Source organism: Thamnophis elegans, chromosome 2 (genome assembly GCF_009769535.1).
Source record: "Thamnophis elegans isolate rThaEle1 chromosome 2, rThaEle1.pri, whole genome shotgun sequence".
Classification (NCBI taxonomy): Eukaryota; Metazoa; Chordata; class Lepidosauria; order Squamata; family Colubridae; genus Thamnophis; species Thamnophis elegans.
This window is the reverse complement of record NC_045542.1, coordinates 35,658,833-35,730,921: the sequence shown is the minus strand read 5'-3', so window position 1 is coordinate 35,730,921 and position 72,089 is coordinate 35,658,833. Positions and strand designations below refer to the sequence as shown.

At 42.9% G+C, this 72,089-nt stretch overlaps 1 protein-coding gene across 1 annotated transcript; it reads right to left on the bottom strand.

Annotated features, from left to right (window-relative positions):
• Nucleotides 1-22,692: 22,692 nt before the first annotated feature.
• Nucleotides 22,693-60,729, bottom strand: C1QL4 (complement C1q like 4). The gene is made up of 2 exons (XM_032208639.1): nt 60,166-60,729; nt 22,693-22,872 (listed from the first exon to the last, which is right to left on the bottom strand). Exons 1-2 carry the CDS (start codon nt 60,727-60,729, stop codon nt 22,693-22,695), a joined length of 744 nt encoding a protein of 247 aa, XP_032064530.1.
• Between the last annotated feature and the right edge of the window lie 11,360 nt (nt 60,730-72,089).

Genomic DNA, 72,089 nt, shown 5'->3' with positions numbered 1-72,089 from the left:
CAATGTCATGTACTTGTGAGGCCGGTGGAGTGAACGGGACGTGCCCTGGAGTTTGGGATGACAATTGTAGCCGCTCCAAATCTGCTGTTGATTGCTCAGAGAGCTCAGCTGCTCTGGCGATCTCCACTGCTTGGAGTAGTGTAATATCGTGATGACGGAACATGCGGCTTCTTAAATGTACATCCCGCACTCCGCACACGAATTGCTCTACTAAATTTTCTTCGAGGTTTGAAAAATCGCACTGGGATGCCACAGTGCGTAGGGCTTCTAAAAACTGACTAATCGACTCTCCCGGCTTTTGTACTCTTCTCCGGAACGCGAAACTGCGGGCAATTTTGGAAGGCATCGGGGCATAGTGCCCCTTCAATTTCGCCATTAAGTTGTCCCAGCCTAACTTATATGCCGGCCTGGGAGCAGCCATAGCTCTGGCTGAGGCGAACATAGAGGGTTCGCAGCATGATAAAAAGAAGCTGCACTTCTCCTCATCTGTTTGAGCCTGGTTTTTGGTAGCAATTAGATAAGTTTCAAACCGCTCCATGAATCCTTCCCAGGATTCGCCGGTGGAGCCAAAAGGAGCGAAGGGCGGCAAAGAATTCATATTGAATAAGAGTTCGGCAGGCTGAAGATTGAGGAGCTGAGGGGAGGAGGTCGTGACAGGAAATTTTTTTTCCTCAGCGTTCGGTGCCGGCGCGAGTAGCGACTTGTGGCAGCTAGCTGATAGAACCTCGCTCTCTCTCTAACCTAGGCTTGCGTGGAATCGCCAAATCCCATCCTCGTCGCCAGTTTTAAGTTTTGACGGAGGGACGACGCGCAGCCAGGTTTCAACAACAACAACACGGTTTATTCTGGTCAACAGCGATTCGAAGAACATAAACTCGCGCCAAGGTATTTATACTAATTTTTAACCAATCACTGGCCGGGGACGAGACAGCAACCGCTGACGTCAGTCCCTCGGCCAATCAACAGTAACGCTCGGCCGGCAACACCCTCTGGGGCTTTCAGCCAATCAGAAAGCCAGAGGGTGTTACTGGCAGCATGAATATTAACCAATATTTAACATCTATGAGGTTCCTGTTTGTTGTAGGGGCCATTTTGTGTGAAGCCCAGCTGCTTTTACATTGTGTGTGCATCAGTTGTGCAGCTTTTGTGTTATTTTTGTATAAAGTGTGATAGTTGGTTTTTGAGCTCCCTGTGACTCTGTCAGGTTCCTGCTTGTTGCAGGGGCCATTTTGTGTAAAGCCCAGTTGCTTTTACATCGTGTGTGAGTCAGTTGTGCAGCCATGCCCACCCGGTCACATGACCACCAAGCCACGCCCACATAACTGGTAGGGAAAATTTTTGAATTTCACCACTGCAATGGAGGATCTCTTGTGACAATGGCAACTATCCTAGAATTGCCCACAAGGGAGAAGGCCTTAGAAATCTGCTTCTTTATCTTGTCCTGAAAATCTGATGGATAGTCATAACAAAAGAAATTGTGACACAGTGCTGAAGAAGAAGGCCCTGAAGAAGCCACTGGAAAGCAGCAAAGGTTACTCCTCAGAGTAAACTTGGCATTTATGATGCGGTTGGAGCTACGTCCTCTCTGGTTTCCCGACTGCTGCTGTAGCTGCGCATGAAATAAAGGTCAGAAACTGTTAGGTTAGAATACCCTAGATATAATCCAAGGTAAAGCTTCTAGCTGGTAACATCAATAATAATTTCATCCCTGCCAGAGAAGAAATAAAAATAGTTGACAATTTCAATTTGTTTGGATCAATAATCCGTAATGAAACTACAAGCAGCCCAGAAACCAAACGACTAACCGCTACTCAAGAATCGAGATAAAATCAGAGTGCAAAGATGTTTCTCTGGGTATAAAGATCTAAGTCATTGAGCCGTGATGTTTTCAGAGAGTTGGACAATGAAGAAACAAGGTTCGTGCAAGAAAATAGGTGCTTTTGAATTATGGCCTCTGGCAAAGGATACTCCAGATACCGTGGTTTGTCCAATGAATAAATCAATCTATACTGGAAGAAATCAAGCCATAGTATTTCTTAGAAGCTCAGGTGACAAGACGAGGGCTTTCATATTTTGACACACCATAGGAAGAGAAAGAGAGAGATCTTTGAGGATCATACAACAACCTGTTGCAAGAACAATCAGCTCTGGTTCCAAGCCAAGAGAAAAACGCTGGAAATAAAATGGAGACAGGAAGTCTCTCTTTATTTGGTAGCCGGAAACTAGTGACCACAGCAGATTTCTGGGGTGGCTGACAAAATGGGGTTCAGTGTAGATGGGCTTTTATACGTTCTTTGGGGCTTTGTGATTGAGATTCCTGTTTCTGTGTAAGAATATGTCCTTTAATATTGTAATGGCTGTTGCCAGATTATGATGGGGTCATGTAGGAGTCATGGCCAGAGGTGGGTTCCTACCAGTTCAGACTGGTTCGGCCGAATAGGTAGTAACTCGGCCGGCCACGCCCCCAACAGTTTTATCTTGTTTTTTGCTTCTATGCATGCACCGAAGCATTTTTTACCTATTGCGCATGTGTGCGCCCCCCCCCCCCCAAAAAAAAAGCATATCCCTGAGAGAACCGGCAGTAGAAGAAGCCGGAACCCATCCCTGGTCATGGCTGGCTCTACAGGCAAGAGAGGAAATAAAAATCCCACGTATTTTGTTTGAGTTAATCTTGTCAGCTTTGGTTCCTTGCCTATTGTGTTGCTTATTTGGAGTTTCTGGTTATTCTTTGCTTATGAACAGATTGGCCCAGTTTCTGAATGGATTCAAAATCTTCATTCCTAAAGACCAGCCTCTTCAAGACTGGGGCTGCTTTCTGCCTTTGTTAAGATTTCCACCCTCTTCTCCTTTGGGAGAAATATTCTATCCTGCCTCTTTTAATATCTTGTAAAATATTTTTATTCTGGGGAGGGGGAGGCTTCCCAAAAGCTAACCACAGGGTTGACATTAATTGATGTAGTTTTCTGTCTGATCACTAGATGGCAGTTAACGGTTAATATTTTCTGTATCTTGGTGATATCTAGAGGTTTTTTCTCCCAAGTTAGCAGCTCAAAACTGATAGCTCTATTTTCAGGGCATTCTACTGGTGCATCTGGTATGGAGGCAGAATACAGATAACCCCCGACCTACGACCATAATTGGGCCCAGTTCTAAGTGGGAAATTTATTAAGTGAGTTGTAGCCCATTTTACAATTTTTCTTGCCACATTTGTTAAGTGAATCCTTGCAGTTGTTAAATTACTAACACGGTTGCTAAGTGAATCTGGCTTCCCCATTGATTTTTCTTGTCAGAAAGTTGCAAAAAATGGTCACATCGACCCTGGGACACTAACTGTCATAAATATGAACCAGTTGTTAAGCATTTGAATGTAAATCACGTGACCATGGGAATGCTGCAAGGGTCATAGTGTGAGAAATGATTATAAGTCACTTTTTTTAGTGCCATGGTAACTTCAAACGGTCACTAAATGAACTGTTGCAAATTGAGGAGTACCTGTAATTGGCACTGCTCTGGATTGGTCAGTCTTCAATATGAGTGATATACAGTTATTTGTATATTGTATAATGTACAACCTACAGCTGTAACTAATACCTGTAACTGTAATACTTTGTGTATTGTGCATTTGGTGTTCAACTATTAGGGAAGGGAAGTTAAACGGAGGAAATGATGCATTTGGATTTATTTTTTGAGGTGGCATTGTTTTTTTGTAGATTTTTTCTTTTTTTGTTCAAATATTGACAGATTAGAAATCCCATTATACTCAGCAAGATATCATACTCGTTGAAACAACCAGCTATAGAGATTGGATTTACACATTACAGATATTTGGCTATGGTTTAGCAGAAGTGATGGCTAGCCTTTTTGTCATCGTGTGCCTATACCCATAATGCAATGCACACGCAATACACAAACCCCACTCCCTGCCCCCCCTTGCATGTGCGCGCGACAACCCCTCCTCCCCGTGCCCTGTTTTGGGCCTAGCAGGCCTCCCTGAAACGTCCATGACCAAAAATGTGGAGCAGGGAGCGCTACACCCCCCACGTTTCCCCCAGCCCTTGTGCATATACACACGACACCCTGCCCCTATGCATGCGCACACGTTTCCCTCAGGCACCCCATCCCCCATGCATGTGCAGCAGAGACCAGAAAATCAGCTGGCCAGCGGGAGGCACACGGGCATGTGTAGTGGAACTGGCTGGGGCAGTGACGTGCAGTGAGGATTATAGTTGGTGAGGCAAGAGCGCGGCAGCGGCAAGAAGCAATGTCCCCGCCGCTGTGTCCGACAGGTCAGGCATCTCGCGTTTATGGTGGACATAAATGTGAGACGCCTGTCGGACACAGTGGCGAGAAGGTCCCTGCCGCTGCCGTGATCCGCAGCCTTGCCCCCCCCTCGCTTCCTCCGACTCCACCGCTGTGTCCAACAGACCAGGCATCTCACGTTTATGTCTGCCATATACGTGAGATGCCTGCCGGACACAGCGGTGAGAACGTCCCTGACGCTGCCGCGCTACGCCGCCTCACCCCCCGCCTCCTCCGACCCCACCACTGTGTCCGACACGCCAGGCGTCTTGTGTTTATGGCGGACATAAATGTGAGATGCCTGTCGGACACAGTGGCGAGAACGTCCCTGCCGCTGCTGTGATCTGCAGCCTCGCCCCCCCTCGCTTCCTCTGACCCCACCGCTGTGTCCGACAGACCAGGCATCTCATGTTTATGTCTGCCATAAACGTGAGATGCCTGTCGGACATAGCGGTGAAAACGTCCCTGCCGCTGCCACGCTACGCCACCTCACCGCCCCGCCTCCTCCGACCCCACCACTGTGTCCGACAGGCCAGGCGTCTTGCGTTTATGGCGGACATAAATGTGAGATGCCTGTCAGACACAGCGGCCAGAACGTCCCTGCCACTGCCGTGCTCCGCCGCCTCGCCCCCACCTCCTCTGACCCACCGCTGTGTCCGACAGGCCAGGTGTCTTGCGTTTGTGGCAGACATAAACGTGAGATGCCTGGTCTGTCGGACACAGCGGCAGGGACAGAGGAGGCAGGGGGAAGAGGCAGCAGCCGGCAAAGAAAGGAGAGAGGAGGAGGAGGAAAGGGAGAGGGGAGCAGGACGGGGCTCCCAGTGGGGGGGAGAGGGCTGCCCCTCTCTTCTCAAACAAACTCTCTCTCAAATTGAGAGAGAGTTTGTTTGAGTGAAGTGAAGAAAGAAACACACGCAAACGCGCGCACACACACACACACATATTACTCACAATAAAAAATTACAAATTAAATTACAATAATTTTGAATCCCCCCTCCCTCCGTCCGATCCACATACTTTTTCCAGCTGTGGATTTCAACTCTCCTTTTGTCCACCCGCCATGATGAAAATGTAAAAAATGTAAAAATAAAAAGGCAACTTAGGCAAGATTTGCTGCTGCCAGATCAGGAGGCAGAAAACCACGTGCCTCCTTTGCATAAGGAATTTTTCGTTTTTTAACCCTTGCTTAACTCTGAGCAAGGGTTAAAAGGCGAAAAATTCCTTATGCAAAGGAGGCACGTATTCTCTCACCCCCCCTCCCTGCAGTTAGCACTAAGCAGACTCAGAGTCATCCACTGTGACTCTGGAGTCTGGCAACAACTACCTTAGCCTTTTTCCTTTTAATTTTTATTTTCTTTTCCTCATGACACTAGTGAGGCCCCGCCTCCCCTGCCTCCCCTGACTGCACGTCTCTGGGCTGGGGTGACAGCTTGCGTGCCCGCAGACAGGGCTCCTTGTGCCACAGGTGGCACGCGTGCCAAAGGTTTGCCATCATGGGGTTAGCCTGTTAGATGAGCTGAGCCATTGAACATTATAAACCACAGTGTATCTTAACATTATGTTCAAAACTGGCCTGGCCCGTTGAATAAACTAGATGAAGTTAAAATGTAGCTGATAGTCTGTGAGAATGACAAGCAGTGGAATTTTCTCGGTCTAGAACAGTGTTTTTCAAAATTGGCAACTTTGAGAGGTTTTGCTGGCTGGGGAAGTCTGTGAGTTGAGGCCCACACCTCTTAAAGTTCTCGAGTTGAAAAATACTGATCTAGAACTAATTGAAATGAAACTTTGTGGATCAGCTTTTAGCCCTGAATTTAAGAATCCCTCTTAGCAAAAGTCTAGGAACCAATGCGGCTTGTGCTTTTTTGCTATTTTAATCTCCATAGAGTGATACAGGTAGTCCTCAACGTCCAAAATTTCCAATGTTCAGCAAGATAGTTGTTAAGTGAATTTTGCCCCATTTTATGACCTTTCCTGCCACATTTGTGAAGAGAATCATTGCAGTTGTTAAGCTAGTACATGGCTGTTAAGTGAATCAGGCTTCTGTATTGACTGTGCTTGTCAGACGATCGCAAAAGAGGATCGTGTGACCCCGGGGACACTGCAACCGTCATGAATAGGAGTCGGTTGCCAAGTCTCAGAATTTTGACCATGTGACCATGGGGATGCTGCAACCATCGTAAGCATGAAAACAGACATAACTATTTTTTTCAGTGCCATTGTAACTCCATCGTGAAATCACAGGGATCGGACTACTTGAGCTAGATAGTAAGCAACACCTCAAAAGAGTGTTGGGCCCTTTCAAACGTTGCCAGCTGGGTAGGGCAGGAAAGCTGGCAGGCTGGGGTCTGTCCCTGATCCAGCACTCGGCAACATGAACGCATTGATTAGCTTTCTATCTACTCCCAAATGCTTATGGTATAGGTCTGTGGTGGTGAACCCATGGCACAGGGGTTAGAGGTAGCACGCAGAGCCCTCTCTGTGGGCACATGCACCATCACCAGCTGCTCTTCTGGTTTCCGGCAGCTGGTCTTTGTGGGTACTGGAGTGCCAGAAAATGCCCCCCAAAACAGACCTTTTTTGGGGCTATTTTCAGTTGCTGACTCAATTTGCTAAAAAAAAATTGTAAACCGCTTAGAGAGGGCTGAAAGCCCTATGAAGCGGTATATAAGTCTAATAAATAAATAAATAAATAAATAAATAAATAAATAAATAAATAAATAAATAAATAAATAAATAAATAAATCCATTTTCGGGCCGTTTTAAGGCCGTTTCTTGGGCCAAATATGGCCTGAAAACAGCCCAAAAAGCAGCCGAAAAACACAACCAGCTGGTCTTTGGGTTTGCATGTGCGTTCCAGTTTGAGCACATGGTGCCAAAAAGGTTCGCCATCACTGGTCTAGGTAGTCAATGCACAGCTACAATTCAGGCTAGAATATTCGTTGCAAGTAGTTGTGGTTGTGAGTCGAGTCGCTACATGACCAGATTTTATTTTTATTATAGTTGTTAAGCGAGTCATCCTGGTCATTAAGCAAATTGCATGGTCATAAATCTCAATCCAGTTCCCCCCCCCCCCGCCAATGGATGGGATAATTGCTGTTTTTATGCTGAAAAGTGGGGGGGGGGGAAACAATAATTATTAATTAACAATAATTGTGCTCACGTGATACAGGATGCTGCCACCAGTTGTAAATACAAGCCAGTTGTCAAGTGCTGGAAATGCAATCATGTGACCATGGACATAGTGCAGCCGTTATAACTTTGAGATTCAATCATAAGTAACTTTTTATTTTTGAGTTTGCTTTAACTCCGATCAGTTGTTAAGCGAGGACCACCTATACATCTTTGAGGCTGCTAGCCTTTCTCAGTAAATATAGTTTACTTCAAACTTTTTTTGTAAAGAAAAGTTTTCTGCTACTTTTTGACATTCCCATGGTGTTTCTAAATTGCAAAGACAAGAGGAAAAGACACTTTTTTCACTTAATTAGGGGTGATTCTTATCGCATGTTCCAGGGCGGAACTTGAGATAGGGTATTAAAAATATCTAATTCTGAGTTTTGGCTGAAATTAAGCTCCGGGTGCTTGATTCATTGCACTATAACTTTTAACACTTCTAGTCAGTGGTGGGATTCGAAACCTTTTCCTGCCAGTTCTATGAGAATGTGCTTTGCGCGTGCAGCACTCAAACATCGCCCTCAGTGTCAGAACTGGTGAGCTGAGCTCAGTTGAGGCGTGGCAATCTGCTCTGCCACCCGAATCAGTTGAGCTAAAAAAACAAGGGAATATAGGACAGGGAATGGTGGGGATGGGAGGGCGGGGCCAGCCAGAGATGGTATTTATTGGTTCTCCGAACTACTCAAAATTTCCGCTACTTGTATGCCAAAACTGCTCTGAACTGGCTGAATACCACCTCTACTTCCAGTGCTCCCTGGCCAAGATCCTTGGATATTTTAAGATATGGAATCTGTTCAAGAATGCTTCAGTGGCAAAATGACTTACCCCAAGTGAGTTTATCTCAAACTCAATGATTATAACTAAGACCTGGCATTTTTCTTTAGCTCTTTCACTAAATCTACTTGGGGACATTGAATTTTCTTCTTTAGGCCCTCACCAACTCCAAAAACGAATGAGCAATTAAATATATAATATTTATGCTGATTCCTCCAAATATATAAAATTGAACAAACACTGTACCTCCATCGGATGTCCATGGAATGATTTGGATTACAATGCCTAGCAATCATTCTGATTGGCTGTTCTGAGAGTTGAACTATAATCCCAACGGATGTGGAAGTTGGGAAAAGTAGAACTTTTTGTAGACCAGTCCCACAACAGTCATAATTTCCTACACAATTGCCTAATAAATTTACCTGCATGGCCAGTGTAGTGGAGTGTTATAATTAAAATAAAGCTAAAACAGTCCTAAATGTTAATTTCAGTCTGCAATTAAAATTAATGTTAATTTAAGTAATTACAGGAAAGAATTAGCAATTGGTTGTGTGAGACGTCCTTGACTGAAACAACCACTCTGGAGAATTACTCAGACAGTAATCCCTAACTCTGTTTACTTAGAAGTAAGAACTTTTTTTTACTTCAATGGAACTTATTCATATGTAAAAATTAATAGGATTGCAGCTGTAGATATAATTCACCATTGGCCAACCTGGTGCTCTTAAGATAAGTTGAATTTCAAGTTTTTTATTTGCTTTTAAATAGTATGATGAAGGAGTTGGCTGCAAGCGGGACTTTAAACCTGAGAATTAATTCAAGTAATACAGATTACTTTATTTGATCTATTTATTAATGTATTTTTTAAAAATAGAATTGCCACCTTAACCAGAAGTGCTACACTTAAATGAGCTTATTTTGAATTCGCAAGGGTGCTGCTTTTAATATAACATCTATGTCTCTTGAAGACATTTCTTCATTTTCTTTTCTTTAAACAGTTGTAATAATCTTATTTAAAAGTTTAAAACAAAAATGAAGCTATCCTGTATCTTGTTTGAGATTGAAAGAAAGATGGAGTACAGCCTCTGGAACTACTCCAACTTTAAAAGTTTGTTTTAATTAATAGAATGTAAATTAGACCCTGAAAATTTGGCAAGAAGGCAAGGGTCGGTTGTACAGTGACAAAGCAAATGTGATGTTTGAAGATAATAATCTGTGTTGAATGGAGAAATACTTTGCAGACATACTTTAGGCTCCTTTATATTCTGATAGGAGACCAACGTGTGTGAAACAAGTGTTGAATATAGATTGGGAATTTGGTAATACAATTACTTTAACTTTCACAGAACAAGCAGGATCAGTGTTAATTAATGTAATTAACGCTAGCCTACAACTGAGCTGCATTTATTTCGATCCTTTTTCTCAGAGTGTTTTCTCACTCTGTGTGTAGACATGAAATACCTCAAAACTGCTTCACTTGCTCTCTTCTAACTTTGATTCAGTGCCGCTGAATTGAATTAAACTTGATTGTGCAAATTGTTCTTTATAGACCCCATGCCTCAATCCAAGCAAAGAAAACCCTCTAGATCAGGGCTTTCAAACTCACGGTCCGTGGGCCGGATACATCGCATGTTGGCCATGCCTGGTTTGTTGTCGAAGTCATGTTTGACCCATTGCTACATGGGGCTGCCCTTGAAGAGCATCCGACGACTTCAGCTAGTTCAGAACGCGGCCGCGCGAGTGATTATGGGCGCACCACGGTTCGCCCATATAACACCAATCCTCCGTGAGCTGCGCTGGCTACCTGTTGATCGTCGGGTGCACTTCAAGGTCCTACTTACCACCTATAAAGCGCTCCATGGTAGTGGATCTGACTATTTGAGAGACCGCCTCCTGCCAATTAGCTCCCTGCGTCCCATCAGATCGCACAGAGTAGGCCTCCTCCGAATTCCATCCGCCAGTCAGTGCCGACTGGCGACTACGCGGAGGAGAGCCTTCTCAGTTGCAGCTCCGACATTATGGAACACCCTCCCCGTGGAGATCCGTACCCTCACCACAGTCCAGGCCTTCCGCACAGCCCTGAAGACCTGGCTATCCCGTCAGGCCTGGGGATAGGATTACTCTCACCCCGCCCGAATGTTGAATGAATGTTGTGTTTTTATGGATAATTTTCTTTTATTCACGATTTTTTTTCCTTTAAGTCTTGTCTTGCACCCCCTTCCCCTCACTATTGTAAGCCGCCCTGAGTCCCTCCAGGGAAAAGGGCGGCATATAAATTCTTAATAAAATCTATAAAAAAAAATCTAAAATCTATTGCGACCCCCTGGACAACATTCCTCCAGGCCTTCCTGTCTTCTACCATCCTCTGGAGTCCATTTTAAGCTCACACCTACTGCTTCAGTGACTCCATCAAGTCACCTCATTCTCCATCGGCCCCTTCTTCTTTTGCCCTTCTTGTTCCCAGCTTTAGGCTCTTCTCCAGTGAGTCCTCCCTTCTCATTAGGTGGCCAAAATATTTGAGTTTCATCTTCAGGATCTGGCCTTCTAAAGAGCAGTCAGGGTTGATCTCCTCTACGACTGATCGGTTTGATCGCCTTGCAATCTAAGGGCCTCACAGGAGTCTTCTCCAGCACCATAGTTCAAAGGCCTCAATTCTTTCGCTAAACATCTGGTTTAGCAAAGGAGAAAAAAGTTGCAATATGTATTGTAATATGCAATACATGATGCCACTGTGACAATGCAAGTTTGACACCCCTGCTCTAGGTAGTGCAGCCCTCAATGGGCAAAAGTTGTTCAATATACCTTAAATGGGTCTCTCCCTCTCCCTCAGGGTTGATCTCCTCTAGGACTGACCGGTTTGATCGCCTTGCAATCTAAGGGACTCGCAGGAGTCTTCTCCAGCACCACAGTTCATAGTTCTCTGTTGTGTGCTTTAACAAATAGGAGTTTCAAAAATAGTGTGTTGCAGAAGACTCCTGTTTACCTCAAGAAGTTTTAAGACTATAGTAAAGGTAAAGGTTCCCCCACACATATGTGCTAGTCGTTTCTGGCTCTAGGAGGCGGTGCTCATCTTTGTTTCAAAGCTGAAGAGCCAGTACTGTCCAAAGACATCTCTGTGGTCATGTGGCTGGTATGACTCAATATCGAAGGTGCACTGAGCGCTGTTACCTTCCCACCAAAAGTGGTCCCTATTTTTCTACATGCATTTCAAACTGCTAGGTTGGCAGAAGCTGGGACAAGTAACAGGAGCTCACTCCATTACACAGCGCTAGGGATTGAACCGCTGAACTGCTGACCTTTTGATCGACAAGCTCAGCATCTTAGCCACTGAGCCACTGCGTTCCTGGTGTTCTAAGACTACTCACTCTTAAATAAAAGAAGAAGGAGTAGATTTAACATGAAATCTTATCCTTTGATCTGCAAGAGGGGAAGGTAAGTTGTTTTGTGGTGGAAGCAGCTCCAACCAGATGTACTATAATGGAGCTTTCTTAGCTGAATCCTATTGTCCCATATGCTGAATAGGATCTTATTGGTTCATCATAGCGTATGTAGCCTCAAACCATGCTTCTTGCTTAAAGTTACTATTTAGTATACATATCTACCATCTAACTAATGATGAATTTGTGATGTTTCTTCATTGTTGAGCCTGAGGTGTTCATAGTTTACTTTAAATCTCTCTGGCACCAATCATTTTCTCCTTCCTAGAGATGGGATTTAGGTAGATTTCCAAGTGAGCTTTTAATCCTAAATGATACAACCAAAATCATTGGCTGATTTTTCTGGAGAACTCTTTCTCACCAAAACCCGTTTAATGGCAGCTTTTCTGCTGGCCCTGAGAAAGTAGGGCAGAAAATATAGTATTTTCCTGTCAAGTAGTTTTTTCTTAAATTGAACATTACTAGCAAACCTACATTGAGATAACACATCTTATACTGTATGATTTGAAAAGTAAGGCTGCATACGTCTTGATCTTATTTTATTAGCTTGACATAAATTGTTGTAGGCATAGTGTATAGTGTTAATGTTCTGGAAAGCCTTTTCAGCCAGCCCAACCTGGTGCTCTCCATCTGTGTGAGCTATAGTTATCTTCATTCTTCATAGTATGAGAATTGTGAATGCAGTAGTTCAAAATAGAGTAAGGGCAGCTGCTTAGGCAAGGCAAATGAGTGAGGGCAGTCATGAATTACTTGTAGTAAAGTTGCTATTTTTTTGTCCAAATGGTTGGGATTTAATCCCAGAGTTCTGTTTGGGGAGAGAATAGCATTTGTATATCCGGTTTCATGCGTATGTGTAGGTAAAAAAAGGAATCCAAGCTTGCAATGGAATCCCCATCTCTCTAAATGTGAGTTGTGTATACAACACATAAAAAAGTAGAACATTGTACAGCCTCACAGTCACCATCTTGACTTTTTTGACTTAGCTGCAGAGGTCCCCCCCCCCCCCCCAGGTCTGAAGCAGATAAAATTGGGCTAAAGAGCCCAAAGTATAAATCACGTCCTCTGATAGCATCTTTTCTGAAGGTAGAAAAGTAGTTAGAAGGTAGAAGGTACAAAAATTAAGCATAGTTGAGTGTTGTGACCCAGCAGGATCCGGTTGAGCTGCTGATGGACTCGGATAGCGAGGAACCATATGAGTCTGCCATGGAAGATGTGGAGGACCCTGGGCAGGGTTCAGACTCAGAGCAGGGACCAGAGAGGCTGGTTGGCCACCAGGAGGCGCCTGAGGCATGGAGCAGTGGGGAGGAGCAAAGGCAGTTTGTCCCTGATGCTAGATTGAGATGGGCTGAGAAACGGAAGCAGCAGCTCCGTAGGCAGACTCACAGAAGATGATTAAGCACGGGTGGTTGTTGTTTGTCTCCTCCCAAGAGAGATTATAGGTGAGGCGTTGGGAGGGGACATTTGTAAGAAACAACCATTCGAATTAGTAGTTGATAAAATCTATCCGTGTATTGTAGCCGTGTCTGTTCGTTTGGACTCTCTGGGTTGCTTTGTTTGGATTATCTAGGTTGCTGCAGTATTGAACGTGAGTTGCCTGGGCCCTCAGCTAAAGGATTCGTTATCTCAGTAATTGAGCAGTGGCAAACAGCCAAGCCTGTGTTTTTAGTGTATTCACAGGCCAGGGGGGTCAGAACAGTTGACCATGGCAGCTGTACCAGGGTGGGTTCCAGCTTCTACTGCCGGTTCGCTGTGCATGCACAGAAGCAAAAAATAAAATGGCACTGCCTATGGTACCGCCGATAGAACTGATTGGGGGGCGTGGCCAGCCAAGTTACTACCTACTCGGCTGAACTGATCCAAATGAGTAGGAGCCCACTTCTGGGCTGTACTCATTTGTCTTTCAATGTTTGCAAATAAGTTTTTGCATGCTAGGAATATATTTGATGATATTTTCTGATATTTCCAAATAGGGGCATTTACGTTATGAAGATTGCCTGTTCACAAGCACACTGTGCAGCAATCTTCTGTATCGAGATGTGCAACAGCTGGAAGTTTTGAGGGCCACAGCTGGTATCACTTCAAACTTTGGGGGCTGCAGCAATTCACACATGCATTTATGTGTGTCCCCCGCTTCCTTCTTTCACTATGATTATCTTTTGGTCTTCTACCCTAGAGGAAACAGTTTGATTTCTTCTAGTAGGAAGAGATTTTCATCACGTGACCCTGGGTATGCCGCAAGAGTTGTAAGTGTGAAAAACAGTCATAAGTCACTATTTTAAGCACCGTCTTAAGTTTGAATAGATACTAAACGAATGATTGTAAGTCAATAACCACCTGTAGTTTAACATAGCTCTCAACTGGAATTATTATTGCAAAGGTTACATTATCAATTTCATCTGAAATGCTACTTCCTGAAAATAAACCTGCCTGATGGAGCCTTCTCTACCAGTAGTAGTCAAGAATTCAAACAGGTCTGAGGAGCCAAAACCTTTCTCTCCAGCTACCCTGGGACACCGATGAAAAGTCAAACATCATATGTGTTCTGACCTAGGCTTCATCAAATCACAGGTTCCTTGTCACGATAAAATCCCTTTTTATTAAGCTAATGTGAATTCCTCTCATTCACATCCATCAAAGTCCCCGCAAACAGTCTTTCAAGGGTGAATTTACAGCCACAGACCTTATCAGGCTTGGAGCACTGCCAGGCCAATATCTTCCAAATGCAATGCTGTACAATAAAATACTTGGCAAGGAGTTTCTGAGAGTCACGGACAAATCTTGACACTAATTAATCGAACTTATTGTCTCCTGCAAACTCCACTCCCCTTTCGCTCCTCTTTATTCCCTATGGGAGGGGCCATTCACCATCCACTTGTGCCTTTACTCCCAAGTCAACCCTTGTTCTGTAGCTGTTCCCTTCTCCTGGCAGCTCTGCGCATGCGGACATCAGAAACAGGCTCCAGCTGTTCTTCTCTCCCACTGATCTCCGACTCCGAAAGCAGGCTGATAACTGTCGAAGCACTCATCAGAACCTTCCTAGGCTCCAAGACTGGCCCATGTTCCCCCCCAACCTCCTCACTGTCTGAGTCTGCCACCAGCTCCACTGGCGGGCCACTATGCCTAAGGGTGACATTTCCCTAAGAGTCACTCCTTCAATGGAATGTGAGTGAATAAAAAAGCGTGGATGATTTGGACAACGGGCTCAAAAAAAAGACAAGGATTTGGCAAGCATCCTTTTGCCTTTCCTAATTTGGCAATTCTAAACAGGTGCTCACAATTACGCATTGGCCGAAGTGATTGGCAATCCGCAAGATCTTCTGCATTTTTTTTCTTCCAGTTTTTTTCTCTTTCTACAATGTCACGCTTTGTTTCACTTGCAGGAGATGAAGAGTACCTCCTTTCTGGAAACTTTCATGGCCAAAAGCTGACCCACCAAAATGCCTCTCCATACACAGTATATAGTTCCATCTACTTATTTTTCTTCCAACCTAGCAGTTCAAAAGCACATAAAAAATGCAAGTAGAAAAATAGGGACCACTTTGATGGGAAGGTAACAACCCTCTGTGCACCTTCGGTGTTGAGTCATGCTGGCCATATGACCATGGAGATATCTTCAGACAGCGCTAGCTCTTTGGCTTTGAAACAGGGATGAGCACCACTCCCTAGAGTGGGAAACGATTAGCACGCATGTGCTGGGGAACCTTTGCCTTTAATCTACTTATTTGCACCGCAGCCTCTGGTACACACCACAGCACTTTGCCTTAGAAGAGCCTGTTTTGGTATTTGCTCTCCCTTTCTTTATTGCGCTCATGTGTGGCTGCCTCAGAGGTATGCCCCCTTTTGCTTTCTCATCCTCCTATAACTTGTCCTATTTGCACTTCCAAGATTAGCTCCAGCAGGCACAAATGTTCTTTAAAGCCTCGCTCTCACCTCTGTGCATTCCCCCTTTACAAGCTGTCATCAGAGTAGTGAACTCCCAAGCTTCCATTTGACTTAATGAAGATTCTCGCCATGCCGTGGGAATAGAGGGGTGGGTGGGTGGGTCAGATTCGGAGAGAGCGCTTGACCCATTTCCTCCCAAGCGTTGATTTAATCATCTCAACAGTCCTCAGTCCCCCTTGGCTCTTTCTGAGAGCTGCTCTCTCAGCCTGAGATGTCAGGAAGTTTAAACTCCTGGTTTCCTACCTCAGCCAGGCTGGGGAGCTCATTAAGTACTGGAAAAGTATCTCTCATCCCCCCCCCTCTCCCAGCACCCTCACAGGGGTAGGGCACAGCACCAAATTCTACTGTGGTTGCCTCAGACATGAACTATAGCCATAGCTATTCATTGTGCGTCTGCCTTTTTTATGTGGGAGATTCAGAACATCCTCTCCCTGCAGATGTTGACATGGGTGACATGACTTACTGAACTTATATATAGCAATAGCGTTTAGACATTAGATTTATATACTGCTTCACAGTGCTTTTACAGCCCTCTCTAAGCAGTTTCTGGAGTCAGCCGATTGCCCCCAACAATTTGGATCCTCATTTTACCCACCTCAGAAGGATGGAAGGCTGAGTCAACCTTGAGCTTGGTGGGATTCGATCTGCCAAAGTCCTGGCAGCCAGCAGTCAGCAGAAGTAGCCTGCAGTACTGCGTTCTAAACACTGTGCCACTATTAGGTGACCAGCCCCCCCTCCCCCCTCCCTCCTTCCCTCCCTCCCCCCTCTCTCTCCCCCTACCCAGCTTGCCTCACAAGGTTGTTGTTGGGAAAATGAGGAGAAGGAAGGAATGTTAGGTATGTTCACCAATTTGGCTTGTTCACAAAAATACAGATCGTCCTCGACTTACGACTGTTAAAAGTTACAACATCACTGAAAAAAGTGATTTATGACCATTTTTCACACTTATGACTGTTGCAGCATCTCCAGGGTGATATGATCAAAAGTCATATTTATGACCTTTGTGGTGTCCTGGGATTGTGGGATCCCCCTTTTTGTGATTTGACAAGCAAAGTCAACGGGGAAGCCAGATTCATTTAACAACCAGGCTCCTAGCAGTGACTTGCTTAACAACCATGGCAAGAAAGGTTGTAAAATGGGCAAAGCTCCCTTAACAAATGTCTCACTTAGCAACATAAATGTTGGGCTCAACTGTGGCTCGTAAGTTGAGGACTACCTGTAATAAAGGTTGGATATAAATAAATGAAAAATGTGGGAGGGGGATGTATAGAGGGCCTCTGGGAAACTCAGCATCTATGGGGCGGGGGGGGGGTACATTTTCTTCCACCTGCAGCAGTTCTTCAGCAGACGTCTCCTGCATCCTTAAGGTGTTGCCTGTGTGAGCTTATGCACAAGGGTTAATATTTCTACAAGTGTATGCGAGACTCCTGCACGGCTGCACCCTCCTGAGGCTGCCCACAGGAGTCGATGTGCATTAGCGCAGGGGCTTGTTGGACAAGGCGCACGTTGGGAGTGCGACGTCTGAGGTGATGAGGCTCTTGTGATGAATTCAGGGTGACGTGTTTCCATCCTTGTGACTTTCTAGTCTGAGCGAATTGGATGGGGAGGCGTGACAGCCGTCCCGCAAAGCCATGGCTGTGAAGCCCTTTTACCAACACTGACAGCTCCGGAGCTGAGGAGAGGAGAGTAACTGTGAATGGCAGGAAAATGAAGGAAATGTTCAGAGAAGATGCTGCCTGCCTCTCCGCCTGCCCTGTAGAGACAATTGCGGTATTGGATCCTAGCTGAGTTGGTTAAATGGAGGTGGTGGGGGAAGGGCTAATATGAGCCAAAATAAAATTCAGATACGCTCTGCCTACAAACTATACACATCACAGCCCACTTCTGTATGGGTAGTCCATATTTTCGCAAGTGCCTCGGACAGTGATCACTGATGAAAAAATATGTTTAGGACCAATCCTTGCCTTTACAACCTTTGCAGGCCTGCAAAGCAGAGGAAAACTGAATTAAGATTATAAGCACAGATGCGGTTTCACTTAGCAACCACTTCGCTTAACAACCACATTGCCGATCCCAACTGTGGTTGCTAAATGAGGACTATATGTATATGCTCCTTGGGTATGGCTATTTATTGCAAACCATCCAGTCATTACGTGAGATGGGTGGATAGATGGATGGATGGATAGATTAGATGAGAGAGAGAGAGAGATGATATAGAGATAGATAGATAGATAGATAGATAGATAGATAGATAGATAGATAGATAGATAGATAGATACATAGATATAGATGATATATAGATAGATAGGTCATAGATAGATAGATAGATAGATAGATAGATAGATAGATAGATAGATAGATATAGATAGATAGATAGATAGATAGATAGATATAGATAGATAGATAGATAGATAGATAGATAGAGACAGACAGACAGACAGACAGACAGACAGATAAGCAAGCTTAGCTAGTCTCTCCCATGATGAACGTTGTCCTTGTAGAGCCGATACTGAGATCTGGTTGATTATAGCAATCCCCTGACTGCTCCTATCAAGCCTGAGTTCCATTTTTTCTTCCTTCTTGTCACTCCAAACTATTCAACCAGGGTCTGCTTCTGCCAGGTTGGTGTTAGGATGGAATCATGCACAACACCCAGATTATAGGTCCCTGTAGGCTTGTACTCGCCATTTAAAAACCAGTCTGTTTGGAGGCTAGTTCTATTGCAGCTTCTTTTTTCTTTAAAAATAGTATCCTCCACTTATAGTAGTAATCTTGCCATTTTGTTTCCTGAGTGTGTGTGTGTGTGTATTGAATGTGTATTCTGTTGAGGAATATGAAAGGAAGTATAGGAACATATACAAACACACATTTATACATAAATAAATATGCAATACTCCCTCCCTCCCTGTGTGTGTGTGTGTGTGTGTGTATGTGTATTTCTTGATATGGCTTTCTTAAAAAGAAAGCACATTTTTCAAAAAGAGACAGCTGAGATTATCAAGAAGTAAAATTCTTTTTCTGAGCTTAGTTTGGCCTACAAAGTAGAGAAAAGTGTTCCAATGGTGCCGAAAAGTGATCTGGAGATGTTTCTTTAAAATTATTATTCAGAGGGAAGTAGGACAAACAAATGTGTATCTTTCACGTGTGTTTTCAAACGTTTGTGTTTTCAGGGGCCTAGTTTGTATAAGATGCAGCCCTATAAAATAGATATAAATTTCTGGGCTCATCCATCCCCATGCAAATGAACTTGCTAAAGACAAGACATGAGTCAAAAACCAAGTATCTTTATTAACTGATAAAACACAGATTCTGATAATTCAGTGACATAGAGCTGATTGGGCCCAAGAGGATTTACAGTATATTCTTGGCTACAAAGCTGGGCTGATGCTGAGGTTATATTGTGCCCCGGAGACCCTCCGCCAAGTTCCTTCTTTCCAGGCAGTGTTTCTCATTCTTGGCCCCTTAAAGCTGTAGGGCCATCAACTCCCAGAATTCCCCAGCCATCATGGGTGGTTGAGAAACACTATCGTAGAGCATGTACTTAGCTCCATCCAAATTCTCTCTAGCTAGGTCTGGAAAGAAAGAGCAGACATGCAGGGCAGGCCTTGCCATATGACAGGGCGGCAATGAGAACAGGACTGTCTGCAGCCCTTGGAGGCAAAGAGCTCTTTCTCTCCCCGCTCCTCAAAGAGGAGGAATGAGAAAGCTCAGAGACGGAAGCAGAAGGTAGCTGAGAGGAAATTGATATGGCGGTCTTTAATCTCCAAGACATGCCTATGCTGAATAATAATAATATGTGTGCTCACAGGTGTGTATTAGAATACGTGTGGATGGACGTGCCTTCTTTATGCAACAATGATATGGCCGTGCCTCTCACAATTGTGGACCTTTTGCCACCCACACCTTTGGATGTGCAGTCTGGGTGTGCAGATGCATGAATTCCCTTTCATGGATTCCTTCCTGGTCTTCCAACCTACTGTAGGCCATGTTTGTCTTCAAATAAACATCCATAAATACATGAAAGTGACGGAAGTCCTGTAGATACAGTGGAAAGATGCCCGCATTTGTAAGCACTACCACAAGTAGGCACAAGTACATATATTCATTGGGCTCTATACATCTCAAAGCAGCATGAGAACTCTTAAGATCTTTTCCCACTTTTGGTACTTGAAAATGTAACAGTGCTTCATGAGTCAGTTCGGCTAATTCTGATTTTTTTGGCTCTGAGGCTACTGAACTTCTCTCCCCCCCTCCGCTTTCAAATTTTGCATAAATAGCCCTGTACATAAACATAAATATACAGTACATTTACAGTTTCGTTTGTATTGGCACATGCATGAACAGCTATGCTATTTATGGGGTCAAGCGTCTCATCTGAACAATTTTTTTGACAACGTGGAGATGGCAAGATCTACAAACGTGTAAATATACAAGTGCAAGTGCACACATTTTCATATTTCAGTGCAGATAATGACACCTAGAAAGTGTTGTTGGTCTTGCTGTCCACCATGTAGAGGCATGTGGAACAAAGAACGCTTTTTGTTTGTTGCGAGAAGAGGAGGAGGAGGAAGAGGAGGAGGAGGAGAAGGAGGAGGAGATGGAGCCTGGGGTAAAGCCAACTTACAGCATTGACCATCTTGTCTCCTTGCTTTGATCAAAGTTCTAGACGGCAAAGCAATGTACAGGCAACATGCACTTGGTTGCAGAAGCTCGGGAATTATTATAGGCATGCCACGGACTGGGGGAGAAATAGTCTGAAATGATTGCATGGTTTTGGCTTAATGTGAATGCAGTTTTAATTGATAAGGCCCTGTTGGACAGGTCAGGATAGCAATGTCAGGCTAAGAGATGTTCTGTCTGAAGAACAGCCAACAAGATGTGTCCTCCACCAGTTCAACATTTCATTCAGTTCTCTTGCTTTCTTCCATCTCAACCCCTCACGGTGCTACTTGAAGCCGGTTGCTTCATTGCTTCAATCTGTTCCCGTCCTTATTGAAGCGTATGGGTGCAGCATGACTTTGTTTGCATCCGGGAGTTGTTCTGATACATATGGACATGTGTTGGGGATGCAGCTGGAATAAGATTGCCGTAGCTCTGCAAATGAAGGAGTCACATGCTAGAATGAATGTGCAGATGCTGCTATGGATGTCTTGCTGGCAAATATACATACCTGAAGTATGAATAAGAGTGATGCAGTCTTTGGTGGATAGGTCAAGGAGAAAGTGAGGTCAGAGTGAGACATCTCAAGCTTCTATTGATGCCTGTTGGGCTGGCTGTGCTGTTTTTGAGGAACATGACAAAGTCCATCCATCAGCCCTTTGGCTGATTCCAGGGTGGCAGCCAAAAAGAACATTTGCTGCTCTTCTTGTTCAGTAGTAGAGTCATCTTTTGATCTGAGGATCTGTGATTCAGGATAGTATAAGTCTCATTTCTGAGTTCAAAAGGACTATGTGGAAAGTGGAACAGACACCACTGGCTTGATGTCTAAAGTCTGTTTTCATATTATTTATATATCTTCCTGCAGGTGAACAAAAGATTGTCCTCTGGAACAGCTGCACTCAGAATCTGTGAATAAGTGTACAAAGCTTGATAGGAATTGAGGTTGAACTGTCTAATGTCTGTTGAAAAGCAAGGTAGGAGGCAGGATTGATGAATAAAAAAGGAGATCCCCCCCCCCATTGCTTTCAATAGAACAATCTCATATTGGAAAACTTCGGCCTCATATGCACAGTTTTATCTGAATGTTTTCTCATGCTGATATATTTCAGATTCTACAGAGGCCAACACAAATTTCTGTGGACAATAGGACTGCGGAAAGTAAAGCTTGTTTGAAGTACTCCATCCCACAAATAACTTCACATTGGCTATTCTGCTTGGAAAAACATAGTCTATTATTGTTAGCCATCAGTTGATATCTTTAATGAGGATTATGCATCTCTTCACCAGCAATTGAACAGGTAGGTTCGATGGGTGAAAAGGAGTGTGTGTGTCTGTGTGTGTGTGAGAGAGGGGGGGGGAGAGAGGGAGAGAGAGAGAGAGGGTGGTGGTCAGGCAAAAATTATTATTGGGATGTTGGATGAAGAGAGGTGGATGGTCCCACCTATTTTCAGCTTTTGCCCCGCCCATCATGTCTTCAGTCCTGCCCACCGTTGACATTCAATGCAACTCTGCAACAGATTGTTCTTGTAGAAATGTAACCCTTTCAGCAAAAAAAGGAGCCACTCTATAATCAACACAGTTTCAAAGATGGCAGGAGGACTGAAAATATATGTAGCAACCAGAGCCAGCATAGCTCCATGAAATGATACTACTACTCTCAGTTAAGTCACCGAAATTAAATTCCCATTTAGCCATAAGGCTGATTGGGAGATCTTAAACTGGCCGTTCTGAAACAGAAATATCTCATAGGATACTTATAAGATAATAAGTTCTCCTGAGTTTCTTCGAGAAAAGAGGGGGGTATCAATGCAATAACTTCTATTTGGTGAAAGATGAAACAGAGTGCTTGCAACCCCCCCCCCTTCTTTTATTTAGGGAAGGGAATATATATGTAAAGAAAATGAGTTTTGCAGAATTTTCCAGGGTTTTGACTCCATTCTTAATTAGGGTTTCCCCGCCTCAAAGTACCCAAGTTCCAAAATTAGAGTGTCTCTCTTAGGGGCACTCCTTTTATTGACCAAGGAATAATAATAATAATAATAATAATAATAATAATAATAATAATAATAATAATAATAGGCTAAAAATGCCAAAGCCAAACATCTGGCTGACTGGGCCACCAACCATAATATAATAATAGTTTACCCTGTTTCTACCCCCTCCCAGATTTTCCACATGCAGAGAAAGTCTCACATCATCCGCCCCCCTTCCATAGGAGGGACTGGATGGGGAGGGTAGAATTGCTGTACGTCTCTCAAGTTTTTCTGATTCATCCTCGATTGACCAGAGTTTACAAACGGAGCCTCTGGGAATCCACAGAGATGGTAAAGCCAAGAAGAATAAAAGCTGACTCACAGGGAAAGGATTTGGGGAGGCAAAACAGGGAAGGAAAAACTGGAGCCGGGAAAGCTCAGTCTGGGTAGATGATGAATCCAGAGAACGTGCTGTACTTGTTGGTGTTCCCACCATGAACCTTCCCGCCATCCAGCTTGATGAAGACTTCATCACCTACATCCAGGTGCAGGATCACGCTGTTGCTGGCATAGTCGTAGTTCTGGTCAGCATCTTGTGCAATTGCGCTGGCACGGACCTGGTTAAAGAAACAACAATGGAGGTTCTGTCTCGTCTGCTTTCAGAAACAATGAGAACCCAACAGTTAGGTAGAACCTCTAGTCTCACCTCCCCAGATGAGGTGGGTTGAATGACAAAAGGCAAAAGGGACAAAGTGTGTCCAGCCCACGACGCAGGACCACAACTGAGCTCAAAATTTCCGCTGCTAAACCAGATAGCTGTGAAGGGAGTTTTGCTCCATTTTATGACCTTTCTTACCACCGTTGTTAAGTGAATCACTGCAATGGTTAAGTTAGTTACATGGTGGTTAAGGGACTCTGACCTTCCTCATTGACTTTGCCAGTCAGAAGGTCACCTAAGGTGATCGGATGCCACTGCAACCATCTTAAACATATGCCAATTGCCAGATGCCCAAATTTTGATCACATGACCATGGGAATGCTGCAAAGGTCGCAATTATGAAAAAGGGTCGCTGCTGCTTGACCACCGCCATTTTGGATTTTAGTGATTGCGCATGCGTGGTTAACTGTAAATTGTTCTGCACATGCTCACATAACAATTTACATTGAACAGTGCACATTGCACATGGGTTGCGAACCGGCAGTAACACCGGCAGCAACCCACCCTTGGTGGTAAATGCTGTCTATGTTGCCACCAAATTGTAATTTAAGATATATATATCAGGGGTGGGTTCCTGCCAGTTCTAATCTCTTCTATAGAAGAGGTTCCACAAATCTACCATGCCATTTAGAACCGGTTCCAACTCCCTCCCGCCACCCGTCCGCACCACGCTTGCCCCGCCCACTGCTTACTGATTGGATGGCTCACCAATCACCCCGTCTGCCTCTAAGAGTCCTATCTAAACCTTAAAATCTTAAAGCTGTCAAGTTTGAACACCCCTGGGGTTTTTTTCTAAAGGGTTAGGGGTACAAGGATCTTGTAACTTGACAGCTTTAAGACTTGCGTGCTTCAAATGCCAGAGTTTCTGAGCCAACATTTTGGTTTCTAAGCAAGAGAGTTGTTAAATGAGTTTCACCACATTTATAAGTTAGCGATACCTACCCAGTCACATGACTGCCAAGCCATTCCCACAAAGCAGGCCACACCTACAGAAGAGGTTCTAAATTTTTTTTAAACCCACCACTGATATATATATATATATATACTCCAATGAAGTCCGGAGGTCTTTGCCTAAGCTGCTTCTAAATGTTATCTAGTTTCTGCAGTTGGTGCAGCTTCACTTGAGCCTTCCCCCCAAAAGGATGGCTCTCAGCCTGAAACAAGTAGTCCACAGTATCCCACATAGACACTGTTCCAAACAGGTTGGAATCACAATTCCCAGAATTCCCTAGCGGCACAGCAGGGGTGAAATTCAGCAGGTTCTGACAGGTTCTGCAGAACAGTAGTGGAAATTTTGAGTAGTTCGGAGAAGCAGCAAATGCCACCTCTGGCTGGCCCCAGAGTAGGGTGGGAATGGAGATTTTGCAGTATCCTTCCCCTGCCATGCCCACCAAGCCACACCATGCCCATCAAGCCACACCCACAGAACCGTTAGTAAAAAAAAATGAATTTCACCACTGCAGCACAGCCAATATTTTTGACACTTCTGGCAGCTGAAATTCCCATCCCATCTGGAGACATCAACTTTGAGAAGACTGCTCTAAAGAAAGAGGGTCACCTATACAAAATATGGGATTCCGTTCTCTATAGGAGCTGTAAACTCAGGAAGATGTAAACTCAAGGACTACCTGGGTACAGCTGCAACTTATAACCATTTGTTTAGAGATCACTATTTGCAGTAACCTTCCCCTGGAGTGGACAGGGAATGGAGATTTTACAGTATCCTTCCCCTGCCATGCCCACCATGCTACACCATGCCCACAGAGCTGGTAGTAAAAAATTTTTTGAATCCCACCACTGATGACCAGCTACCTTCCAAGAAGCAAAGTCAATGAGGAAACCCAGATTCACTTAACAGCCATGTGATTCACTTAACAATTGCAGTGATTCACTTAGCAATTGTGGCAAAAAAGGGGGGGAGGCACAACTCACTTCACAACTACCTCTCTTAACAAGGGAACATTTGGGCTCAATTGTGCTTGGAAGTTGAGGACTACCTGTACTCTGAATCCTGAAAACTGAATTAATTATGAAAAGAGAGTAAACTTGCTATATTTCTTGTCACTTCAAAGAGAGCATCTAGAGACCTGAGAAAAATGTCATTCACTGTGCACTCAGCCACTTTTTTTGCCTTCTGAGATGTCGTGAAAACCTATGCCCACGCTCTTGCAATGTATTTTCCTGGCATTATGGGCTACGGTACTTCAGGGAACAAACAAGGCATTAACACTTGCATGCTCAGGAAGATTAAGTTCAAGTATCAAATTCTGTACATGTGCAATGTGATCATAGAGCCAGGTAACAAATGTGGTTCAGAGCATACCAAACAGTGATTAATCTTTGAGGAGCACTCAATAATGGTAGCTCGACAATGGACGGCGGCTGCAGCTCACAAAGGACATCTGAGGCCCGAATGGCTCCTATACATACTAACTGGGCATTAACTCGGCACTTTTTCTCATCCAATCAAACTTTTAGGCGATGCAGTATAATTTTTGGAGCTTCCTTTGTGTGCTAAGGCATCTTTTTATTATTATTTATTTATATTCCACCTTTATTACTTTTATAAGCAACTCAAGCCAGTGAATATATCTAATGGTCCTTCTTTCTCTTATTTTCCTCACGACAACCACCCTGTGAGATGAGGTGAGCTGAGAGAGAAAGACTGGTCCAAGGTTACCCAGCTGGCTTTCATAGCTAAGGCGGGAAAAACTCAACAGCTCCCAGTTTTTAACCTGGTGCTTTAACTACTGGACCAAACTAGCTCTTTCATTCCAGACAGCTTCATTTTTGGAACATCTGCCTATTAACTGATTTGCACATGGACTAGTCTAATACGAATAGATCCCTCAGCCTGTGCATTTAAAAATAAATTCAATTGATTTATGAGCATTATCTTGTCTGACTGTTTAGATAATTCCTTTGGTCGTGATAAAAAAACTTTATCCTCTTGCTAAGTGAAAATAGCTTTCTGGCATTTATTCTGATTGCACACAAGGCATATTTGATAAAGATGTTGAATACCTGAGCCTGGTTTACACTTTCTTCCTCTTTTCATGTAACATTTTATGATGTCTTGATTGTTATATCTTGTTTGGGCCAGAAAAACAAAAACAAATGCACAGGTATTGTATAGGTGGTACCTGGGTCAATAGTAGTATGAGAGAGATCTTGGAGTCCTAGTGGACAATCACTTAAATACGAGCCAACAGTGTGCTGCAGCTGCCAAAAAGCCAATGCAGTTCTAGGCTGCATTAATCAAGATCATGTGACGTGCTGATACCACTTTATAACGTCTTGGGAAGACTACACTTGGAATACTGCATCCAGTTTTGGTCGCCACAATGTAAAAAAAGATTTGAGACTCTAGAAAGAGTGCAGAGAAGTGCAATAAAGATTATTAGGAACTGAAAATTAAAACATGAAGCATGATAGTAGGAATTGGGTATGGCTAGTGTAATGAAAAGAAGGACTAGGGGGTGACATGATAGCAGTGTTCAAATATCTAAGGGGTTGCCACAAAGAAGAGGAGGTCAACCTATTCTCCAAAGCAGGCAGGACAAGAATGGATGGATCAAGGAGAGAAGCAATCTAGAAATAAGGAGAAACTTCCTGATGGAACAATTAATCAGTGGTACAACTTGCCTCCAGAAGTTGTGAATACTCCAACACTGGAAGTTTTTAAGAGATTGGACAACCATTTGTCTGAAATGGAACAGGGCTTCCTGCCTAAGCAGGGGGTTGTACTAGAGTAGAAGATTTCCAAGCTCCCCTCCAACTCTGTTATTTCAGTGTTATAAGTCCATCCAAGTGAGAGCAACTAGTTCACTGTAGGTGCTCCTAAAAAGTGACTTCTGTTTTGTTGTTATCAAAACCATCTGGACATGGCTTTGTACTCACCAGGAACTGAGCCTAACCTGAAGGTGTCTCTACTTTTATTGAGTAGCTCCAAAGGTGGCTGCTGCCTCCCTAAATGCAGATTTCCTTCAGGAGAAGAGGTGTATGAGCCAAGTGGCTTCACTCTGTGAATCAGCTCGCTAAATTGTGAGAGTTATAGACAAAATACAGATTATAGATGCAGATGACCATGCCCAAAGAAAGAAAACATGAACCTTAACATTTGCCACAGCAGGGAAGTTTTCCTTTGCATGAAAATTGGATTGTTTAGGGGTCCACAAAGTAAGAGAGACAAAAGGATTAGGCCACAGCAATAATTCTTTCTTTTACTGAATTACCCACGAGAGATCAGATATCTGGCAGTTTTGTGAAATAGCTCCCGTCGAATCCCTGACTTCAAATGACAAGGCTGGTTTTACAGATTATGCTGTCACGATTTTGTTAAACTTGGTTTCTTGAATAAAGCGTGATTGATTGGGTTGGCACAACATGCAGAATTGAAACCGAAGAAACTGCATTATGGCTGAGCACGTACAGAATTGTGAACCCTCTCTAGGAGGTTTTTTTTAGTGTTGTGATGTTGTTCTCCATCACAGCCCTGGACTGGATTAAGAGGATATGAGTCAGTCGGTAAATAAGATGGTAGAGGGCTGCCAACTCAGATAATATTCTTCGGTCTTTTGCCTCAAGTAAGACTTTGGCATTTGTGCTCCTGCCTGGTGTGTGTGTGGGGTGGGGTGGGGAATGGAAGTCTTATTTACGCACTTTAACAGAAGGGAGTTGGGGCAATGTGTGAATTTGTGTTTGTGGTTTGAATCTGGAAGATATTAATTGCCAGTTAATCCTATTGGATGCCTGGATGCTTCTGGATAAATAACCTCTAGTGTTATCATTCAAAAGACGATGACACATTACTGTTTTCCCAACCCCTGTTAGCACAAACTCTATGAAGGAAAAAAAAAGGAAGAAATAGAGAAAAGCACAAAGGGGGTGTGCAATCTGACTTCTCCCTCCTTCCCTTTTATAAATCCCATGAATGAAGCATGTTACTATACAATATAAAAGCCTATTTTGCAAGCAATTCTGGAATTGTCTCCAGGGAGCCCACAACACCTATTTCTGGATGTGCAATTTAGTGGCAGGGAGTGGCGGCGTAGCTAAGATAGCTGAATAACGAACAACCCAATAACTATTAAGATGTTTTCCTACCCCAGAATAGGCTGCACTTGAAAGGCGCTGAGGTAGCCAGAGCTGACCATCACAGGAGTTTTCTAGGAATATGCCTATATTGTTGCAGTTGACTTTCTTTTTCTGAAGCCTCATTTCTAATATTGTGCTTGCCTTATAACCAAGTATATAAATAGATGGATCGCAAGGTTTGCTTGAGTGAAAAGAGCTCAGGTTAGGATAATATGTTTGGAAAACTGACAGAAATCTACAAATGCTGGGGTAGTCTCATCTTCAAATTTCTTTTTTGTTGCTCATAGATAAATATAGTTTCCTCTGTTTTATATGCAAGGAATTAGAGTCATCTGACTCTAGACATATCACTTTCAGCTTCTGCTAGGAAGAAATGATTGCTTTGAGTGATGCTATCTAAGGAACCCTTCTGTACCACTGTTTTAAATGCACAGGAGAAGCTTTGCAGGGGTAGGCGTCAAAGGTTCCAGCAACGGGTTTGCTACTCTGTTGCTGGGTGGGTGTGGCCTAGTAGGCCTCCCACACCATGGCGGGGGGGGGGCTTTTTCACCCTCCCCAGGCTCAGGAGGCTTTCCTCAAGCCTCTGGGAGGGTGAAAACTGCTTCCCCTGGGCTCCAGAGCCCCTCTGGAGGGCAGAAATGGGCCCGTTTCTGGACTTCTGGAACCTGCAGTAGGCCAATTTTTCACCCTCTGTGAGCTTCCGCACGGCCCTTGCTTACCTGGTATGATAAGGGCTGCGTGGAGATTCCTGGGAGGGGCAGGTGGACAGAGAGGGGAGGTTGGGGGGAGCCAGCCAGGGGTGGCATTTGGGGGTTCACTGAACTAGACAGAATCCCAGCTAGAGGATTGACCGAACCTGTGCGAACCCCCACCACCCCGACAGCTTTTTATCAATCTGTGACTGACTGCACCACAAATGAATAGTACTCTTCAAAGTCAGGTTGCATACATGTTCAAATAATAACAGCAATAGCAATAGCAACAACAACAACAAAAATAACAAAAATAACAAAAACAATAATAATATAATTGCTGTGGACTCTCCCTCAGCACATCCTTCCTCCCAAAGTTGCTGCTCTGCGGGGAAAAATGGGAGTTCTTTGGAGTTCTTGAGTTATGACCATAATTGAGCCTGCAATTACAGTCATAAATTGTGACAATCATAAAGTGGGTCACCACATGACAGGACTGGATTTTATGATTTTTTTCCTTTTTTTGGTGGTGGCAGTTTAAGCGAACCCATTGTTCACTCTGTTGCCAGAAATGGGAAGTAAAGATCAGTTTCCTGCAAATATATTGTAAATTGTGGTTACATGATTGTGGGGCACACACTGCAAATGGCTGCAAATGTGGGGCTGTTGCTGAGCACCCAAAATTCAATCACAGGACTGCAGAGGGGGAAGCAGCAGACATTGGCGCTTAGAAACTGGGTCTTAAGTAGCTTTTTTTGAGGGGGGGTGTCTGTCATAAGTTTGAATGGTCACGGAGTGACGAGGCCTAAGTTGAGGATAGCTTGTATTTCACCTTGAGCTCTTGCAGGAAAAGTAGATTATAAATTTAATAAGTAAACTTTTTTTAATTACAAAACATCTCTTTAATGGAAAAGAAAAACAAAGAAGTCGCATTATTGTGAAATGAGCCGCAGATCAGCTCCTTCTAGTGAGGAATGCTTTTTTAAAATTTGGCATCATTGACAGTTGGATTCCCATTTTTTACATAATATCTTTTCAGTGGAGAGTTGGATTTTTACCATTTATATTGTTTTTCTTATTTGTTTCTTTTAATCTGAATGACACAGATAACATTGGTCGCTGCTCAATCGGCTTCAATTGGAATGACTCATGTGCCTTGTCAAACAAATGGAGCAAAATGACATTTCCCTGTTGGCTCACTCAAAACAATAAGTGGATGGGGTGGTGTATGGGGAGGAATCAAAGCTGGGATCTGGAAGGCAGGAGGGTAGCTTCAGTGAAAGGCTGGCTCTGTGCTCCAGCATTTTTGCTGCAAAACTATCCTCTTGTAGGGATTCTTCTGGTGTCACAATAGGGCAAGCTACAAGCTCCACTATCTATAGAATAGAGGTGTCAAACTCAAGGCCTGTAGCTCATATGCGGCCCACGGGGTGCTTAGATCTGGCCCATTGGGCCGCCTTGGAAATAGCAAAGGATTGGCCTATGATGCCTCTGCCAGTGAAAACAGAGGGGCAACGGGTGGCAGGAGGCCAAAAACAGAGCTCCATTTTCGCTGGCAGAGGGTTGCAGGAGGCCGTTAGCAGAAAACAGAGCATGGGAGCTCATTTTCACTGGCAGCCCCTGACATGAGTGATGACAAACTGGCCATGCCCACCCTTGTTATGACCACCTCAGCCCCCCCTCCCCCGAGGTCAAACATAATCCTGATGAAATTGAGTTTGATACCCCTCCTATAGAGCTGTGATGGCGAACCTATGGCACACATACCACAGGTGGCACAAGGAGCCATTTGCCAGGCCACGCAAGACGTTGCCCTGTCAGGTGGCCAGCGCGCATGTGTGTGCTGGCCAGCTGGCTTTGGCCTTATTTTGAGGCCATTTTTCACCCTCTGGGGGCTTCAGGAAGCCTCTGGAGCACAAAAAATCACCCTTACGGGCAAACTGGAAGTTTGGGAACAGACTTCCAGTTGTCTCGTAGGGCTGGTGTTAGTCCTCCGGAGCCTTCAGGCTTTCCTGAAGGCTCCGGAGGGCTAAAATCAGCCTTAAGAGCAACCCAGAAGTCTGTTCTGAATTTCCGGTTTGCCCGTAGGGCCGGTTTTTTGCACTCCGGAGGCTTCAGGGAAGCTCCTGAAGCCTCTGGAGGGTCTCTGTGGGAGCTGTTTTCACCCTCCCCAGGCTCCTATAAAGCCTCTGGAGCCTGGGGAAGGTGGAAAAAGCACACCAAAATGGGGGGAGTGTTGGTCGTGGCACACCCGCGCACGACCCCCCTGCACTCCCCGCGCTTTTGGCATGCGAGCCAAAAAAGGTTCACCATCGCATGTGATCACATGGATACTGAACCAATCCAGAAGCAGCACATCTGTCACCTGCAGAAGGGTCCAAAATCTACCAAATCAAATCATTTAACCTTAAGCTGCCTACCGTGGACCTCACACCATTTCTAAGAGGTCAGTAAAGGGAGCGTGCATAAGCACACCAGCATGCCCACCGTCCCTGTCCTACCATCCCCATTTATTTGTGCTCATTTCTCATGTATATACTTATATCTGCTTATACGTTTATATGTTATATTCATACTTATATGATGGGCTGGCTGCTACAGCAAGGTCATGGCACACACTTGAAAGTAAATCAGGAAGACTATAATTGTGGGGGTCTGTTTGGCAAGAACAAAAAATGCTTATCAACAGGAAATATGCATATGTAAAGCTTGTAGCAATTATGGGTAGTTAGACAACTTGCAGACCTCAGCTAAAAGTTAAGAATGGCCTACAGCAAGTGAAATGTGCATTAGATAACTCCTGAGGCATTTATTAGCCAAGGCTTAGGAATAGGGACAGTTAGAGACCAATAGAACAAATTGTAGAATTATTACTACAATGTTTATTAGATGATATTTCTTGTTATCTCACCTTGTCCCGCCTTCTCCTTTGGTGAAAATGTATAAAGCTTTCTTAATCCTTTGTTCTTGGCCTTTTGACCAGAAACCCTTTTTTTTTCTTGGAGTGCTCCAATAAAAAGGAATCAGAAAACTTGCACCTTGGGTCTGGCGTCCATCATTGACTTCGGCACCAGGCTCAGACCCGAATTAGGGACAACATATACTTGTTTTCTCATATGTGGTGACAAACAGAACCAAAAACGCTCCTTGAGCCATCAGGCTGCTGATATTGGGTGCTGATGGTGACTTAATGAATTGTCCATGTAGTTACCAGTGTCAACAGTGACTTGAACGAAGTCTGCAAATTCATATTTCTACTTCCATTCTCTGCATCTGTTGTGTTGTTATGTTAAAATAGTCAAGGCACCTGTGTGAAATTGTGGGCCTGGAGTGTGGAGAGCTGAAAATCAAAGCTGAGAAACAGACTGGAAGCTAATCAGATAAACTCTCCCCATATGTCTCAAGCCAGAGAGACATTGCCCAGGTAGGCTTCTGTCGAGCCCATCTTGAAAAGGGTTTTCCAGGGCACAGGTCTGAACTGATAACAGAAGATGGGCCATTTTAGTGAGCTAGTATGTAATCCTATCAATAAGTTTGTACTGGCAGTTTCTCATCCCATCCCAACTCCAAGTTGTTTTGCCGAAGGCTCCAAAGATTCTTAATGTACATCTATCCAAGTATGACACCAAGATTTCAAAATCTTCCCCTTTGATGCTGAGAATGTCACTTGATTCTCCAAGCGTAATGTTTCTATTAGTGTTTCGAGAATTGTATTATACAGGGTGCACATATCAGCTTCTGCAAAAAATATCATAGATGGGACAGATCTGACAGCAGAAAGGGCACTGTCTGGAAACCAATATATAAAAATTACCCCCTAGATATTCTTTCCAGATTTCCAATTGGCTACTCTTGAACAAAAGAATTTTCCAATAGAGGATAGGGTTGTCTTCATTTTCTTATATTACCTTGTCTCTTTCTACAGATAGTATGGAATTGGGAGAAAAAAAGTAGAGAGAAATCCTATGAAGACCTATGAAAGGTGTAAAATGAATAAATGATAAACAAACAACCTACGTATACGACATTGGAGAAACCCAGTCTTCAGTAGCTGGGAAACTGCTACGCAGGCTGATCAGTCATCTTTCTTCCTTCCCCTTCTTTGTTATTACATTATATGAAATGTAATTAGTGCATGTTATGTTAATTCTGTTCAATTAAATTAATTTGCATTGTTAATTTCAGCACTAGAACATATGCTAGTTTCAATTTTTCCACACCTCTTTTAGTAACACAACTGAAAGTGTCATCTAGAAGAGAATTGAATTGCTGTGCGAAGGGAAGAAGGCAGGTCTTGTTATCTTTTGTATCGGTGTCGGAATCCTTGCTGTTCTATAGAAATAAATAAGCTATATAATTGTGTGTGTGCATGCATGTGTGCCTGCGCCTTTGAGTCACTCTTGACTCACTAGACTAATACTTGAAGTTTTCTTGGCAAGATTTCTAAAGTGGTCTGGCCTTCTTCATGGGGCTGAGTGACTGCCTAAGGCCACCCAGCTGGCCTAACACAGGACTAGAACTCACAGCCTCCCGGTTTCTAGCCTAGACCAAACCATCTCTTTATAATCAAGGATAGAATAGGTTAATTTTAATCAAACATTTTATCCCCCCCCCAAAAAAAATAGGTCATTAAGACCCATTTAAATAAATGTTAGGGACGCAGTGGCTCAGTGGCTATGACACTGAGCTTGTCAGAAAAGTCAGCAGTTCAGCGGTTCAAATCCTTAGTGCCGGGTAATGGAATGAGCTCCCATTACTTGTCCCAGTTTCTGCCAACCCAGCAGTTCGAAAGCATGGAAAAATGCAAATAGAAAAATAGGTGCCACCTTTGATGGGAAGGTAACAGCGTTCCGTGCCCTTTCGGCATTTAGTCATGTTGGCCACATGACCACGGAGACGTCTTCGAATAGTGCTGGCTCTTAGACTTTGAAATGAAGATGAGCACTGCCCCCTAGAGTCAGGAACGACTAGCACTTATGTGCGAGGGGATCCTTTACCTTTAAATAAATGTTATGTTTACATCATTCCACTTAAATTATTTAATTTAATAATTGAACATTGGAGTTGTTTAAATTAAATCATGTAAAATAATCAGTAGTTCCCTATTTTGAACTTTTGAACAAAGATGAATCTTCCTTGGTAGCTGCTGCAATAAAAATACATTGGATTGCAATTAAATAGAAAGGGAGTGTACCAATTCAAAACATTTAGGCAATAATTGAGTAACTCTTTGCATTCTGCTATTATCTGACTAGAAATACAGATGGTAATGAACTTTGCCTAGGTTTTCTAGGTACGGTAATTGTGCAAGGATGTTAAGGCAGGGTCTTTTCTCAGTATTTAAATATGCAATATCTTCCTGACTAAATAATTTAACTGGAACAAGAACTTAATTCAGCCCAGTTTGAAGGTTTTCTACTCCTACTGATTTTTATGGGAAATTAAATGTCAACCAAACACCCTGACGTTGAAGTTAACATCCTGGTTTACACATCATGCTTTAATTGTCTTGAGTTACTATCTTATCACCAATTGCTGGATTTCTATTATATACTGTACTTAGGAGTAACCAAACCAAATATGTTGTTAAATAGTGCAAACATAGGCAACATGTTTGTGTGCATGGGCCATAGTTTTAGAAATTTTTAGCTTACAATTAATGCCGGGCACATCTGAAATTGTGTGTGTGTGTGTGTGTGTGTGTGTGTGTGTGTATTTAGTTCTAGCCTTAAAAAAAACTATTTTACCTGGCCCAGGATCAGATGGTTACCATCCAATTTAAGCCGCAGCTTAGTGCATTTGTGAAGCCAGTCAGTGAGAAATAGCATTGTTCAATTTACAAAATGATACAATGCAGATTTATTCAAGCATGCTATTTCTTAAACAAGAGTAGCTCTTTACACTTATGAATATATTTAGATTGACACTTAATTATGCCTTGACTGGTTGTCCAACTTAGTCAATGTTCACAAATGCTAATAATTGCCACAATAATTTTACAAGACTTCATCTCAAGAGACACTTTTTTAACATTCAAATAGATGCTTGTGTTTTATACCCATTAAGTATTTAGTTGTTCGTATAGATTTATATTTACATGCATACATATTCATTATGTTATTACCTTTGCGAGATTATGCAAAATGCAGAAAAGGACCTTCAACTTGTAATTCTAAGGCATACTGGTCATTTCAGAGGTGATATTCAGCAGGTTCTGACCAGTTCTGGAGAACCGGTAGCAGAAATTTTGAGTAGTTCGGAGAACCGGTAAATATCACCTCTGACTGGCCCTGTCCCATCTATTCTCTGCCTCCTGAGTCCCAGCTGATGGGAGGAAATGGGGATTTTGCAGTAACCTTCCCCTGCCACACCTATCAAGTCTCAGTAAGCCATGCCACGCCCACCAAGCCATGCCTACAGAACAGGTAGTAAAAATTTTTGAATCCCACCACTGGGTCATTCCATATCTTCCTCTCCTTCCAAACCAATGATGCTTCAACCATACTGAATGCACCTCTTTGTACATTGACTTCTTTGCTTTAACTACTCACTTCTCTCTTTTTTCATCAACTCCATACTTATTGATTCATCCACTCTATCTTTACATTTTTGCAACTGGATCCTTATTCATTGTCTATTACACCAAATCACACTAACACTCTTCTTTCTCTAGTCACTCATTTTTCTCCAGGTAGTTCTCGATTTACAATACTTCTTTTAGTGACTGTTCGGAGTTACAAAAGCACTAAAAATGTGACTTATGACTGTTTTATATAGTTAGGACCTTTTGCAATATCCCCATGATCATATGATCAAAATTCAGATGCTTGGCAATTAGTTCAGATTTATGATCATTGCTATTACCAATAGCAAAATTGACAAAAGTATGCAAATATACACAGGCATTTTGTTTATTTTGACAAATTTGATTGTTGTTTTGCAAATGACCTTATGTACCTTTCTATACATCTTATATTTATAACATCTTACATTTGATTCATCTCTTAATGTTTTATTAGACATTCTACTAAGCTATACAAAGCTGTTTACTTGCACTAACTTTTCATCATGTATGTATTGTGTGCAGTTTAAAATTTGGTTTTCTCTGTCAAATGCAACTGTTTTGCTTTTTGATAAGAAATTGTTGCATCTACAGTATAGTATATCTAATATTCACTGCAAACCATTTTCATTCCACAACACAGAGCTGTCTCACACAAATACATGCACATATTCAACACACTTCTAGCCTCACCACAATCAACAACTTTTACCTCACCACAATCAACAACTTCTAGCCTCACCACAAACATTCTCTATGCAGTTACCTATAAATACACTAAACATGAAATTCATTTGCATATAGTTTTACCACTGATGTTTTAATTACTGCTTAGTTTTTATTGTGCTAATCATTGAAAATATTGGAAATTATGGCAATATATAAATATAATTAATAATTCAAGCCTCTTCATTTTATTACACACTTTCCCTAACTCTATAACGATCAAATACATTTTCCTTGTCACATACATACATAGATTTCTCAGTAACTGACTGAAGAATAAAAATATAGCCTGTATACTCACTGCCCAATATAAAGCTAGACTTCACTTCTATTGCTTAGCTGAACGAACACACACACACACACACACACATATACACGGTATCTGAGCATGTTCTAGTATTTTTAATCAATTGTTAGAAGTAACACGAATACGACATGCAAATTTGATGGTATTTGGGATGCATTTAAGACATAAATTGGTGGTCTTATTACTGAATATGCTTTACATAGAAGAAAAATGAGATTATTTGGAAAATAAAATTCAAGAGCTTCTGAATATAGATATTAGACAACCTCTGCTAGAATCATACAAAGCTTATTATCACCTTCTATACTCTTTTAATGAGAATTCTGCCAAATAACTTTTCAGGCACAAGCTATTACTCCAAAGTTTTGGAATTCATTCTATCCTTCCCATTGGTAGAAAGCAGAGGTGGTATTCAGTAGGTTCTAGTGGAAATTTTGAGTAGTTTGGAGAAAACTGATAAATACCACTTCTGACTGGCCCCGCCCCATCTATTCTCTGCCTCCCAAGTCCCAGCTGATTGGGAGGGAATGGAGATTTTACAATATCTTTCTCCTGGAATAGGGTGGGAATGGGGATTTTGCAATATCCTTCCCCTGGAGTGAGGTGGGAATGGATATTTTACAGTATCCCTCCCCTGCCATGTGGCCCACTAAGCCACACCCACCAAGCCATGGCCACAGAACCTGTAGTAAATTTTTTTGAATTTTTAGTAGAAAGAAATAAAGACCACCTTCTGATTCAGTATTTTTAATATATGAACTCATATCAGATTTCATTTTTATTCATTGGTCTTTTTAGCCAAAAGACATTGTATAATTGATTGCTTAAAAACTGGTTTTAAAATAAACATGCAGTTTTACTTTTTAATAATTGATTTTCATCTGTTGCAGCAAGAAAAAAATGTTTTTGCTTCCTAGGGCAAAAGATACACCAGAGCTTCTTTAAATTAACTATCTCTGGGTCAACTCCCACCTACATAGGAACTTGAATTGCTTTGGACAACAAGATGGGAGGTGTGTATATGTGTGTGTGTGTGTGTGTGTGTAGATAGATAGATGATAGATAGATAGATAGATGATAGATAGATAGATGATAGATAGATAGATGATAGATAGATAGATAGATAGATAGATAGATAGATAGATAGATAGATAGATAGATAGATAGATAGATAGATCTGTCTAGATAATGTTTTACCCCTGGGTTAGTCCATTACTGAACTCAATGTTATCAATGTAGGAACAGAGATATTGCTTCAATACAATGAAAGACAATCTATTTACAATACATCAACCAATCCAAACTGTTACCAAAGTGTCGAACAGGGACAATGGGCTCTTAATCTGTTTCCCTATGTGTGGCCCTTTAAGTCAGTGTCGACTCCTGCTGCTGTCTGGACTTCGTTGTTCAGTCACTAAGTTGTGTCTGACTCTTTGTGACCCCATGGACCACAGTACACCTGTCCCCCTCTGTCTCCTGCAATTTGTTCAAATTCATGTTCATTGGATCAATGGCACAATCTAACCATTTCCTCCTCCTCCTTCTCCTCCATCCCCTTCTCCTTTTGCCTTCAATCTTTCCCCAAATCATGGTCTTTTCCACCGAGTCCTCTTTTCTCATTTGGTTGTGAAAATATGTGAGCTTCAGCTTCAGTATCTATCTTTCCAAAGAAGATTCATGGTTGATTTCTTTTAAGATTGACTGATTTGATTTCCTTGCAGTCAAAGGGAATCTCAAGACTCTTCTCCAACACCCAATTCAAAAGCATCAATTCTTCAATGCTCAGCCTTTCTTATGGTTCAACTCACAGCCCTACGTTATTACTGAGAAAACCAAAGCTTTGACTGTATGGACTTTTGTCGGCAAGGTGATATCTCTATTTTTTAGTATGCTGTTTAACTATTTAGACTAGTCCCTGCAAATTTCTTGGCAAGATTTTCAGAAGGGATTTTTGCCTTTGCTTCTTCTTGAGGTTGAGAAAAAGAGACTGGCTCAAGGTTACCCATTTGGTTTTGTGTCCAACACAGGACTAAAACTCACAGTCTGCTGGCTTCCAGTGCCTTAACCACCTCACAAACTGGCTCTCTTTCAACCCATTCTTTTTTGTATCATTCAGCCTCCATCCTTATTTGTTTATTTATTTAGTTAGTTTGTCACTCATGTATAAGATAAGAGGAATAAGAATAAACACGAATAAGAACACAGAAAATGGGTACAAATAAATGAGGACCGTAGGACAGGGATGTTAGGCATGCTGGTGCGCCTATGCACACCCCTACTGACCTCTTAGGAATGGGCTGAGATCAACAGTAGACAGTTTAAAGTTAAAGTTATGGGGGTTTGGGGATGAAACCACTGAGTCAGTGCATTCCAGGCATTGAACACTCTGTTGCCGAAGTCGTATTTTATGCAATCAAGTTTGGACAGTTTACCTTGAGTTTGTATCTATTGTGTGTTTGTGTGTTATTGCAATTGAAGCTGAACTAGTCTTGCGGTTGAAGCTGAAGTAGTGAAGCAGTAGTGAAGAAGTGAGGGCTTCCTCTGTATCTCAACTACTGGGTAAACCTGTTAACTCCCCATCTTAGTTTTCCTCCATCCCTTTTTTTCTTTTTAACTCACTGTATTGTATTTAAACTCCTATAATAGTGATGTGCATGAGATGAAGTGAAATGCCATTCACAAACACCTTAATACAGTTGGTTATTCTCAAAACTGCTTTCAGATTTGTGTCGCTCCTGTGTTGCTCTGTGCTTAATACTGACAACACCCAAGGTTATTTGGGAAAAAAAAATCAGAAAAAGATTCTTTTATCTTCAAGGGACCACTAAAGTGAATCAGAAGCAAAGTAGCTGTGGTCAGAGATCAGAAATTCTAGTTTTTCAGCTGAGACCCAAAGTGCAGAAAATAATTTGAAGTGGCTCTAAAAGGGCCTTTTTCTTGATGTAGGATTGCTTGCTTCCTGCTACCAACCAAACAATGTACACAATGCATGCCAAGCTGTCCTTGTTACCTTATCTATGTACTGCTCTCCACAAAGAATAATCTCAACATTTGGAGGGAATGTATGTAGTTCGAGATCACTCAGGGATCTCCGTTTTTACCTTCTCCAAATGTTGTTACATCCTCAAACCCCCAAAACTTCAACCTTAAACTGTCTACCATGGACCTCACCCCATTCCTAAGAGGTCCCTAAGGGGGTGTGCATAAGCACATCAGCGTGCCTACCGTCCCTGTAATACTATTCCCATTTATTTGTATTCATTTCTTATGTATATATGTATACCTGCTTATACTTATATGTTTATATGTTATATTCATACTTACACTTGCTTTCTCATACATGCTTGAAAAACCAAAATAAAAATACCATATTTTTCAGAGTATAAGACGCACATTTTCCCCCCATAAAAGAGCATGGAAATGTTGGTGTCCCTTATACACCAAATACAGCCATTTTTGCCTCCTGAAGCCCCGCCCCTGCAAAACGGGTCATTTTTCACAAAAATGGAGGCTTTTTTTGCCTTATCCCAGCCCTGCTGAAGCCTGCAGAGTGCTGCTGGAGGCTGAGGCAAGGCAAAAACTTTCTTTTCTTACTTACTTTTTCGAAATCTTGGTGCGTCTTATAGTCTGAAAAATACGGTAAATAAATAAATAAAATGTGGTAGAATTGGAAAATATATACTTTGGAGAGGCAATATTAGACTGTGTGGTGTCACCAGTGTTCCTGCATAATTTTTTGCCCATGAAGAGAATGTGTGCATGATCCTGATTCTAAAACTCCCAAAGGCCAGTTATCCTAAACTAGCTGACTCACAGCAGGGATGCAAATGTTCATGCGCTAACTTCCCTAAAGTAACCCTTGGACTGCTTCTGAGCCCTGCAAATGTGTTGAAACGTGGCAAGACCGCATTTAAAGTTGTTTGTATCCCTCTGCCTTTGGAGAAACAGGCTTTCACTCCAGAGAAACCAAGAGATGTACCCACGTACCCCAGCTTTGGTGCATACGTCTAAGGACAGGTATATCAATGATGTGAAAAGCTCAGATGCTCTAGTGACAGTGTCCAGGTAATAAATCTCTTGGATAGACAGATCAAAAGAGGCCAGCATCAGGCTTTGCCAAACAAATCTCTGACAATACAGTGAGCTCTTACATGGATCAAGCTGTCACCAGGGGAGATGAAAGCCTGCCTGTATCAGCAAAGGAGGGATAAACTTGCCATATGGAGCTTATGTCTGAGCCATTGACATAGGGCAACTGCCATGGGGCCGGACACAGGATTTAATGGGGAATCGGCCATATCAGGGGTTGCTGGTTCAAACTAGGCTCAAGATATTTGCTTTCTCTCTGCTTTGTAAGCAAGTCCATGAAAAGGATGCCATCAAAGATGTATTTTGTTTATTTCTTCCTAATTCTAAAAATCACTGGTACGCTGTTCTCAGTAAAATAGGGCTTGATTTAAAAACAGTCAGAATAAGCCTGAAAGGTGTTAAAACTGTTGTAAAACAGTTGACATTATTTATTGTAAGGTATAGCACATGCCTTAGAAATAATACGATACTTTTTGGAAAGGGATTTCTGCATTGAATCATACAACTTATTTCTTCTGGATCAAATGCAGATGAGTGGAATTCAAACCCAATTCTGTTGTGGCTTGGAAATATATTGCATACAATGCCCACATTCTGGGAACAGCAACATGTTATTCCCGAAATATGCGTGAAAATGCATAGAATTAACTCGGGTAGGCAAAAGATCACGTGTGTTTAATTCATGAGACTGAACTCTCAGTTTCAAATAAGACCAAGCACAGTTAATTGAAACAGTAACAGTAACTATTAATTGTTGAATTAACTCTGGAAGATAGGCTTAAGGTACAGAAAGATCTTGAAAGATTTGAACATTGGGCACTATCTAACAAAATGAAATTCATTAGTGAAAAAAGTAAGTTTCTACATTTAGTCAAGAAAAACAAAATGCACAGATACAGTATATGTGGTACCTTGCTCAGTAGTGGTGATTGTGAGAGGGATCTTGGAGTCCTAGTGGACAACCATTTAAATATGAGCCAGCAGTGTGCAGCAGCTGCCAAAAAAGGCAACACAGTTCTAGGCTGCATAAACAGGGGGATAGAATCAAGATCATGTGAAGTGTTAATACCACTTTATAATGCCTCAGTAAGGCCACACTTGGAATACTGCATCCAGTTTTGGTCACCAGGATGTAAAAAAGATGTGGAGACTCTAGAAAGAGTGCAGAGAAGAGCAACAAAGATGATTAGGGGACTAGAGGTTAAAACATATGAAGAACGGTTGCAGGAACTGGGTATGTTTAGTTTAATGAAAAGAAGAACTAGGGGAGACATGATAGCAGTGTTCCAATATCTCAGAGGCTGCCACAAAGAAGAGGGAGTCAAACTATTCTCCAAAGTACCTGAGGGTAGGACAAGAAGCAATGGGTGGAAACTAATCAAGGAGAGAAGCAACTTAGAACTAAGAAGAAATTTACTCACAGTTAGAACAATTAATCAGTGAAACAACTTGCCTCCAGAAGTTGTAAATGCTCCTACACTGGAAGTTTTTAAGAAGAGATTAGATAACATTTGTCTGAAGTGGTGTAGGGTTTCCTGCCTAAGCAGGGGGTTGGATTAGAAGACCTCCAAGGTCCCTTCCAACTCTGTTATTCTACTCTATTCTAATAACTGATTAATTATCTTTGCTGTTTTCATTCATTTAACAGAATAACAGCATTCAGATATCCTCAATTTACAACAGTTTGTTTGGTGACCATTCAAGGTTACAATAGCACTGAAAAAAGTGACCTGACCTTTTTTTCACGCTTACAACTGTTGTAGCATCCCCATGGTCACGTGATCAAAATTCAGATGCTTGGCAACTAACTCATATTTCTGACGGTTGCAGTGTCCCGGAGATTATGTGATCTCATTTTAAGACCTTATGACTTGCAAAGTCAATGGTGATACTTGATACACTTAACAATCCTGTTACTAACTTAACAACTACAGTGATTCAGTTAATAACTGTGGAAAGAAAGGTGGTAAAATGGGGCAAAAATTACTTAACAAATATCTTACTTAGCAACCGAAATTTGGGGCTCAATTGTCATGAGGACTACTTGTAACAGAGTTAGCAATAGCAATAGCAATAGCAGTTAGACTTATATACTGCTTCATAGGGCTCTCAGCCATCTCTAAGTGGTTTACAGAGTCAGCATATTGCCCCCAACAATCCGAGTCCTCATTTTACCCACCTCGGAAGGATGGAAGGCTGAGTCAACCCTGAGCCAGTGAGATTTGAACAGCCGAACTGCAGAACTGCAGTCAGCTGAAGTAGCCTGCAGTGCTGCATTTAACCACTGTGCCACCTCGGCTCTTGGAAGGAACTTTGGAGGTCTTCTAGTCCAATCCCTTGCACAAGCAGGAAACCCTATAACATTCTGGACAAATGGCTGTCTCTTCTTAAAAACTTAAAAACCCACAACATCTGAAGGCAAGAAATTCCAGAGGTGGGTTCTTACCGGTCTGGCCCGGTTCAACTGAGTAGGTAGTAACTCGGCCTGCCATGCTCCCGAACTGGCCATAGGCACCACCATCTTCTGCATGCACAGAAGCAATTTTTTAGTACTGCGCATACACATGTAGTGCGCATCAAGTGCACGCATCTCTGAGCGAACTGGCAGTAGCAGCGGCCAGAACCCACCCCTGAGTCATTCCACTGGTTAACTGTTCTCACTGTCAGGAAATTTCTCCTTAATTCTAGGTTGCTTCTCTCTTTGATTAGTTTCCATCCATTCCTTCTTGTCCTACTTTCTGGTGTTTTGGAAAAAAAGTTGACCCCCTCTTCTTTATGGTAGCTCCTCAAATATTGGACATTGCTATTATGTCACCCCTGGTCCTTCTTTTCACTAGACTTGGTGTTTTATTGTTTCTAATTTTAGAATTATAAGATGATGTGTTTTACTTGATTGAGTTGGGAAGCAATAAGAATAAAATGAATGAATGAATAAAAAAATATTGTTCTCTTGCTTATTCTTTCTCCATTTCCCTTCCGTTCTACAGCTGTCTCTCTTGCTTTTCTCACCTTTTTTTTTTAGTTAAGTACCATGCACATGGATGGTGCCAAATAAATAAATTGCTAATTGCACTAATTCACCCTATGAGCTAATTCGTTAATTAACAACTGTGGTAAAATGTTACACAGAAGAGGTAGAGAGACAAAAGCTGCTCTAAGAAAACCATTCCAGACCACTGACTGCCTCCTAGGCAGTGTTTCAGCCAATCCAGAGGAAATTACAAAAGGTCTTAAACAGAATAATAAATGGATTTCTTGCTTAATTAGTCTTTCAGAGCCAATGGAGAAACTGAGTGAATGGACAGGAGGCAAATGAAAAATAGATATTTATCTATGTTTTCCTAAAGCAGGTTTGAGTCTCTTGTTGACTCAGCTACTTTTTTTTGCTGACATAATACTGTATTAGAGAACCAGCTTGGTGTAGTGGTGAAATCAATAGGCTAGAACAGTGATCTCCAACCTTGGCAACTTTAAGACCTGTGGACTTCAACTCCCAGAGTTCCTCAGTGTTGAAGTCCACAAGTCTTAAAGTTGCCAAGGTTGGAGACCACTGGGCTAGAAGATGTGAGATTGTTAGTTCTACTGTGTTTCCCTGAAAATAAGACAGGGTCTTATTTTCTTTTGACCCCCGAAATAAGCACTTGGCCTTTTTTTCAGGGAGGTCTTATTATCTTTGAGATGCAGGTGGCCCCTTAAGCTTGGCCCACGGATCAGCTGATCCAGAGAGGACCGGAACTTCTGTCTCTGTTTCTGACACACTCTTGCGTCGCTGGGCCTGCCGCTCTTTTTGCAGCTCCCACTAAGGGCGCGGTAGCTAGGGTTTGTGGGAGCGGCCTCTGTGAGGCCGTTCCGCGTGGATGGCAGGTGCATATGGGGCACGTTCCCCACTTTCTGCCACCAGGAAATGGTGGGGACTGGCTGCACATGCGTTTAAATTCTCCCGGGGGAGGGCTTAATTTAGCGCATGCGCTCAAAAGCCTGATTATTATCCGGGGAGGTCTTATTTCCAGGGAAACAGGGTAGTTCTGCTTCCAGCACAAAACCAGCTGGTGGGTGAGCTTGGGTCAGTCATTTTCCTTCAGACCTAGGAAGAAGGCCAGGGCAAACAATTTCTGAAATATCTTGCCGATAAAACTGCAGGGACTTGTGTCCAAAGAGTCTTCAAGAATCAGACCTAATTGAATAGAAGAAGAAAAAAACCTGTATATTTTTTCCCTTGAAAAATACAACCTTGCTTTCCTCACAATTATCACTCTTTCAGCAGAAAAGGTGGCTTCCACTAAGAATGAAGAAGTCAAGTTTAACAAGGGATGCAAATCAAAGCTACAATCAAAGGTTGCACTCTATCCCTTACCTACAAATGAATTTCTTTTCCAAGTAATAATCACCACCAGCCAGTCAGCCAGGCATATCCCTTATCCTAGACAGCCATTCCATCCTCTGTCTTCCAGATATTAGATTTTTCTTTTCCCCAAATCCTCAACATTGTGTGGCGCTGAGCGCACTCACTTTTAGAGAATGCCTTGGTTTTAGTTTCTCAGGGGCTCCGTTGTGGATTTCATTCCCATCAGCAGTCAGAACCTGTGTTGGATGTTAGAGGGAATGACCGCAGATGGCCATTATGATTGCCCTACAGCAGTGGTTCCCAAACTTGGCAACTTTAAGACTTGTGGACTTCAACTCCCAGAATTCTCCAGCCAGCAGAGCTGGCTGGAGAATTCTGGGAGTTGAAGTCCACAAGTCTTAAAGTTGCCAAGTTTGGGAACCACTGCCCTACTGGGCTGCAAAAAGTGAGAGATTTCATAGAAGAGCCAGTTCAGTCTTGCCTGAACGCCGAGCTACAATTGTTGGAAGCCGTAGTGCACACATTGCTTTACTTTGCTACAAAGCAGTGCTTTTCCACCTTGGCAACTTTAAGACGAGTGGACTTCAATTCCCAGAATTCATGCTGGCTGGGGAATTCTAGTAGCCGAAGTCCACACGCATCTTAAAGTTGCCAAAGTTGAAAAACATGGCTATAGAGGGAGAGGTGGAAAAGCTTTGGGCTGGCATTGCACACGAATGAGCATCCAGGGACAACAGGAGAAGAGGGATCAGAGGAGGGAGAGGCAGAATGAGACTGAAAATGGTAGGTTTGAAGTGGCAGGAAGGTTGATATGGGGGCCCGCTTTGAGGCCTGTTAAAAGGTGGTGGTGGGGGTTATAAAGGGAGCAGGGGAGAATCCACATTCTCTGGCCTAGGAAACATGAGGATGGCAAATCTGTGCAGTGAATCGGTAAAATTGATGTGGCCTGGGAGGAAAGACTGTCATGTAATTGAAGGCTCCTGAATTAGAGCAAAAGAAGAAGAAAATAGCTTAAATTCTCTATAAGGGTCAAAAGGAACTCCTATTCAACTCTATTCATTTATTTTTTATCCTGCCTTTATTACTTTATTAGTAATGTAAGGTGGAGAACCTTCTTATTACTCCGTGCTCCTCCTGTTTTCCTTACAATAACAACCCTATGAGGTCAGTTGGGATGACAGAGAACGATTGGCCCAAAATCACTCAGCTGACCTTTATCTGTATGTCAGGATTAGAACTCACCATCTCCTGGTTTCTAGGTCAGCGCCTTAACCACTATACCAAACTCTAGGTAGTCCTCAACATGCAACCATTTGTTTAGTGAGCATTCGAAGTTACAACATCATTGAAAAAAGTGATTTATGACCATTTTTCACACTTAACAATCATTGCAATGCCCATGGTCATGTGATCAAAATTAGGGCACTTGGCAACTGGCTCATATTTATGACAGTTGCAGTGTCTGGGGTGATGTAATCACCTTTTGAGACCTTCTGACAAGCAAAGTCAAAGGGGAAGCCAGATTGAGTTAGCAACCGTGTGATTAACTTAACAACTGCAGTGATTCACTTAACAACTATGGTAAGAAAGGTCGTAAAAAGGGGCAAAACTCACTTAACATCCATCTTGTTTAGCAACATAAATTGTGGGCTTAATTGTGGTTGTCACTCAAGGATACCTGAAATATTTTCCACAGGGGGTAGGAAACTGTACACCAAAAAATGGCTTTTTTAAGAAAAGCAAATCTGGATATGGAGAGATGTGAAGAAGTATTGATCTAAGCCCGTGATGGCGAACCTTTTTGTTGTTGCGTGCTGATGTTATAATCCTTAATGCAATGTGTGCACAACACCCCCTACCCCACCCCTTGCGCATGCACGCTCCCCCTGCGCTCTTCCCACCTCTCTCATGTATGTACATGCTCACCATTTTGGGCCTAGCAGGCCTCCATGCAGCTTCCTGGGACCAAAAAAGGCAGTGCCCCCACATGCGCGTGCATCTCCCACATGTGCCCCATACATGCGCAGCAGAGATCCGAAAATCAGCTGACCAGCGGGAAGCACATGTGCATGTGCGGTGGAGTTGAGCTGGGCGATGGTTTGTGTGCCCGCAGAGAGGGCTCTGTGTGCCACCTGTGGCACGTGTGCCATAGGTTTGACATCACGGATCTAGGCTTTCATGGCTGGTATCAATGAAGCAGTGATGAGTCTTCGGGCTGAATGGCTGTGTTGTAGTTTTATTTGGTCTGAGGCCACAAAGCAGCTCACCCTATTTCTGGATATGCCAACCACCAGTTGCTGGTGAAATGTTAGGCTGGAATAAAACTAGACCAGGGCTATTCAGTCTGAAAGCTCATCACTGCTTCATGGAAAAGAACAGACTTCCCTGGCTCTCATATGAAGGGGAATGGGACAACTTGCCATAGCTATGGCCAGCTCCCCATGGCCAACTCACCGCAGCCAATTATCATGGCCAACACATTGCGGGCCAACTTGCCATGGGACAACTTGCTGTGGGACAATGTAACAATTCGATTTAATTATTTAAAATAAATAAAACCTATTTTAATTTTTGCCATTCACGTTTTATTCTGTCCCTCCATTTGCATCCTTTCTTCAATAATTTTATTCCACTATTTCTTTGATATTAGTGTAACTCTTGTCCTGCAGCAAGTTGGCCGTGGCAAGATGGCTGTGGTGAATTGTCATAGATCCTACATGAAGCATTATTGCTGGATCTCTGCCCTGGGCCCACTGCTAAGGAGAGCCTTCTGCCTCCATGGCTGCTTTTCATGCAGAGAAATTCTCCAGTGAATGACTGGAGTGATCATGAGGAGCAGTTACCATTGCCAGTTCTTTCACATGCTACTTTCTGGGCTGCAGTGGTGACTGGACTTGGAGATGGAGGGATTTGGAGATGATTGGTGAGATGAAGAGGGATCTTCTTATGTACTTGAGAAAGTAATTGAGCTATGTTGCTACATTTTACTTGATATGAGGGTGACTGAAAAATCTGGGCTTTGATGAGCAGTCATTGCTGCCTGATCCAGCAACACCTGAACCTTCAAAACAGCCCTTATGATATGACACATTTATTGACTATGCCCCCTCTTGGATAGAGATGATAAACGGAGGTAATAGAAATTCTTCTGCTATATATTGGTGACCATAATGATCTCTGCAGTTGTCACCTTTGTTTGTTAGTTTATTTATTTTACAGTCCTTGTATTGTACTCCAGTTTCAAGGGTCTCTGGGTTGCATACAACATCCCCCACCCCAAAAATGGAGAAAAAAACACTAGATTCATGACATGATGTGTTTTTCTATGCGCAGGCATGTGGTATATATGTTGTGTCTGTGTCTGTGTGTGTTTCTACTCCTCCCTTGCATATTTGTGTGCATGTGGTTTAGAAGCACGGGTTAAGGTAAAGATAAGGGTTCCCCTCGCACATATGTGCTAGTCGTTTCCGACTCTAGGGGGCAGTGCTCATCTCCATTTCAAAGCTGAAGAGCCAACCCTGTCTGAAGACGTCTCTGGCCACGTGGCCGGAATGACTAAACGCCAAAGGAGCACGGAACGCTGTTACCTTCCCATCAAAGGTGGTCCCTATTTTTCTACTTGCATTTTTTACGTGCTTTTGAACTGCTAGGTTGGCAGAAGCTGGGACAAGTAACAGGAGCTCACTGTGTTACGCGGCACTAGGGATTCGAACTGTTTAACTGCCGACCTTTCTGATGGACAAGTTCAATAGCCACTGAGCCACTGTGTCCCTCTTAGAAGCATAGGGGTCATGTGGCCAGGAGGTACAAAAGCTTGCAGTGGAGGATGTGGCACTATTCCATGTCCTTTCTCAATTCCTGTCCCATAGAGATACATTGGGAAAGATTTTTAATTTATTTTTCTCTGAACTCCTGTCCTGAATCTGCCCATTTTTCAATTCAATCTTTCATTTGTTAGCTTCTCTCACCACACGGTAGTCCTATTGTGTTCTGATTTTGGAGAGCTGAAAGACAGCTAGAGAGAAAGTCAGAATCTTTCCACAATTTCCTTCTAATCTTCCAGTCACTGGAAAGACTAAAAAAAGACAAAGGAGAACTGAGCTACAGAACGTTGACTGGAAAAAGGAAGAAAACGGAGCAAGGGAGAGTACAATGGAATGGCCTCTGGTACTGCCCTCCTATGGGAAGATGCGAATATATCACATTTTGCTGCAGGTCTCACTTCTTGGGTATGCTTTTTGCACAAGGTGATTTACTATGCCAATGAGATTTTGTAGGAGTGCACAGTGTAGAGGTCAGTTGTAACAAATTAATGTTGTTTAAAAAAAAAGTGAAAATGGCCACGTCTGCTCACTTTTGAGAGTTGGGTATGTCGGGGGGGGGGGGGGAAAGCAAAGGTAGTATATAGTAAAGTGGGTGTGGTGAAACAAGGAAGAGAGAGGTTGGAGAATGTCTACGTGCTGAAAGGATGTGGGCTGAATACCAAAATAGCCAATTCAAAAGAAAGGTGTTGAGGTCATAGGGAGAGCAAATATGGATTAAATTGCAAAACAAATCTAGGAAGGAAAAGTAGATGGATCAGGAGGAGGGGAGGTTGGGTTTAGAGAGAGGCACGAGATCCTCAAAGAGAAAGAAGTTTAAAGAAGAAAAAACATTATCTGAAGAGAAGATTGGCAAGGAAAGAAAGACACGGTGGGATATGGTGAATGCTACTCCTGTAATTAGGTTTGCTTTATTTTCCTCTTGGCTCTTTCCTTTAATATCTTTTGCCAACTAATCTTCCTCTTTTCGTGTCTAGTGCTTAGAACTGCACTCTCAAAGAGAATAGTGGGTGGGTTATAAGAAAGGACATATCTCTGCCTATTTTAGTCGGCCTCCCAGGTAGTCCTCGACTTATGACCACAACTGAACCCCAAATTTCTGTTGCTAAGTGAAACATGTGTTAAGGGAATTATACCCCATTTAATGACTTTTCTTGCCTCAGCTGTTAAGCGGGTCACTGCAGTTACTAAATTAGTAACCCAGTTGTTAAGTGAATCTGGCTTCCCCATTGACTTTGCTTGTCAGCAGGTCGCAAAAGATGATCACATGACCTTGGGACATTGCAACATTATAAATATGCGTCAGTTGCCAAGTGTCTTGAATTCTGATTATGTGAACATGGGGATGCTGCAACGGTTCTAAGAGTGAAAAACGGTCGTGTCATTTTTTAAAATCTGTGCTGTTGTAACTTTAAAATGGTCACTAAACCAACCATTATAAGCTGAAGACTACTTGTAGATGAAAGGCCAAGGACTTGGGCCGTATCTCCAGTTCCAATGTTCAAACTGAACCTAGTGGGAGATTAGGGGTGGGTTTCAAAAATTTTAGCAAGGGGCTCTCTGCCCAGTTGCTGGGTGGGCGTGGCCATGGTAGGTGTGGCCTAGTTGGCCTCCTGCACCATGGTGGGGTGGGTGGGTGGGAGGGCTTTTTGCCCCCCCTAGGTTCCGGAGGCTTTCCTTGAGCCGCCGGGAGGGCGAAAACGGCCACCCCAGGCTCCGGAGCTTCTGGTAGGCCCATTTTTCACCCTCCCTGAGCCTCCGCATGGACCCTGCACTTAACTACATCCAAAACGGGCAATGTGGGGACTCCTGGGAGGGGTGGGATGAGATGGGCGGGGCCAGCCAGGAGTTGGATTTTGGGGTTCTCTTAGCTAGAGGTTCTCCCGAACCCCCAGCAGCCCACCCCTGTGGGGGATCCCTTGTACTGGATGGCTTCTCTGCCCACTGGAGCATCTGAATCTGTAGTGTGAGAAACAATCTAATGTTTTTCAAACAGGGCAAAGATATTACAGCAGAAGACACTCTCTGTCTGCATAGGTATCATTCCTGCCCAGGGAGGTCAAAGAATTACGCCTGACTTAGAGGAGAGTAGTGCCATCTTTTGATCTGCTAGAGTTTTCCTGAGTGGCCGCCTGTCCAAGAAGTGGAGCTGCTAAGCTGGGATAAACTGACAAGATCACAGACGGAGTTGGCAGGACTGCGTTCGATAAGGGTATTTATGACAATGTATCTGAGAATAATGCAGCCCTGGGAATGTATATGTGCTTTAAAAATGACTCTGGAGGGAAGTTGGAGGGAATCGCTGTCTGTCGATGAACTGACCATAATTCCTCCAGTGTTTCCTCAGGCAGGTTGAGTGAAGGCTGAAGGTATGAGTGTGCTCCTGAGGGCCAGTTTCAATTAGAATTTAGACATTTTGGGATGTGAGGGAGAAGGTAGAGAATAGAATAGGAAGAGGCTTGTCAACCTGCATTTGTTGATGGACAGCGGGGCTTAATGCTTGATTATGGATATGGCTATGGATTCTACCCGATTCCAGCATTTGCATTAAAGGTCAATTCAGACTGAGGAGAGAAACTGGTGTGAATAAATCCAGTATTTTCCTTCTGGCTTGTAAATTAGAAGTCAGCAGTTAAAATCCCGGGAACCCCTCCTCCCAATGATGAGAATTACATCATGTTGTTAAGCGAGACACTTGTTAAGTGAATTTTGCCCCATTTTACTACCTTTCTTGCCACAGGTGTTAAGTGAATCACTGCAACTTGCCTTCAGAAGTTCTAGATCAGTGGTTCTCAACCTTCCCAATGCCTCGGTTCCTAAGACCATCGAAAATATGTGTTTTCCGATGGTCTTAGGCGATCCCTGTGAAAGGGTCGTTCGACCCCCAAAGGGGTCCCGACCCACAGGTTGAGAACCACTGTTCTAGATGCTCCAACACTAGAGTTTTTAAAGAAGAGATTGTACAGCTATTTGTCCAGAATGGCTAAACTTTTTGCTGTTGTGTGCCAACATTATACCCCCTAATGCAATGCCCCGTGCCCTGCCCCCTGTTCATGCGCATTCCCCCTTGCACCCCCCCACGCAGGTACATGTGACCCCTGTGCACCGTTTTGGGCCTAGTAGGCCTCCCTGCAGCCTCCTGTGTCCAAAAATAGGCAGTGCCCCCCATGCATGCATATACTCCCACACCCCCACGCATGCACGTATCTCCCACATGTGCCCCGTGCATGCGCGGCAGAGACCTGAAAATCAGCTGACTGGTGGGAGGCATGTGTGCATGCACAGTGGATCTGAGCTGGGCGACGGCTCGCATGCCCGCAGAGAGGGCTCTGTGTACCATCTGTGGCACGTTTTCCTGCTTGTGCAGGGTGTTGGACTACAAGGCCTCCAAGGCCCCTCCCAACTCTGTTACAGGTAGTCCTCAACTTACAACCACAACTGAGCCCCAAATTTCTGTTGCTAAGTAAGACATTCGTTAAGTAGGTTTTGCCCCGTTTTACTGCCTTTCTTGCCACAATTATTAAGTGAATCACTGCAGTTAAGTTAGTAACACAGTTGTTAAGTGAATCTGGCTTTCACATTGACTTTGCTTGTCAGAAAGTCTCAAAAGGCGATCACATGATCCCGGGGACACTGCAACTGTCAGAAATATGAATCAGTTGCCAAGCATCTGAGTTTTGATCATGTAATCATGGGGATGCTGAAAAGGCCTTACCTGTAAAAAACAGTCAAAAATGACTTTTTTCAGTGCTATTGTAATGTTGAAAGTTCACTAAACAAAGTGTTGTAAATTGAGGAGTATCTATAAATTTAGCTCTCGAAAAAAATAGAATATGATGGGCAACAAGGATGTCATGATAAACTATGCTTAAACTATGTTGCAAAGATGTGATGATAGTAAAGTAAAAAGGAATGGTTATGGAAAGCCAGGAATTGAAGAATATTTTTTTTCCCTTGCCTTTCAAGAGAACTTTTGACTTGACAACTATTGGCTCCAATGACTTGAACCAGTGCTCTTGCGGTATCACAGTTTCTATTCTTAATTTTATTTTATTGGCCCATGACGCAAATATAAGATCTGATTGAAATAGGTGCCATTATGAAAATAAATGCCTTTGCATTGATAATTTGAAAGCATTTACTGTACCAACAATGATCAAAAGTGCTAGATACTCCAAAACAAAGAGTCACAGAATTCATACTTTACATATTATTCAATAACAAGGTGCCATTCAATATTAATTTTTGCATAATGCAGACAATAATTTGTTGTGTTGCATTTCTATGCAAGCCATGGTTTATGAATTTCTTCTTCCTCCCCTCAAGTTCCATTACTTTATTTCTAGAAAATAAAGCTGTTTTAACTATTTTCCTATACAGTCTCCTAGCAAGTAAATTTCTGAAGGGATTCAGACGAGCTTAATTTTTCATGCTGGAACCGAAGTCTACGTCCTCTGCATTTCACAGATGGACACTCCTAATAAGAGATTACAGTTGGGATAATAAATTGCAAAGTTTATCCTTGCAATGCTTGGAGGAAGATGATGTTTTGTAACAGACTGAGTGCTGGATCTGGATCATAAATAGAGCAGGTTTCAAATCTCGGCACAGCAATAAAAGTCAATGGTTAATAGATCTCATTATATATTTTGCCTGGGAATTATGGGGAGAAATGTGGTAGATATTCCCTACGCTGTACTGCCATGATGACAAACCTATGCCACGTGTGCCACAGGTGGCACGCAGAGCCCTCTCTGCGGTATGCGAGCTATCATCCCAGCTCAGCTCCACTGCGCATGCATGTGCGCCTGGCCGGCCAGCTGATTTTCACGTCTCTGCTGAGCATGTGTGGGACACATGCAGGAGACTCATGCGTGAGGTTGGGAGTAGTTCCCCCATGGCCCATTTTTGGTCCCGGGAGGTCTACTAGGCCCAAAACGGAGGCGCAAGGTGTGTGTCATGCGCATGCGCTGGGGGGCAGGGTATGGGGGTGTCGCGCACGCATTGTATTATAGGGTTATAACACCAGCACGTGACAACAAAAAGGTTATCCATCACTACTGTCCAAAACCATCCTGAGTTTTGGATCAAATATGGTGACAATAGAGAACGATGGGGCTGTCAGCTTGCCCATACTTGCAACTTCTCTATTTTTCTGGCAGTGCTTTTGTGCTTTAATATCTGCACAACAGGAATCAAAAGCAATGGTATTTTTCCTGACAGAGACATGTCAAAACGTTTTAGTGGTGAGTTCTCCGGTTGAACTAGTTTCCCTAGATCTGAAAAGCAAAGAAACTCTCTCTCTCTCTCTTTAAGAAGGTGGAGGCCATGAATATTTCCCTTTTCCAACTGGACACGTAATGTTTTTAAGGCTACCTCTTTTGCTTCCTTGTGCAATGTTCTTTGTAGCTTTGTAGAAATCCTTCCTACAAAATGATGCTTGAATGACAGCTGATTCATGTTTATTCAAACAGTGGACACAACTTTGCCAGCCAGTCAGTGACTTCCATGATCCTGACCAGGGAACCCACCACAAAAGTCTAAGTCGGCCTGTCTAATCCTCATCTTCCCTCTGCTACAGATGTCAGTTAGTTTAGATACTTGCTCAGTGAAACGGAATGTATGTGTCTGTGTGAATCCCATCGGAGGGTCTTCAGACCCTGCCAGTCATGGAGCCATGCTGCTTCTCTGGAAATGAATAGTTCCCTGAATCCTGATCCATAAAATCTGGTTTGTGGGTGTAGGGAATTCCTGCACTGGCGATAAAATTGGGGTGAGAGAGATATTGAGCCAGGATGACGCACCATTAATTATTTGCTTGTTAGATCTGTATCTCCCTTTTTATACATAGTCCCCCTCCTCCAAATCTTTCCAAGTAACAACAACCCTATGAGGTAACTTGGCTTAGAGAGAGTAGCTGTTCCAGTGTCACCCAGTGTGCCAGCTGAGTGTGAACTAAAACACCAATCTCTCTTACACCAGTCCAATTTGTTAACCATGATACTTCACTAGCTGTCTAGTTTGTCCTTTGAGGTAAACCCAAGGAAAAAGCTCATCTAGTCACGTGCAAAAGGCTCAGACTTGGCCTTTCCATGTTTCCTTAATTAGGAAGAAGCCTTTGTCGACTGGAGGTGATAATTTCCAGGCCGATCTGAACCATAAGACTCCAGTGAGGAGCTGGATTGAAGCCATACCTGGGGTGGGCCCTATTACTAGTGAAGTCTCCTACTTGAGCTATTGTAGAATCAATTTTTGAATTATACTTGAGGCTGGGAATAAAAGGAAAATTAAACTAAACTCAACCTCTTCAAAGTCCAGGGACAGGAGCCAGGAATATGTCAACTTCCTCGTGAGATTTGAGACTGACAAATGACGAATATTGAAAGAGATTGGCCAAAGGGGCACAAGACAGTCTGATCTACTTGGGAATGCTCCAGGTTCTCAGACGCTGTCTGTCTGCCAACGAGCTGAACCGTGCCAAGACGGAATAGCTGTACAGAAACTGAGATTTGGGGTTGGGTGGGAGCCATTATGTGGGTTTGGACTCCTACCAAAGGACTTGGAATTTTGAATCCACTCCCCCAAATGCTTCCAAGTATCCCGTTGATCTTCTTCCTGTGCATCTGCTTTACAAACTTGGCTATTAACGGCAGAGGAAGCTGTTAAAGGTGAAGAAAAATTAAAACGGACCCGACGAGAATGTATGGAGGGCAGGAATAAGTTGTTTCAGTTCTGATTTCCGGTATTTCCTGAAGCCTCATGCCGAATCAACCCTTATTAGCCTTGGATCCCTTCTGTCTAGGTGGCTTTTCAGATCTTGCCAGAGGTGTCAAGTAAGGCATACATGTCCATCTCTCCATTGAGCTTATGGCCCTTTCAAGACACCTCTGCTTTTGAGAATTGAGAGATGCCTTCTGAATTTAATTTGCCCTTCTTAATTCCAGAGTTTAAGATTTGGCAATTTACACTGGGGATTTGGTAGTGATGTCTAGGTTTAAAATCACAATTCGGGGGAAATTGTTATATTCCCCCAACCTCTGGTGCTCTGTCCTGAGGATCCTATTTATGCCTTGATTTATGTCTTGATTAATTGTGCATTAAGAATGGGATAGAGTGCTATTAAAACTCAGAGACTTACAAAGATTAAGTGCTAAAGATTTTGTTTGTTTGTTGTAGGATCCTGCTGTCTATGTATGGGTAAGCTTTTAAACGTCCTCCTTATTTGTCTATAGGGTTATTGTTGGGTTTATAGGCTACACATAGATTTTATTTTGATCCTTTGTTACAAAAAAGGTATAGAACATACAGTAAAGAGAACAGGAGGAGTTGTGTGGAAAAGGGGAGGAAAGCACGAACATGGCTACTGCTCCCTCCCCGATCTCAATTGACAGGAGGTATTTTGATCTTAAAACTTTTATTTTTTTCTAAAATGCCCCTTCCTGACAAATTGACTGCAAACAGGTCTCAGGAGGCGAATTGACTGAACCAATATTACCAGGTGTCCTGTCAGTTTTTATCCTTCCCGCTATTTATTATTTAATAAGCAGGCAATTGTTCCTCTCCACCAGGCACAAATTGTGAAGGTGTTGAAATTTAAACATCTCTCTGAGGGAGGGGAAAAATTAACCTTCTCGTTGCTGCTTTCAGTTGTCTGTTGTGATCTGTGCTGCTGTTGGAGAAAGGATAACAGGGAGAAATTTTTATTTCAAGTTAGGAGTGGGGGCTGGGAGGAAAAAGCGGAAAAAGAACAGAAAACCTCACGAAGCATCAATCACTTGGGGGAGAGGACAAGGCAGCGAGTGATCCGGCCTGACATAAATTCTGATCAATAGAGCCAAGTGCCATTTTACTACCTGGGAGGGAGAGGCTTCCAACTTAGGACTGGCAGCCTTTTTGATGTCTAAATATTGCTGATAATTACTTGACTTTTTTTTTACGAATAAGAGATAACTGTGATGATAACAATAACATTGGGCATAAAGTATGAAATTGATTGTGTTCTCTCTCTTTTTCAAAAAATTGAACTGGAATTAAAAGAATCAAGCCAAGGGCATGTTTGGATTGTCCCCAATTTATTTATGCGGCAAGGAAAGTAAGTGGCAGATTGCTACGCTGTAGCATACAAACACGCCTGGGTAGGCACTCATTTTGGGGACCAAAGTGAGGAACCAGACATAACCTGTTTTAATTTATGTGACTATCAAGAAGACTTGTATTTTGGGAGTGTCTTCCAAAGCCAGGCCGTAATTGTTGTCTTAGTTCTACCGAGTTCCCCTTTTGCTTGCTACAAGTGATGTCCCTGGATCTTTATTTCGCACATTGTGGGTTGGGATGTTGCAATAAGGATGGATGTGTCACATGTTCACTGTCAAGATGGAAGTGACTCCACCTGTAGCACCTGAGGGTTTTGGTTTTTTTTTTTGCTGCTCTTAATCCTCATTTTATTCAGAGGGCACAAACAAACACCATTCAGTGTGACGTTAGCTGCTCATTCACTTTCCAATCTAATTAATTATATTTTTTACAAGGAAAGGAAAAAGGAAAAAGGAAAGGATGCAGGACAATAGAAACAGATACCAATTGAACAGAAGAATTCTATCCGGCTGTTAAAAGATTTTTGTTGTTTGTGCCTTTTCACAAAATAAGAAATTATTTTTACATGGTATGTCTCCCAAACCCTTTTGCTGAAACTGCCTGTTAGCACATGTAAATATGTTTATTGATTTGGTGAAGAGAGATGACAGATTCCTTCTCTTGAGATGTTGCTTTCATTAGTTCAGGTGGCTTGGTGAGGGATAAAGGAATGAATTTTTAAATTTCAGATCGATTTCTTCTTTCTATTTAATAAATGGAAAGAGTTGGAAATGAGACTCTCTAATTTAACCTAATCAATGTAATAATTTGGTGCCCTAGGTAGATTTAAAAAAAACTTTAAACATTTCACTCACAGTTAACTCTCTTAATCTTATGGTACCAAGTTTGGGGACTTATGAAAAGCCATTCAATAAAAAAAGAATTATCTTGAAAAATAAATACCTTTTTAAAAGCCCAAGTTGCTTGTAAAGTTTCTATCCACCTGAAGCTTCAGGCAGGCAGTTAATAAATACAGAGAAGAGGGAGAGGTCATATAAACTAGTTTATTGAAAGCTGGTTAAAAGAAGGGTAAAAAGGAGCAATGGATTTTGATGGATGGAAAAATTGCTTGGCTAGAGAGAAACAAAGTAATAAAACATGCAAGAAGATATTGAAGTGATATTGCTCTGCATTTGGCATTCACTTGGCTAAAAATATTCCAGCCCCTACTTTTCTTTTCAGATTCATAACCCTATGGTGTAGCAATATTTTAGGTTCAATCTCAACAATTTATTCTGATAATTGTCAGATTTTATATCACCATTGTCTCAAGCTGGGAATGAAATTATTAGTAAGTTTTATTGTTGAAATATATTAATACTGAATTTTTATACAACTGGGTGTACATATAAATGTATATGCTATTGACCTGGAAAGTATGCAAATAATAATTATATAAACTTACTAATCTTTACATACCTGTATGGATTGCTACCAAAACCTGAGGTAAATCTAGATTGTGCAACATAGTTCAATACACACAAATTATTTTATTTTTCTCTGCAATTCAGCACAACTATTTCTTAACTATTTGCATACACCATATACAATATATATGTATGATAATTCTTAGCATTTAAATTTTATTTGTTTTGAAGTATTTAGTACAATGCTGACTGATAGTTTTTCTTCAATAATTAAACAATGGAATAGTGAAGAATACATATTACACACTGTGCTAAAGTGAATAGCTTTTTCATGTAGGTGAAGACCTCTTAACGTTCATTTTTTTAAACATGAAGATGAATGGAGGCAATTTGTATAAATGATTAATTCATATGCATGCTACATTATATATGTATAATTTGTCAAACATACATTTGGTGACTATAGGCACAACTGTTTTAAGAAATACCTCATTCTTGTGTGCAGGGCATATCTAATAACCATTTTATTAAAATAAACTTAATTCTTCTGTAATGGAACAAAACAATTATCTTACCAATTTAATTGTTTAACGAACTGCTTTCTAAAATCCATTCATAATTTTTTTTTTGAAAAACAAATATCTGCTTCCTCTCCTTTCAGTTGTACACTGTATTCATTAATGAGAGATACCTATTTTGGGATAATGCTCATCAGTGTGTGGCCCTAACAGCTGGTTGCATCGTTATGCAAAGTTTTGATTTCAGATTTACTACTGTATCAGGAAGCAGAAGGTGTTTCTTTAATTATGGCATGGTGAGCTGAAGTTTCACTGTAGATTAACATAGACAACATTTCAAAAAGAAAATAGACCCCCTTTCCAAGCTATCTAGAGATGTGTAAACAGAACAAACCCAGTATAAACTGTGAATCTTTTTTCAGCTGCTTTAGATCCAAATGGTCTGAGAATCACAGCATATATATTTTTTTCTCAATAGCATATTGCCCTACATTTTGCTTTATTTTGAAGTATATAATTCTTTAAAAAGAAACAAAAGAGCCATTCAGGATGGCGAAAAGGAGAGAAAAGTTGAATTCAAGGGTAATTTCCAATTCAAGAATTTTTAGTCAATTGACAGCAACACTGAATTACAAATCTAGAAATTTTCTTAATGGGAGAACCTATGTTAAGTGATAAATACCAGAAATATGTTTTATTTGTTAAGCCACATTCTTCTTCTTTTTCCTATGAAAATTTGTAAGAAGAGAACTAATGACCATTTATAGAGACAAGCTTATTTTAAACCTGTATAGCATGTCTTGTGATTCTTGTAGAGCTTTTAACATTGTTTTATTTTAGATCACTCATTACAAATGTGTAAAAATGAATGAGAAATGAATAATGAACAATTTTAACCAAAGTTAGAGGAATGAATCCCTTCTTCTAACTCTCATGAGAGTCCTTATGACTAATAAAATCATTCGTTTGAGCTCCAAACTTCTACAGCACAATACTACATACATACGTAGCACAATCCTGAGAGGTGAGACAGATTGCGCTCCAAGTAATTATTTGTGAAGTTTCTGCACTTAAAGCACATTCGGGTTTAGACTAAGTTTTTAGAACAGGTGCAAGGTGTTTATGATTAAGAAATAAGGCAAAGGTGAATGTTAGCTTAGGAGGAGTTAGGGTTTAAAAGAGGAGGAGCTAATAATGGTCACTGTGGTTAATTGTTGGAGTGGGAGGGGTCCTAAATGTGAACAGGTAGAATGAAGAACAGGTAGTTTATAAGAGGCTACACCAATCAGTAAAATAAGACTGGGGAGTAGAGGGAATTAATTGAGAAGAGGCAGAGGCAACAGAAAAGAAACACAGAGTTGTATACAAAAAAAGAGAGAAAGGTAAAACAGGAGAAGATGACCGTAGAAAGGAAAGACTTTGAGGATAAGAGAGAGAGAGAGAGAGAGAGAGAGAGAGAGAGAGAGAGAGGGAGGGAGGGAGGGAGGGAGGGAGGGAGGGAGGGAGGGAGGGAGAGAGAGAGAGAATTGCTTTACCTGCCCGTTCTTCATCAGATCTGCCCACATGCTGGTACCATCACCACCACGCATGAGCACATGGTAGGTGAAGAAGTAGATGCCAGGGAGAGGGCAGGTAAACTTGCCACTTGATGGTTCATAGTAGTTTCCCACATTAGTCACCACATCATCAAAACGAAGGATCTCATACCCTTCATGTGGTTTCCGCAATCCTGCGTAAAAGGCAATTTTAGGGCTGTAGAAAGATGGGATGTAACCTCCAGGACCCGGACCTGGTGGGCCCGGGGGACCTGGTCTCCCCGGCTCTCCAGCTGGACCTCGGGGCCCAGGTGGCCCTGGAGGTCCTGGCGGCCCACGGATTCCAGATTTGGCCTTTCTTCCCGAGTCTCCTTTCCCTCCAGACACATAAGGTGGCGGCGAGATGAGAGCCAGTTCTTGGCTTGCCTCCGCTGAAGCTGCCCCGTGGGTCTGGGGAGTGTACGGATCACAGACCATGCGACAGCTGCCCAACATCTCATAGTGGGAGGTAGTTTTGGAGCTGTGCACCAGCAAAGGGATGGCCACCAAGAGTACCAGCACCATGGCCACCCCGATGGCGGCCCCAATGACCCTTTTTTTGCGGCTCAGCCTGGAGGCGGCCAGGGTTAAAAAATCGTCTTCGCTTTTGGAGGTAATGATGGAAGTTTCTCTGGAGTCAAAAACCACACGGATGGAGGTGTCTCCTGAAGGGTCCCTGGAGTAATGCTCTCCTCCGATGTCCTGTCCTTGGCAACAGAGCGCTGGTTTCCTGACAAGGCAAACTCCGTCCCAAGTTGTGCAGCTCTGCTCCTTGGTCTGCCTTTCCTCCACTAGAGAACTGCTCTCTTTCGCAGGAATCACTTTGTCTCGCTCCTACTTGCCGGAGAGCAGCAGCAACAGCAGCAGCAGCAGCAGCAGCAGATGTGTTAGGGGGTGGAGGGATGGAAAGAGAAAGAATGTGTGTGCCAGTGTGTGTGTCTGTGTGTCTGTGTGTTAGAGAGCGCGGATATGTAAGACTATGCCTTCCTTTCTCTTCTCCAGTGGAGAACTCAGCTGGTGGCCACGGAGCAGCTCCAGGCTTCTTGTGCCATATCATATGGCCATCAACAGAGAGCCAGAGGGAGAGAGCAGGATTTCCTAACAAACAGGTCATCCAGCACCCCTCCCTACCACATGCAAGAAGACTCTTTCCATAAACTCAAAAGGAGAAGATCAGACTGAGCTGCCCAAGATGCAAAAAGTGGCTTTAAGCCAACCAGAGCGACCTCTGGTGCTTCACAGAGGAGGCTTAGTGGCTCAGCTGTGGAGACAGGTCTGCCTGAAGCCTGGAAGGGTCTCTTGCCATCCATGGCAGCTGGGCTTTCTGCTTGCTTTCCCTGAGCCTGGGGCAGGTGCTCAGGTAGAGGGGAGCAGGAGGCCTCTGTCCTCTGACGGTAGCAATCCAGTTGGGCAAGCATCCCCCCTGTCCCGTCTTGGAAGGAAGAAGGACTCTTAAGGGATGATGAAGTCTGTCTTCCTGGCTGGCTTGGCCATTTGCATCGCTGAGGGAGGGAGAGCTCCTGTAGTTAGTACCCCCTCTCCTCCATCTCTCCTGGACTCAGCTCCCTCTGTCTACATCCCAGCCAACCCCCAGCCCCGCTGGCATCCAGAGTCATGTTTAAGGATGTGTTTTATATGCTGGGGTTGTATCGTCCCCCCCCCTGCAATTAAGTGCTCTACCTTTGTGCCTCCTTTGCCTCTCTCAATGGAGATTGATTAACAGCTGACAGATCCAGCAGGAATCTCCTAGAGGGGCTGCAAGCCATCCCATTCATTAATTAATCAATTATTCCCCCCTCCCCAAACACCCAACTCTCTCTCTCTCTCTCTTACACACACACACACACACAAGCACACTGCACAAAGAGAGGTGCCTTAACGCTCTGATTCAGTTTGCTGAGATGCTATACAAAGCGGAGTGGGAGGAGGCAGACTTAAAACTTCAGAGGCAGCAGCTACACATCGAGACGGCTGAGGAAATGGAACAGAACACATGCGTGAGAATGAGTACATTCCCCATGTACTCAGGTTTTTTGCCCCTGCTGACATGGAGACCATTCATAAACATGCATGGGGGAAAAAAGATCCAGGCGTAAATAGGGGTACACGTTTGAAAGAAATAATATAGGATCTGTTAGGTAGGCAAATAATATACAGTGATATGTGTGTGTGTGTGTGTGTGTGTGTGTGTGTGTATGTGTGTGTGTCTGTGTTTACTGAAGTTTGCATTTGGTTTATAGAAGTGTGTGATGGATGAATATCCAGGAATATGTGCATGATAAATATATTTTAACTGGCAGAGGAGCAACTGTACCTGTATGTACATTATAGTACACACCTGGAAAATGTTCAGAGGCAGGTTGAATTGTTTGATTGACTGTTATGAAACAAATTTGGATCAGAGAAAGGCGATATTTTATTAAAAGCAGGTACTATGAAAAAGGCCAATCCATTTCACCTTTCACTATATGGAGTCCTTCTGCCAGTGTGCTGTTATGCTTTTATTATCCACTGCGCATTTTCTCTTTATTATAAGCATTAAGAACATTGTATGCCCATTGCCTTGTCTTTTCTCTGTCCCTTCAGATTCGAATCCACAGACATACCAATGCAAGGCTTGGCTTTTGTTACATGTTGTGGAGGCAGAATTCATCAAGTGAACAGAAAAACAAAAACAAAAAAGCAAAACAGACTTTTCCGCACGAGATCTGTGTGTTCAGGAGTCATCAGAAGCATGCAGGTATATGTGACCGGCATTAGATCTGTCCGATTAGAAAGAACTCTTCTTTGCATTTATTTCTAAATCCATTGCTACACTAATATATGTAGTTCTAGAGGAATACTTACTTTTGTATACACGCATTCATGAATGCACTTATATTGGAATGTGCAGAAATATATTTGTCTAATGATCAAAAAAATGTGCAAATATACTAAACACATACCACATACACACACACACTGTTGTTGCTTTTATAAACTGCTTAGAATCCCCTGAAGCAGTCTAGTAGTTTCATAATCATTCAATCAATCAATCTCCCTGATGGTAACATATATATTTTTACACACACACACACACACACACACACACACACACACACACACAGCCTTCCTCAATTCATTGGCATCTTCCTTCCATTGTATCACAACAGCATATCAGCGACAGCATAACCCAAAACAATAGTACATTGAGTAACACCAAAATATTTATATTATATAGACAGGCAGAATAGTTCAGTCTTTCCTACAGAGGGAGTCCTTGTTTAGCGACTGCCTCAGACAGTGAATGTTTGCTCTGTGTGTGTGTGTGTGTGTGTGTGTGTGTGTGTAAAATATATATGTTACCATCAAGGAGATTGATTGATTCATTGACACTCATACACACGTAGATATTACACACAAGATATTATATATTGCTATAAGCTTGATTAGGTAAACAGAATGAGTTTTAAATGGAAATGTTGCAGTTCCTTTTCTAGAAGAGACACTTTATGACCTTTCTTGCCACCGTTGTTATGTTAGTAACACGCTTGTTAAGTGGATCTGGCTTCCCCACTGACCTTCCTTGTCAGTAAGTCGTAAAGGTGATCACATGGTCCCCCAGGACACGGCAATAGTCATAAATGCATGCCAGCGGCCAAGCTTTTGATCCCATGACCATAGTAACGGTTTTTAGTGTGAAAAAATGGTCACAAGTCATTTTTCCCCTCTGCTGTTGTAACTTCAAATGGTTACAAAATGAAAGGTGGTAAGGCGAGGACTGTGTTCCCTCTGGAGGGTTCCTTCTTTGGAACAATTCAACTGCCTCCCCATCTGCCATCACCCCAAGGCAGGGATGACTTCCATTTTCATAGCTGCTAGGAAACCTGCAAAGATTGTCTCTTGTGGAAAGTCCTTGGAAACAGATAAGGTAAAGGTAAAAGTTCCCCTCACACATATGTGCTAGTCATTCCCGACTCTAGTGGGGTGGTGTTCATCTCTGTTTCAAAGCCGAAGAGCCAGTGCTATCCAAAGACGTCTCTGTGGTCATGTGGCCGGCATGACTAGATGCCAAAGGGGCATGGAACGCTGTTACCTTCCCACCAAAGGTGGTCCCTATTTTTCTACTTGCATTTTTACGTGCTTTCGAACTGCTAGGTTGGCAGAAGCTGGGACAAGTAACGGGAGCTCACTCCGTTATGTGGTGCTAGGGATTCGAACATCCAAACTGCTGACCTTTTTGATTGACAAGCTCAGCATCTTAGCCACTGAGCCACCGTGTCTCTTGGAACCAGATATTTAATGACTAATAATATAATATAAATATTTTGATTTTTTACTCGATGTACAGTACTATTGCTTTGGGTTATGCTCTCGTTACTTTTATAAACTTGCTTAGAATCCCCCGAAGCAGACTAGTAGTTTCATAATTCAATCAATCAATCACTCAATAACATCCCCCCTCCCCGATGGTAACACATATATTTTCTTTCCACAGGAAGAACTCTACTGGAAACTTCTTCTGGGTCGTCTAGGGCAGGGGTCTCCAACCTTGGCAAATTTAAGACTTATGGACTTCAACTCAGCTTTTCTGGCTGAGGAATTCTGGGAGTTGAAGTCCACAAGCCTTAAAGTCGCCAAGGTTGGAGACCCCTGTTCTATGGGAATGTTGATGAAGAAGTGGAACTGTGTGGCTAGCAAATCCCAAAGATAGGTGGTGCAAATGTTTTCCCCCTCTCCCCCCAAACCTGGGGTCTTCCAAGCAGGTTTAACAGAGCTTCCATCAGCCCCACCCAAAGTAGCTCTTGGATGTGTTAGGTTGAATCCAATATATCTGAAAACTGTCAGCCTGGGAAAGGTTGCCTTATACTGAGTACATATAGGTACCCTTTGTTTAACAGCCACAATTGGGACTGGCAACTCGGTTGTTAAGCAAAACAATCATTAAGCAAAACAATCTTGCTTCAGCTTTCCTTTGCTTTGCCGACCTGCGAAGGTCAGCAAATGTCACTGGTTGCAAAGTTACATTTTCATCACTGTCGTAACTGCAAACGTTCATTGTCTGAGGCAGTCGTTAAACAAGGACGCCCTCTGTAAAGTAGGAATGACTGAACTATTCTGCCTGTCTCAGTTCTGTCTGGGAGACTGATGTCATCCTTGCACAGATTATATTAGTTGTTTGGGCTGGGGGAACTCACTTCTATGTATTTGTGTGTGCGGGCATAAATATGTATTTTAAGATGCAGCATTTAAATCTTTACACTTAGCACCTTGTTGCTGCTGCCTTGGGTTGTACACCATACAGTGTAAGCTAAGCAGATGCTAACCTCATTTTAGAACAGGGGTTGGCAACCTTAAACACTCAAAGAGCAACAAAGATCCTAACCGGAAGCCCCGCATTCAATTCTGGAGCCGACCGGAAGTCCAGTTTCTCCACCATAGAGTCTTCTCCTAGCACGGCGTCCTTTTTCCTATACCTGTCCTAACTGAAAGCCCTATCAATTGTGGAGCTGACTGGAAAACCTGCTCCTTGTCATAGTGTCTCCTCCTGGCACGCCCTGCCCCCCCAACTGGAAGCTCTTCTCAAAATTGTGGTGCTGACTGGCGACAGGGAGCCACAGCAGAAGGATGAAAGAGCCACATGTGGCTCTGGAGCCGTGGGTTGCTGACCCATCTTAGAATTTCTGCTCACTTGCATTCTCATACACTTTCTGCATTCATTCCTATCCTCCCTCTCCCTTATTTAATATCTCATGTTTCTCTCCACACAACTTTTAACATTGATTTGTTCCCTGGCATGTGACAAAACGGAGCTGTATCAGAGGACTCCTTTGCGGTGTTTTCACCCAGAAGGCAACAACGCAGAGACTCCAATATATCTCAATCGCAACATGCCTCTGCCCCTAGCAGCTGTCATTCACTCACCCATCTCTCCCCAAACAGAAGAAGCCGACTGATTTATGAGTTGCTCTTTTACCATCTTTCTTGAATTTTTTAGCGTCTTTGCTGAATACCGCTTCTTTATGCAAAATTTAGCTTTTGCCCTCAGAATTCCCAGGAGGCTAGATTTCCTTCAGGAGGGATTAGAGTCTGCATTTTTCTAGGCAATTAAAAGGGAAGAAGGGGGAAAAAGACTTGAAAAACACAAGGTTTTATTGTTGTGCATCATGGGCGGGGCCAGGTGACAGAGAGATAATTTCTGTGTTCATGAAAGCAGTTGCCCACTTGATTTTTTTCCCTGAAATGAGGGGTGGTCCTGCATCTCACATCTCCTCCCCCTGCTCTTTCTAGGCTGGGTCTCTATTGTTGTTCTAGTTTCTGCCTGTATAGGAAAGAAAAGTGTGTTGTTCCCCCCCCCCCCCGTCACTAAGGGCTTTGCCAGTATTAGCCAGTGTATGCCAAGCATGCACACTTGCATCCTGTTGTTATTCTCTATTTTACTCTCTGCTGTCCTTGTGAAATCCTACTTTGTCTCAAATTGTGTATAGGTAAACCGAGCAGCGTTTAATTTCTTACATCTCTGCAGCCTGTGATTCCATTTTTGTGCTTCTTGTAAGAATGAAACTTTTTTTCTGGGGAAGGTTTGGGTCAGTGGTGAAATTAATTTTTTTTACTACCGGTTCTGTGGGCGTGGCTTGGTGGGCGTGGCAGGGGAAGGATACTGCAAAATCTGCATTCCCACCCTACTCTGGGGCCAGACAGAGGTGGTATTTGGCAGTTCTCCGAACTACTCAAAATTTCCACTACTGGTTCTCCAGGACCTGTCAGAAACTGCTGAATTTCACCCCTGGTTTGGGTGAATTATTTTGTGCAATTGCTTACTTATTGTACAATGTATGAACATTTGTCTTTCTTTCACCTAATCATTGTTTGCTTCATCTCTCTGTGGTGTATGTGTGTGTGTGTGTGTTGGCATCTCCTTCCTGTGCTTTACATATGAGATTTTGTTACGCCTCAACTGATCATCCTTTGTTTGTTTTTGCCTGCCGTTGGTTTGCTGTGTGGTTACCACACTGATTCTTTACATGATTTGGGGCGTCGGGCAGTTCCCACTCGGAGACCCTGCGCTTCATGTTTCTGCTACTGACCCACTTGCAGCAGAACTCACTTCCTCCCGTTTCTGCAAGAGTACATGTAATTTATTAGTAAGTATCATTTTAAAACCTGCAGTTCTGGACATAGTCTTTTCAAAGGGCAATAATCAATCAACTTAGGATATTAGATGGATTTATGGAGGCTTTATATACTAGGATCAATGCGATTCTTAAAAGGAAAAACAAAACAAAAAAAACCCCAGCCGGCAATGTTTGCACAGCAAATTATGCTTGCCTCCCGCCTTTATCCTCGGCGCAATGGTTGAGCAGAATATATTTGAGGGGATTGTCATAGGATCGATGCTCTGATCTTCAGCTCCACCTTGGCTAAAGACAATTGCTTTCCCCTCCTCCCCTCTATTCAGTTTGCTTGATGGGGGGGAGGGGCAGAAGGAAGCTCTACCCAGCCAGCCAGTCAAGCTGTTTCCCTTGTAGCCCAGAGGCCACTAGGAAGGCTGTATTGGAAGTCTTCTGCAGGCTGATCCTAATGAGCAGCACAAGTGAATTAATTAGAAGGAAGCCGAACAGTAGGGAGAGGAGAGGCCTCTGGAAGTGGAACCCCTGCTAATTAGCAGGACGCCTGGGTGGGGGCATCCAGGCGATGTGGCAGATAGCCAGAGACCTCAAGGAAAAGGCTCAAGTTAGCTCAAGCGCCAAGGGAATCTCTGATCAGAGAGTGGGGTGGGTTGGCTTTCCTTAGAACTGCCTTTGTTTCATGCAACAGAAAGACCAGGATATTATGTAGGTTGTGCTTGCCAGCATCTTTCTGTATGTGTCCAAGACTTGGAATGTGCCTTTATGTGCAGCAGACCCACCGATCAATTTGGTGGACTGCAATGCAAAAGAGATCCAGTGTGATTAAAGTAGCAGATCATGGACCAAGACTGTGAAAGAGCAAGTCCAAGTCCATTCTCAACCATATAAGCCCCAGTCCCTGCCTTTCAGCCAAAGATACCTACCTCACAGGGATGTTGTTGTGAGAATCAAATGCAAAATGAAAGTCCTGTGCGAGTCACCTTGATTTCCTGGAGAAGAGGTTGGGTACAGCATGAAATAGCTAAGCTAAGCAACAGGCACGATTATTGCCCACAATACTGTCTGCAACAAATTGCAATCTAGATAGGCGGTGTACAGGGATCAGTGTGTAGGGAGACAGTTGTGCAATAAGATGCAGCTTGCATGGATTACAGTTCTGTATGGCCACTAATATATTCATCTTTCTCTCTTGGGTTTCCTCACCCATAACGATTGCATAGGTGGCTGTACGTTTGCAATGTTCAAATTTGAATTTCTGTAAGCTGGCTGGGGAATTTTGGGAGTTGAAGTCCTCCAGGCTTAAAGTTGCCAAGGTTGGAGACCCCTGATCAGGGGGTGGGATAGAAAAATGTTAGCAATTGGTTCTCAAGCCTTTGGGAGGGTGAAAACGGCCTCCCACAGGCTGCGGAGGCCCTCCAGTGGTCGGAAACAGTCCCGTTTCCAGACTTCCAGAACTTCCAGGAAGCCCATTTTTTGCCCTCCCTGGGCTTCGGAGGCTTTCTTTGAGCCTCTGGGGTGTGTGTGTGTGTGTGAAAACGGCCTCCCCCGGGCTCTGGAGGCCCTCTGGAGGTCGGAAACAGGCCCATTTCCATACTTCCAGGAGGCCTGTTTTTCGCCCTCCCAGAGCCTCAGCAAGGGCCCTGCACTTACCTGGCATGATGAACAGGTAAATGGAGATTCCTGAGTGAGGCAGAGTGGGGTGGGCGGGCCAGTCCTTGCAACTACTGGTTCAGTGAACCCGTTGTAAAATTAACATTCGATTCACCTGAACCAGTCCAAATCGGCTGAATCCCACCACTGCCCCTGATCTAGATCATGTTATCCCAACGATGCTTTTCCAAAAGGCAACTGGACTTCCTTGGTTTTTTTTCCTTGAAAAAGCTTCACTTCTCAACCAAGAAGCTTCTTTAGCTCTAACTGAATGGTGGGGAATCAAAGGATTTATATTCCTTCAAAGAATACCCAAAGAATATCAATCCTTCCATTCCCCACCATTCTGTTAGAACTGAAGAAACTTCTTGGGTGAGAAGTGAAATGTTTTCAAGGAAAAAAACCCTAAGAAAGTCCAACTGCCTTTTGGAAAAGCATCTTTGCGATCAGAGATCCTAAATGGTTAAATCCTAAGCTTATGTCTTTTTATTTGTCTTACTGAATTATTCTTAAAAAAAACAATGGGACCCACAGTATCTAAGACTTTGCATGGGAAGCAGAACTATTGATACATAATCTGATATTAATGACCTTTTATACTTCACGTACACAAAGAAATGTACAAATAGAACCTCTCCTCTAGAAAATATTCTTGAGATTGTATTCATGAATACCATGAAGGCAGTAAGAGAGAGAGGGAAACATCTGGGGTGGGGTGGGGTGGAGTGGAGTGGAATGACGTCTGTCCAGCAAGATCAATGAAATCAATTTTATCCTGCATCTGGAGTGGGGCTTGATCTCTATTTAATAAAGATATAGATTGAAAAGAAGAAATATCCTTGGTTTTATTAGAATGAAATGAACTATTAGTTAGGAGGGACTTGGAACAGAAGGAAGGGACTATAACCAATACAAATGAAGGCATGTTTCAGGATCATACATGTCTCAGGATTATGTGGAAGGATCCAATCTGGATTGGTCACTGAGACTGTAGAGTCTTTGAGTTTTCAGATTCATGCTGGAGACTATCCTCAGGGAACTTCTCTCAAATGGAATGTGTGCTTTGGGCTATTCTATGTGTAGTATTTATATGGTGCCTGGTTTTGTGTGTCTTTTCATTTGTTGATTGGGGTGTTGATGGGCAGCTATGAAGTGATTGGCTGTTTTTGTTTTTTGCTGCCGAGTCCTCGGATTCTAAATGCCTAATAAGCTAGTGGTAAACAACACTCCTATTGGATGACAAGGGGCCTGTTTCTCAGGCTTTAATTATTTCTCTGGATACATTTGTACCTGCTCAGCCAACAATCTTAATAGCTGCGAAACTGAATGTACCGTATTTTTCAGAGGATAAGAAGCACCCTTTCCCCCGCTAAAAGAGTGTGGAAATGTTGGTGTGTCTTATACACCGATTACAGCCATTTTTGGCCTCCCAAAGCCCCGCCCCCACATCCAATTTTTGTAAAAAATGGGCAAAAAACAGGCCATTTTTTGCAAAAATGGGGGTGTTTTTGCCTCCCCCCCAAAACACTCTGCAGGCTTCAGCAGGGCTGGGGAAAGGGGAAAATGCCATTTCGGTGAAAAGTGGGGGCATTTTTGCCTTATCCCAGCCCTGCTGAAGCCTGCAGAGTGCTCCTGGGGGCTGGGGAGGACAAAAACTTTTTTTCTTACTTACCTCATCGAAATCTTGGTGCGTCTTATACACTGGTGGGTCTTATAGTCTGAAAAATACAGTATATCCCTTATTCATTGCAGTGTGGGGCTACCCGATAAGTTTGGGTCTCCTCGTCTGACTGCTCACTTATGTTCTTGCAATCTGGTGGTTAGCTTCCTCCCTGTCGGTCCCTAGTCACAGGGGCAATCCATGCAGGGGATCCAGTAGATTGCATTAGAAGTACTGTATCTCCCACTTCCAAGCAATCCTTACAATGCATGATTTATGGTAGCCTCTGGGCGGTATGTGACGCCCACTTGTAGATCTCGGACGCTGCGTTCTACTGTTTCCAATGTATGGCAGGATGTGCCATATAGTTGGTCTTGTACCTTATTTCTTCCTCTCACTCCTTGCGTTGCACAGGCATCTTGTAATAAATGCTCGCGTGTACACATTTTGCCTGAATTGTTCACGTAGGTACCTGCTCCCCAGTTGTTTAGCTTGCTAGGTACTAGAGTGGGGTCTCACCCTTCCATATCCTATTCTGACACAGCTCTTTTCGTGTGACAGTGGATGGTTCCTGTTGAAACTAAGAATGTGCGGAGCACTGGTGATATTGCAATAAACCATGATTTTTAGGCTTCCATCTTCCTGCCCGTTGACAAGCACATCTAACAATGGTCATTTTCTACCTGTTTCTTCTTCTATTGTGAATTGTATGTCTGGAAAAATGGAGTTTAGTAGGGTATGAAAGTCTTTCAGTGCATTTCTTTTGATGATGACAGATGTGTCACCCACATAGAGGCACCAAAATTTAGATATGTAGTATTGAAATGCATGGTGTTCTAGTCTGTGCAGGACAGTTTATGCAATGACTCCCGATATTGGGCATCCCATGGGCGTCCCTTTTATTTTCTCATACATTTCCCTTTTGAATGTGAAGAAGATATGTTGACAGCACTGGAATTGCTTCATGATTTGTGTCTTGGTTAAGTTGTTCTGATCTGTGTTGGACTCTTCTTCTAGTTTTCTATCTATTACTTCATATGCTAAATATCCCTCCCACCCCACTTAGCATACATTCTGCACTATAATTGTTGTCACTCATAAAGCACAGGCCAGAAGGTAGAAAGCCCAGGCTCAATGACCTCGGATTGGTAGGATATCTCACAAATTAAAATAGATTGATTGAGGTTCTCCAGAGTTCTCAAACAGCCCTTACTGATAAGAACCAAGCTCAAGTAGTGTCACCAGGTAGCTGGCTCTACATGGACACCTTGGTGACGTTTTCCTGCATGATGTAGAAGTGGCGGTCTTCCAGGATGGTTTTCCTTTTCAGGCTCTTGGAATAGTTGAAGAACAATGATTGATCCAGAAAGCAGTCTCTGAAACCTTAGATCCTGCTCTCAAAATCTGTGGGATCTAACATTTTATTTGTGCATGTTTAATACTGCCTCACTGGAATGAGGAACAAA

What these genes read in the sequence shown, in the direction of transcription:
- C1QL4 (XM_032208639.1), bottom strand. Translation starts at nt 60,729, where the DNA reads ATGGTGCTGGTACTCTTGGTGGCCATCCCTTTGCTGGTGCACAGCTCC. An exon ending in ATCTGATGAAGAACGGGCAG is followed by an intron (nt 22,873 to 60,165) that starts GTAAAGCAATTC and finishes TTCTTTAACCAG; the next exon opens with GTCCGTGCCAGCGCAATTGC.